General features: G+C 38.6%; 3 protein-coding genes across 4 annotated transcripts in view; all 3 read right to left on the minus strand.

Annotated features, from left to right (window-relative positions):
• ap2m1b (adaptor related protein complex 2 subunit mu 1b) overlaps positions 1-10,142 on the minus strand; it is a 19,634-nt gene extending 9,492 nt beyond the window's left edge. Inside the window, exons 1-5 of the mRNA XM_089135294.1 lie at positions 9,906-10,142; positions 6,785-6,899; positions 3,645-3,910; positions 2,596-2,678; positions 1,024-1,159 (exon numbers count right to left, since the gene is read on the minus strand). Of these exons, the coding sequence (XP_088991420.1) occupies positions 1,024-1,159; positions 2,596-2,678; positions 3,645-3,910; positions 6,785-6,858 (559 nt within the window). The 5' untranslated portion in view covers positions 6,859-6,899; positions 9,906-10,142. The remainder of the gene's footprint in view (positions 1-1,023; positions 1,160-2,595; positions 2,679-3,644; positions 3,911-6,784; positions 6,900-9,905) is intronic.
• Positions 10,143-11,224: 1,082 nt separating this feature from the next.
• Positions 11,225-46,922, minus strand: dvl3b (dishevelled segment polarity protein 3b). 2 transcript variants are annotated; one of them, XM_089135296.1, is made up of 15 exons: positions 46,393-46,922; positions 34,059-34,128; positions 25,925-26,049; positions 23,031-23,155; positions 22,820-22,955; positions 20,633-20,726; positions 20,470-20,539; positions 20,224-20,363; positions 20,077-20,153; positions 19,907-19,974; positions 18,436-18,513; positions 16,827-16,958; positions 14,529-14,696; positions 14,195-14,410; positions 11,225-12,813 (listed from the first exon to the last, which is right to left on the minus strand). In XM_089135296.1, exons 1-15 carry the CDS (start codon positions 46,551-46,553, stop codon positions 12,443-12,445), a joined length of 2,031 nt encoding a protein of 676 aa, XP_088991422.1. In that variant the 5' UTR covers positions 46,554-46,922; the 3' UTR covers positions 11,225-12,442. The 2 variants fall into 2 exon arrangements, with proteins under 2 accessions (XP_088991422.1, XP_088991421.1); XM_089135295.1 differs by having other exon boundaries at positions 18,364-18,513; positions 46,393-46,918.
• A 1,483-nt stretch (positions 46,923-48,405) lies between these two features.
• Positions 48,406-60,243, minus strand: rnpepl1 (arginyl aminopeptidase like 1). Its single transcript, XM_039647399.2, has 11 exons — positions 59,264-60,243; positions 56,176-56,316; positions 55,894-56,045; positions 54,874-54,990; positions 54,542-54,777; positions 54,260-54,373; positions 53,892-54,004; positions 53,703-53,811; positions 53,241-53,465; positions 52,991-53,133; positions 48,406-50,013 (listed from the first exon to the last, which is right to left on the minus strand). The coding sequence occupies exons 1-11, from the start codon at positions 59,723-59,725 to the stop codon at positions 49,747-49,749; spliced, it is 2,079 nt and encodes a 692-aa protein (XP_039503333.1). The 5' UTR covers positions 59,726-60,243; the 3' UTR covers positions 48,406-49,746.
• Positions 60,244-63,005: the final 2,762 nt, after the last annotated feature.

Genomic DNA, 63,005 nt, shown 5'->3' on the forward strand with positions numbered 1-63,005 from the left:
GCCCTCAAACGCGATGAGCCAATCACAGTGCGCAGCTAACCCAATACACTCAAACTTTCTCTTCTTCGAAATGCATTGCAGTTAGTCAGTTTTAATTCGTTTTTTCTTGTCATTTTAAGTTTAAAATGGTCAAACGGTGTGCATGGGGTACATACAGCTCCGACACTAGGTTCCCGAGAGGCTGAGCGACGGTGTGTATTTCTTTTACCCTTTCCCAAGCCACATCTCAACCGAGATAAGTGTCTGCTCTGGATTAAGTTATGCGGTAGACCAAAACACCAACTAAACGTGGATAAATTAAACAAGGAGGTCTACATCTGTTCTAAGTTAATTCAATGTATTTGAACGTTATCTTTAAAATGTCTAACGTAACGTTAGCCTAACATTAGAAAACCTTAACATTAGCTTCTAGCTGTGTTGTACATATCGCTTGGCTTCATTAACCTATCTGTAAATAACAAATGTTAACAATGTTGTTCTGAATGATTCATGTAAATACTGTAGCACCAAACGGCGATGGCAACGATACGCGGTTTATCACGTTTACACTGTGACCTGTACATTTTTTTTCTGGAGCTGAAGCTTTTCATCGAACTTCAACTATAAAATGATTAATATAACCCTCCAATGCATAGATGAGGCTCTTTAGGTGACTTCGAGATGATATATAATCTTTCTGACTCCAAAAATCACCAATTGCCTCCAGTGCAATGTCTCCTACTGTGACCGCTGCTATAGCGCCTGTCCCCAAATGTTGACCGTGTGTCCGAATGAGTGGAGGGAGCGTGGCTTAGCCATAGGTCAATTGCCTCTATCACTCCTCTCCACCTGTAGCTGGTGTGTGGTGAGGGCACTGGTGCCGCTTTTATGGATGCTACACACTGGTGGTGGTTGAGGAGAGACCTCTGATATGATTAAGTGCTTTGGGTGGACCCAGAGACGGATGAGAGTAAAATTGGTACTGTAATTCTCAACCATGAGTGCACTGTAACTATTTGGCCAGTAGAAGACAGGAACACTCACCCTGAGGTGACATCAGCAAGTTCACACTTTCCAGTACATCCAGGAAGAGTTCATTGCGGCGATATTTGATGCCTTCACGTCTCCAGCCGATCTGTCCAGTCACCTGACTGGTAATCTGAGACTGCTCCTCTTTCGTCTGAGAGGAACGTGCAAGAAAAACATTAGCACAGCCAAAAAAAAAAAAACAAGCCAGACTATTTGTATATTACACATTATGAGGCGTTGTGGAAAAATATCATTGAAAATATAAATGTGAGGTATAAAGCGCTGCAGGGATGACACTTTTGTTGGCCAAAACCTGGAAACAATTGATAATTTTAGCACTTCTGGCTCCATGGTCAACGGGTTTGTTGAATGGGTTTTTGGTTAAACGCCTGAAATAAGGTCAGTGATGAACAAGCTCAAAATAGTTTCATGTTTTACCGGTATTCAACATCATAAAATACACAATTTTGTGATTTTATTTAAAGCTTCTAAATCGGACAATAGAGATTGTAGGGGACATTAACGTCGTCATACCGAACAATAAAACTCATCTATTTACAAGTCGCTTTCGCATCCGGCCTTTATAATTGGCCCTAGAAAACTATTAGAACTCAACCTTTCAGGGAATGTTTTTTTAAAATAAAGAGTTGCCAGAAGCTTAATGCTGGTGATGTCATGTGACTGCAACAAACAACAGTTAAACAGATTCGTCACATCATCCACCTGCAGCGCTTCTGTAAAGAGAGAAAAACTGTACAATCATAATACATGCGCAAAAGATAATTCACTTAAATTAACTAAATGAAAGAAAAAAAAATAGTAGGCTATGCTGAGTTTTGGTTCATTTTTGTGACGGACGAGGATAATGTTTTACATGGATATTGGAACATGAGTGAAGTTCAAAGCCTAGTTTATATAAATATATAATAGTTTGCATTCAGATATGCGAATATGGAAACATTTGAATATGTTCCGAATGAAAAAGGTCGTCTATGTGAGTCCAGCACAGGTCTCGTTTTAAATTCATTTGTTTAAAAAGTTTATTTTTCATTCTCGTTTTGTTCTGAATGGCATTTAATTGAAAAAAATAAATAATAATAATAATTTGTGACAAGAGGGGATGTTAGTAGTCTTTATAATGCTTAATGATTTTAAATTGAACAGTTTAACCAAGAGTATTAATCAGTCAAAATTCTTACTGTCAGTTAACCAGTTAATCATGAGCATCCCTATCGTGTTCATCTTCTGCAAAAGTAATTTTTTGCAATAATCTAAAAGCCAATGGAAATTGAGGGAACCAGAGTGATGCTAACTTCCAGGCTGGCCTACAAAAATGCCATTACTGAACTCTAGCACTGTAAAAGAATAACTGTGCTTACATGATGCTGGACGCGGTGAGTCACAGGTCATCAGTCACGTGGTGAGCGGTGATGTGAAGACGAGGGGGTCAGAAACATTAACACAGTTCAGTTTCCACATGCTTCAATAAAGGCAGTGCTCCATAAACTGCTAAAGGTACATTAACAGTGTCCATTTTCATTAGTAAAAACAAACGACCTATATGCTGGAGTGTCAAGCAGGACGTACCTGGCTCTTAATACCCTGTTGAGTAATGAAGGTCTTTAAGGCTCCGGTCTCAGAGTTCTGGGGGTACCCAAAATCAAGGATCTCTGCAGTGAGGCCAAAGAGAAAAACTATGAGTATGTGTGGTACTAATACAGCAGCATTCAAGTCCATGCCTGTTAGCACAGCCGTTGGGAAGCTTTAGGCACCTCACGATCTGATCCGATTCTGGGAGTCACAACCAGATTCAAATAAAACTCTCATCTACATTTATTTTTAGCAAGGTCACCATTTGAGCTTACAAAACTTAAACTTTGTTATTTCTTTTTTTAAATGAGCAATCATTCACTTGATAAGACCCTTATTCATCGTCTGGTGTCGTTTAAAGCCCTTTGCACGTTTGCACTGAAACTCTCTTTTGAACCTTGAACCGTTTAGTTCCCATTGAAGTCCATTATATGGAGAAAACTGCTGGAATGTTTTCATCAAAAGCCTTAATTTCTTTTCGACTGAAGAAAGAAAGACATGGACATCTTGGATGACATGGGGGTGAGTAAATTATCAGCAAAAGTTTTTTTTTTAAAGTTAACTACTCCTTTAAACATCAGGTATCACAAGGGATTTTAAGGTTATGGTACAATATAATCAGTCACGACACAGTCCTGTAAAGCTGCTTTACAGCTGAAATTGAAGGCGTTTCATAACTGATTAACTTTAAATTAACTTTAATATTTTCCTGTTTTTTACTATGCAGCTGCTGTGAAACAAACAATCTGCATTGTATGAAGCACTCTATAAATAAATGTGAACAGCATCCATATCTCATAATCAACAGCATCCATATCACAGGGAGCAGAGGAGACGTCCGTCTGTCTGTGCCGTATTTTCTTTAGGCTTCGATTTTCTCATCAACATTTCATAAAAATCAAAACCTAAAAAAACAACAGCACAACAGATGCGGGAGAGTTCGTGTCTGGACCTGGCAGAGAAGGGAACTGCAGTATAACCAGCGTTACAGTCAAGGATAATAACGCGAGGGTAATTCTGCTGAATGGAAAAGGGAGTCATCTTACCGTCTAGAAGCTCGTAGATCAACACAAAGTTGTTCTTGATGTTCTCCTCGCTGATCTTGCCGAAATAGGCGGTCATGACGTCACACATCTTGTAGAGGAACTCGAACACCATGGCTGCGTTGACGTTCTGCTTGGTGACGGCAGCCAGCCAGATGTTGGAGCGCTTGACGTGGAAGAAGCTGGTGCGGGCGATGTTGGTGACGGGCGAGCGCACCTGCTGACGCGCGTGGATCACGTTCACACGGAACGCATCCACCGCATTCCTCCTGCAGGAAAACCATTTGAAGGAATGACTCAATGATTCACTCATTAACGCCACCTTCTGCTGGTTTTAAAGGGTTTATTTTAAAGGGTTAGTTCACTCAAAAATGAAAATTATGTCATTAAATGGTTCACCCACACTCGTCCCAAGCCCGTAAGACCTCCGTACATCTTCGGAACACAGTTTAAGATATTTTAGATGGGGGGGGGGTAAAAGTACACTACACTACCTGCTACTGTAGCGGAGCGGGCATGTAATTTTTTTTATTATTAGACATCAAAAAGAATGTATAATAATTCAAATCATGTATTATTTTTTTAAAATATATAGATACATGAAAAAAAAAATCACACTAATTCTGTGTTTTTGCTGGTTATAAAATTAAGCCATAAAACACTAATTTTATCATAAACTTTTTGTCAAATAATGTGCTGCACAATGAGCTTTACTGTTAAAATTAAAACATTGATTATTCCTTAAATTCAGTTTTGTTTAAAAAATTAATAATTTATTCGTATTAGTGTTAATGTATTATTACATCTGGACATTTCCTATTTCTACTGTACAACAGTTATATATTTCTGTCAAGTTAAACCGAACTTTTATTTTGACGGGTTGTCGTGAAGCCCTTTGGAGTTTTTGTGTGTGTGTTCTGATCGTCATGATGATAGTTTCCCAAATGAAGCGGTTAAATGATCACGAAGTGACTTTCAGAGTGGATCTAGAGCCTGGAGAGGAAATTCAATCATTTCTGTCTTCATTTAGGCAAAAAAACAGCGCAAGCGTCACACGTGTGTCTTCAGTGTATGTGTGTGTGTGGTAAATAAATCTGCGCGTCGGCTGCACCAGAGCCGTTGAAAAACATATTCATATTTAACGGCTCTGGGCTGCACTATTCATTCACACGGAACATACGATTCAGGATTCATATTTAAATAGTATTTGTGGTTTAATATTCACACAGACTAGTCTATATCGCGATTTTTATTTCAAGTGTACTGAACCGCTTTCTATTCCTCGAAAATATACAGTAAAATCCTTTTTTTATGACTAGATTTCACCACGCCTCCCTAAAACAATGGTAGGGGAAACACTGCCATGTGACATCAGTGGGTGAGTTACAATGTTTTGAAGCATCGAAAATACATTTTGGTTAAAAAATAAATAGAACTACGACTTTATTCAGCATTGTTTTGTCTTCCGGTTCTGTTTTGTGTCTGTTCGGTTCGCGCGTTCACGAGTCCGCAGTGACGCTGCTGACGTGTATCTGGTGCGTCCGTGTATTCGGGTTCAATATAAATATGGCTGGGCAAAAAAAATGCAAGTCTTCCTCTATGTGGAAACCCTTAGACATGTTTGAAGATTGTTTTGTACAGTGTGCGTCTCCCTCAGACTGTGAACAAAGCTCGGGCGCACCAGCAGCGTCACTGAACGCGGATACACAACAGAACCGGAAGACAACACAATGCTGAATAAAGTCGGGAGTTTTTGTTATTTTTGGACCAAAATGTATTTTCGATGCTTCAAAACATTGCAACTAACCCACTAATGTCACATGGACTACTTTGATAATGTCTTTATTACCTTTCTGGGCAAGGACAGTATACCAAACACACATTTTCAATGGAGGCTCTCGGACTAAATCTAAAATATCTTAAACTCAACTGTGTTCCGAAGATGAACGGAGGTCTCAAGGGCTTGGGACGACATGAGGGAGAGTCATTAATGACATCATTCTCATTTTTGAGTGAACTAACCCTTTAAAGTATCTTTTCAATTTTAAAATCATTTCACATATCAATGTTTTAGTGGCGAGCAGAACGAGGCCGGTGGCGTTCTCTCACGTCCCTCAACCTCGTTCTGCTCGCCAGTTTTATTTTTAAAACGTTAAAACATTATTTATGCATTTATAACTGCAGGTTAAATCCATTTATATCACCTCTAAGCTGCATTAAACAGTCTGTTAAATCTAAATCCCACTTCAGATGTAGCTTCTGTGTTTCCTCTGCATTACAAAGATGATGATTTTGTTCATACTGATATCATTTGATTGGTAACAGCCCTATAGCGTCTTATTCTAAATGAATTTATTGAATAAATGTAATCATTTGACATAAGGTAAGAAAGAAATGCCCTCAATAAATGCAGATAAAAGGTAAACGTATTGGAAAACTGTATTTTTATCACTGCTGCGAAACCACCGCACAAAACATGAAGAAAAACAAAAACTTCAGGAGTCAGCTGTTCACGGCAGTCCTAAACCCGCCATGGTGCCATCACAATAACACAACACACTCAGCAAAATATCATCTGATCATCGTTCTCTACAAAATCCCAGTTTTTGTCAATATCGCACAGCCTTACTACATACACGTTTTCATCCCCTCTCTCTTCTCCATCCTAGAGTTCCCTTTCCTCCAGGCATGCTCGACATGCACACGCACTGCGACTTCACCGAATGGTCTCTCTTTCTCACACAGCCCTGCATGCGTGCATGAACACACACACTGCGACAGTACGAGTTGGCAGCGATGTACAGACCCACTGTATCCATAGCAACCCTTCTCTGTACGGACCATGACTAGACGATTGCCTGAATATTCCAGAACTTCCACACAATCAGGGGCCGTGTTCTAGAAGTCCTCTTTATATGATCTCACTCTCTGCTTTTTCTTTATATCCCTACTGAAGGTGCAGGTGGGAAAAACACACATATTTGAGTGCAATTATTCCCACAGAAGCCAAACAAATAATAGGAGCTGAAATGAACAAGCTCATATCCTTGATGTTAAAACCAAGATCTACTTCCTGTTGAAGCAATTAAAGACTATTTTCTAAACACAACCACACGCACGTTTCACAAACCACCCTGACTTACCCAATGTCATCACGGTAGACACGGGAGATCAGCACCTCGCCCTTGTGGTTGTAGATGAAGAGTCCTCCGATCATGGTGGTGGCCTTGCTCAGTGTTCACGGGCCATTTTCTAAAACTGAATAAAGAGGCAGAGCCAAGCTGTCAGTCATTGAAAAGATATTTGACCAATTGCTTTGAGTTTAAAAAAAAAAAAAAATCGAGAATAAATAAATAAATAAAAATCTCTCCCTTAGAGGGTAATTCCACCAGTGGAGACATGAATATGTATTGAAAGTGGGTCATATATGTAGTAGAATAGTTTCATAAATTTTTAATTTGGGTCCTTCTTGGCCGATAAAAGGCAGAAAATGACTTTTTAGAGCTTGTGGATTGTAGACAACAATCCCCATAGTGCATTGCAATGCTCAGCTCCACAGGCCACTCCCACTACTCCGCCCATCAATATAGACTAGAGTTGAGCTTCACTCTATGCTACCGCCTGGAAATCATTTCGCACAATGAAATCAGATAATGCGCGCTAATATAATATGACGACGTAAGAGCGTCAAGGTGGCGCCGCGCCATCAGACAATAAATTAGAGTGATTCTATATGGGCTTCAGACAATCGGCACACTTACTCTGATGCGTGAAAATGCAGCCAAACCTTGGAACGTTTTGTCTTCGGCATCTTCATTAATCCCCTCGCTAGCAGACCGATATTATCGGCCGATATTAGGCATTTTCCAAACTATCGGTATCGGCAGTTATAATGGGCGATAAATGAATATTTCAAAAATAAAATAAAAACGGACAAAACACGCTTGAACCATGTCATGAGTGTTGGAGTTGTATAGTTTGTCCACCAGAGGGCACTCTACACCGTTCCTGTTGGCAACACACGTTGAGTTGGTCACGATACATACATTGCTTGAATAACAATTAAAAGAACATCCCCATCAGTTCTCTCAACTCAAATAAGCATGACAAAATTTGTGACTATCATGTCCAGTTTAAAATAAATAAATAAATAAAATATCGGCCGATATATCGGAATATCAGATTTTAAAACCCAAAAATATTTGTATCGGTATCGGCCTTCAAAATCCTTTTTCGGTCGGGCTCTACTCGCTATCAGACGTTCCAGGAGTCTCTCTTATATTGATAATGGCTCCCTGATGCCGTAAATTGACAGATGCATTATGGATAGGGTTCGGTACAGAAACACAGTGCCAATAAGGAACCGGTTCCAACGTAAACGGTAATAACCAGACCGAATAAGAACGAAAATTCCGGTGCCTGAGTCTCTGCGTCATGAGGCGCACACATGGAGATCTTCCTCTAATACCCTGCTCCTACAATCCTCTCTGTTTACACCTTATAGTAATCAAGCTACTGAAAAATCCAGTCTAAATGAGTATACCGCACCAACATAAATGTGAATGTTCTTTCATCAGATCGCATGATTAAAGCAATAGTTCAACCAAAAATGAAAATTGCACCATAATTTCCTCGCCCTCAAGTCAACTCTCTTTTGAACGCGCATACGGCCGTTGCCAGAAGCCAGCGATTATTGTTTATAAAGTTTTAAGTATATCTTTAACAAAAACCCATCGCTTCGCTTCAGAAGGCATGGAGACGTATAGATTGCTTTTATGATGGATGGATGCGCTTTTTTGGAGATTCAAAAACTCTCCACTCCCATTATAAAGCTGGGAAGTAGCTGAAATTCACTTGAAGCTGTTTGTATTTAGAACATGATGATGAACAAATGACTGAATTTTCAATTTGGAGTCAATTTAGAGATTCAAAACCTCACTAAAGAACCAATCCTGCACTCAAACTCATTTAATAGACCAATGCTTAACCAAATTAAGCCTATTAAATCATATTTCAAACATCAACTTCTAATACCACTAAACTTATCAGAAAACAGTACATGCCTTTTGATTGATAGTTCTTTTCCAGCAAGTAAAATACGTTTTACTTGCATTTTACAGAAGTAGTCCGTTATAGTCTTATGAAGACTCGTGGATTTACATTATAAGCTATAGATATCAAAAAATGTCATCTTAATTTTGGGCCATATATCCTAAATAGCAACATTTTGCACCAAATTGCATAATTCTCCTCAGTTTTGTCCACTGAATTAAATGGTGATTTGCGCCTCCTTGGGTATGAGGTCCATATTCTCACAACATCATACTATAACGGGTATAAAAGCCTGATGTATCAAATATGATTCAAAACATGCAAACTTTTATATTTCAATATTTGAGTATTCAATATTTGAGTATTATTTCATGTCAGGCTTTACAGGGTTAAAGTGACATTGACACACTCATCTCTCTGGACGACAGGACCCAGGCCATTCAACAAAGTGGAAAAACAAAAGGAACAGATAACAGTTCATGTAATTCTAAACCAAAATGAGCCTAAACATTGAGTGAAATTAATATTGATATATAGTGAGTTCTTGTACACACAACCAACTCGACACAACAATATTAGTAATTGGGACATATAACACCAATATATCAGAATATCCATTCGAATATGATGCATATTTTGATGATGATGTCATTCTCAGCTCTATTGCATCCATGATGGCCGCTGATGCAAAAATAGAAGAGTTCACATGGCAATGCTGGCCGGGATATTATAATGTTTTGTATTATTTCCAATAATGATTTTAATCATAACGTTAATAATCTGCCGCATCCATTATGTTTGCGGATTGAGCCGACCAGCCCACTGCGGACCGTCTGTCTAAGACACTAACAAACAGTATAAGTTAGATATGATAGTATTATGTAAAATAAAAATAAAAACAGATTTGATTATTTAATGTAAAATGTTTATCTGAATACACGCAAATGATTAATCTGTAGAAGTATGTTATGTGACGCTAGCCGCTCTTCCCATTCAAACGCACAGACATCAAGATTTTAAGCATGTTATGTTTTCTTAAAAAAAAAACGGATCATAACTAATCCACGTTATTCATTTAACATATTTCCATAAGACAATTTTAGGTAAAACAACCCGACTCCGGCTAATTAGCTGATTAAGCTAACTAGCCCAGCTCGGTTGTGTCACGACTGACCGGACCGGTGTCTTCAGTCACTCACTCACTCACCTCACCTCTGCGTGTCTGTCTCGGTGTCTCCCTCCGGACCGGACCGGACCGAACCGGCTCAGCTCAGCAGAGACAGATGTGTTCGGTTCTGACCGAAGCTCAGAGTTATTGAGTATTTGGTGTTTTAGGATGCGGTCACCGTTCACTCATGAATCCAAGATGTCGCCCGCTGCTCCCTCCCTCTCGCTCTCTGCTGCCGTCAGCTGACACGCACACAACACACACATACACACACACACTCGTTTTCGCCGTCTTCGTGGGGAGTGGACTCTCCATAGACATAATGGTTTTAGTACAAACATATTCTATTCTATGCCCTAACACTAAACATAACACACACACTTCCATGTTTTATGGGGATTTTCCATAGACATAATGATTTTATAGTGTACAAACACATCACAGAAAACGTACTTCATTTTTACATTTTCAAAAAAACACAACTATGATTTATAGCTAAGCTGTTTTCCTCATGGAGACCAAAAAATGTCCCCACATGGACAAGATTTTGGAAACACACATTGGTTTCATGATATGAAAGGCATCACATCCTTCTTTTTCTTTCTTTCTTTAAGTTTTGTGTAAATTAACTAGGAAGAATGGGTGTGATTTGACTCCAGATGTGTGTGTATGTGTGTTGGAGGAGAGTTTTTGACGGTGTGATTGAATCGAGGGTTACAGCTCATATCATTTTCTTAGGCACTGTAAGTTTTCAGATTTTGTGCTGGCTTTTCCTCCTCCTCTTTTTGTGCTTCTGGAATCCAAGACATTTTTAAGAGCAAAATGAATTCAGGCCCCCATGGTTTTTTAATGTAACATCTCTCCTTGTTGTTGGAACCTCCTATACGTTTCAGAAAACCACATTAGTGGATGTCTGGGGAACGTTTTAGCCTTAGCTGCCAAAAAAACCTAATACTTTGCAAAAATAATGGAAGTTTAGGATGAGAGGACACGTGCTGAAGTTTCATTCTTTGGGTTACAGGATGTGAAGCGTGTTCTGTTTTGCTCTGAAAGGCAAACCTTTATACATCACCTCGAGACGCTTCATTTGGTTCATTCTGAGTTGTATATAAATTACAGCTTGTCCCTGGATCTTCTTTTGATACAGTGAAAATGTAAATCTTAGAACAGCTCTTCTGACAGCCAAAGAGAACAAAATACTTTTTTCCACCATTAAACTACGGCCGACAGTCAGAATCATTGTGGAAAAACATTCTCTATGAGCAAAAATCAACCCATCATTCTCTACCACGTTAAAACAAAGTGCGAGTCGAAATCAGCTGACGTCCCTCGAGCTCAGGACTCAGGAAAGATCCACACACAGTCTTTAGGCAATAAACTATATTTATAAATAAAACCATTTGTTTTGTCATAAAACAGTGTACAGTGAGTATTAAACTGAACCATTTAATACTGTTTTCCAATAATTAAACATGTGATAAATGCATCTGAGAAAAATGATCAAAGGTTTACAGAGAAACAATAAAGCTGAGTGCTGATCGTTAATGATGACAAACATCAACATATTAAGTACTGTGTTGTTTGGGGAAGAGTGAGAGAGTGAAGAGAGCTGCTCTTCATCACATTATAATAGTGCATCATCATCAGGTTCATTCAGGGGTGCTGATAATATAGAAACATTAAAGGTCCATTTTGATCTTTTGATCTCCACACATAATACAGGTAGAATATTACAAAGAATAACAGTACAGGACTGAATATCTCCCAAATTAATTTATTTAAATCAACATCAAATCATATTTGACTTAAGCTACTTATTAATAAAAGTCCCTGGTCTTATTGTGCAGAATTCAATGGTTCACGTTATTAGAAACAAAAACAAAAAAACCGTCATGTATCATGTTTAATAAATTCATTTTAACCCGAAGGTAAGGCAGACTTTAAAAGTCCTGTCTGTAAACTTAAAAACTCTCTTTTTAACTCTCTCTCTCACTCTCCACAATTATTAGCAGAAAATTAAAGTCATAAATAGTAAATAATTGCCAAAGATTCTATCTTTTGATAGCGTTTGTCTTTTTTTAAATCATTAAAAATGATTTGTTCATCCTTTAAAAAGCAAAAAAATGATTTAGAAGTAGAAGATTACCTCACTTTTCTTCCCCGTGTCTCATGCTTTTCTTTCATTTCGCTTGAATTAGTTTATCTTCGATTGATAAACAGATCTTAGCTTGAGGATAATAAACTGGTCAGAGGACAAAATGTTATAAAACGCAGGTAAAGTACATAAAAAGTACACAAAAACCAGCCAGCATTCACCTTCACTCAGACTTCATCACTGAATCTCCATTAATCAGAGAACTCTGGTCTCTGAGGGCATGATGGGATACGTGATCTGTTCCAGTCTTCTTCACTGAAGAAAGTGCAAGCCACAGGACACAGGAGGAGAGTTAGGAGGGACACTCGGCGCGCTCCACCAGCTAAAATGTCAATGCATTTCTTTCTGGTCTTCCTTCCCATCTTTCTTTCTTGATTTCACATGCCTGCGCATGTTGAGTCGGCCCTCTGGGTCACCTGTAGCACATCACATGACGTCGACGAAGAACTCGCTGGGGTTCCCCATGGCCATGCGGAAGGATTGGCGCGAGGCAGTGAGTTCGGGTGGCACCGAGGACAGGTCTCGTTCTGGAGGAGAGCCCGGGGCTGCTGTGGAGGGTGTCTGTGGCTGTGGAGGGAGGCCGGGCGGTACGCACACCAGGCTCTGGGTGCTTCGGATGGTGTGTGAGCTGCGCACGCTGTGTTCGCTAGGGGGCGCTGCAGAGCGTTCGCTGGGGGCCTTCTCTCTTTTCTCGGACTCGCTGCCACTGCCAGAGCGGCCTCCAGACTCCTGCGTTCCAGCCGCTGCGTTCACGTCGTTTTTGCTACCGCTGCGATTCGAGCCGGTGCTTCGACTGCCTGCGCGCAAAATGAAAGAAAGGAAATGTGAGACTTTCTGTTTAAAATATGTTTTTTCCATCACTGAAAGGGTGGAGTAGAATGCAGGGTTAGGATAACGAATATTATTTGCACTTTTTTGGAAATAATTACCTATAATTTAAAGGTACAATATGCAAGATTTTTCGCCACCAGGGGTCGCTAACCTCTAAGGCGTATGTTGATGATGAACACCATACTAATACTGTGTTCTGCCTTAATTTTATGTGGCATTGATTCATTTTAGTACAGTGAACTCATTGTCATGTTCAAGAAACCAGTTTGAAATGATTCGAACTTTGTGACATGGTGCATTATCCTGCTGGAAGTAGCCATCAGAGGATGGGTACATTGTGGCCATAAATGGATGAAGATGGTCAGAAACAATACTCAGGTAGGCTGTGGCATTTAAATGATGCCCAATTGGCACTAAGGGGCCTAAAGTCACACCATTACACCACCACCACCAGCCTGCACAGTGGTAACAAGGCATGATGGATCCATGTTCTCATTCTGTTTACGCCAAATTCTGACTCTACCATCTGAATGTCTCTACAGAAATCGAGACTCATCAGATCAGGCAACATTTTTCCAGTCTTCAATGGTCCAATTTTGGTGAGCTCTTTTGGTGAACATTTGGGATATTGTAAGTAATCAACTAAAAAAAATATATAAGATTAGCCTAGTGGTTTTTGAATATTTTACTGCAAAAATCCTGCATATTGTACCTTTAATATATATGTGTTGTGTTGTCCCCCCCCCCCCCCTAAATAAGTGGCATTTTGAGTGAATATGAGTTCTTTATATCAAAATAAAGGTCTCGATGAGCTCTATCCAATGGTGCCAAAAATTCCTATCTGAGATAAAACTATATTGAATAAAGCAACAAAAAGGCGTATCTGACGTATTTGACTTTTTTTTGAAAATGTTTTAGAACATGTTCATTGTGTTAAAATGCCATACATTTTTTACTTAAATACTCATTCATGTAAGTATGCCTGTGGTTGCAGTGTTTGTGGTTTAAGGTTAATAATACAGGTGACTGAAGTGTGGTCAACATTTTTTTTTTCTCTCTTGTAAAGTTTGTTAAAAGCCACATACGCCCCTCTGGCTGCAAGCCCTCGACATCTTCTTTTGGAAATTATTTTAGACTAGTAAACAAGTAAATCAAGCTGAGAACCATTTATGAACTAGCGTACTGCTTTTTAAAAAAACAAATCCATGCAAAAAGAAATCCTTGAAACAACATGGATTAGATCTAAATGTAAATAAATATAGTTTAATTGTATAGAGGCATTACTTGACCCTGAGGGGCATTTTTGTTCATTTTGGTGGTATTTTTGCCCCAAGCGCCCTTCCTCACCTTCGCTGTGAGGGCTACCGGCGCTGCCGCCCCCTGCAGTGAAGCTGTATGTGGGATCGTGCACAGGATGGGGATTGTACGGGTGAGGGATCGGGTACTGATAAGGGAAGGTGAGAGGCCAGGGAGCCACCCCAGGGTGGGGCAACGGAGCCAGAGTGTCCTGGTCAGACGCCCCACTAGAACCGTCATGGTCATGCAAGGTGAGACAGGCCATATCTGAGAGAGAAGAGGAACAAACAGGAGGGAAATAGAGTTTACTCCAAATGAATAAATAAAAGATGCTTCAACGTGAAAGATTGGGGAGAAATCTAAGAACTAAAGATCATGCACTCACTGCCACAGAGGTCCCCAAAGATGTAATAGCACTGTTCAGAGAAGGTGATCTTGTTGACAGTGTGGCGGATGTAGCCGGCTTTCAGCAGGTTGCTGGCGTATTTGCGTGCCTCCCGTCTGTCAGTAAAGCCCTCGACGTGATGATACAGCCAATCCACCACATCTGAACCTGATAGGAAAAACTAATATTTCACCTCTGAAGACACTGTTGTCCTAGCAGAACATGCACAGGTGTAATTCATCACATTAACTATCAACATTAAAGGGATAGTTCAATTTGAGATTAATTTTTTATATGTTTTATCTTACCTCAAGGGCATCCAAGATGTAGGTGTCTTTGTTTCCGCAGTAGTTTCAATTTTGATATTTTTAGCTCAAACCGTTCGTGTCTGTCAGTCATATAATGGAGGTCTATGGTCACCACCTCAAAAAGCATGCACAGAGAAGTCCAAATTACACATGATTTAATGACTCGTAAATGTAAGTGCACATTGACGGCCCAAGACACGAAACGAGCAGTTTGTGTGAGAAAACGAACAGTATTTACGAGTCATTAAATCGTGTTTAATTTGGACTTCTCTGTGCATGCTCTTTGAGGTGGTGACCATAGACCTCCATTATATGACTGACAGACAAGAACGGTTTGACCTAAAAATATCAAAATGGAAAATACTGCAAAAAACAAAGACGCCTACATCTTGGATGCCCTTGAGGTAAGCTAAAACATCAAAAAACTTAATTTCAAAGTGAACTATCCCTTTAACAACCACAAAGCCTCCAAATACTGTTTCTCTTCATTTTGAGCAGCGTATCTATTGTTTTATAATAAAAAACCTAACATTTGCGTAATGTTTTGCTGCTTGAAAGGTATTCTATCTTTCTTAAAGAGATAGCTCAACCAAAAATACAAATTCTCTCATCAGTTACTCACCCTCATGTAAAGACTTTTATAAAAAAAATAATCCAACTCTGTGACATAAACACAGCCATCATTGTTTTAACCCATACAACCCCATTGGATGAATTAATGTCTGCTAAAGCAAAGCGATAATTGTATGTGAGAAAAATAGTAATATGTTAAATCATATAAACTATCACCGTCGTATGTGCTTTTAAGGGTTGTAAACATAAGCGTTTTGTGAAGCTCACGTGAGAAGTGCAGTGGACTGTCAAGCTTCACAACACGCTTCAGAAGACATCGATTCTTCCACATGGATGTAACGATGACTGTGTGCTTTTTGGAGCATCGACATTTCAGAACCTATTCACTTGCACTATATGGACTCCCAGAGATAAGTAAAAGATCCCTTTAAGTGTCTAAATACATTTGTATGTTGATGTTTTAAAATTAAAAAAGTAATGAGGTGCTGGAAAATCACATCTTTAAAGTGGGCATGATATTAAAATTGACCCCATCAATGAAGCGCATAAGTTTAATTTCTTTTATTTTAACCTTGAAATGTTTCATCAAAATGTCATAACTGGATCTTCCGGTGAAAACGACTTCTCTTTGGTAGGACTTCCCCAATCCTTAGTCACTTAAATCCGCCCCTGAAAGCTAACGTTCATCGGCCTCCACTTTTGAGTGTCAAGCCCACATCTCAATATCCAATCAACATCTGATGAATGGAACCAAGTCCTGCCTACATTTGGTATTTTTTGCAAATCCGTTATGCTCAGATGTACAGAAGAAGTGATTCATTGCTACTTCCATTTAATTTTTTTTAAAAAAGAGATAAAAAAACACCACTATAGACCTTATGCACCAGAGAAACAAGGGCGCCGCCATCTTTAGAATATTGTCTTTGAACTTCCGTTTTTGCGGTCGCTCTGTATATCTCTATGGCATCGCTGTCCAGGAGTAATTAGCTTTTGAAGTGGATTTACTTATTTTAGAGTTAACAATCATGAGGATTGTAATGTTTAAAGCAGATGTCTTAACAAATGTCAGTAGACCGGGAAGATTTTAAAACGAGCCGTTCATTCATAAATAGGCAAGATCACTGTGAAAATACAGACCGGAAGACAAAAGACAACGAGCGCACGCTGAAAAGGGGCGGGGCTACATAAGGTCTATAGATAGTGACATCCATTTATGTCAAATATTTCAATTCTTTAACAATTAACAATTATGGCTGTTACCAATCAAATCAAATACAAAAGTGTCTGTAAACTAGATAGATACTGAAAATGATTCCAGATAACAGATATAACGTTTTTTTTATTTAATTTTTGGTGATATTTCCTCCCCACGCCCAGATGAGTTTATGAATTTTTAAGAATGAGGGTGCAGTTTTACCTATGAATGCATTAGGGATGGTAATCTTCAGCCACATTCTGTCTCGCACCTCCAGGCCTGACTCTGCCGATGCCATCGCTTTGGCTACTGCTGCCATGTCACTATGGATGGACAGATGGAAATCCTCGAACCCTGCAGAGTAAAGCACAGTCAGAAGGTGCAGAGCAGTCCACAGATGTGGGTGAATTACAAAAATGTGCTCCGTGAGAACATCAAGGTGCTGTAGCCATTACCAACTAATTACATATGAGAAGAGCTCTGGATTTCCCTTGTGAAAAAGAAGTGTGCTTAATTGTAATCAATGTGCACTTCAAATCTTAAAAGTATGTTCAAACAAATATAAAACCCCATTTCCAGAAAATAATAATAATAATAATTCGTTACATTTATATAGCGCTTTTCTGGACACTCAAAGCGCTTCACATAGAAGGGGGGATCTCCTCAACCACCACCAATGTGCAGCATCCACCTGGATGATGCGACGGCAGCCATATTGCGCCAGAACGCTCACCACACACCAGCTTACTGGTGGAGAGGAGACAGTGATGAAGCCAATTGGTGTATATGAGGATGATTAGGAGGCCATGATGGACAGAGGCTACTGGGCAAATTTGGCCAGGATGCCGGGGTTACACCCCTGCTCTTACGAAAGACATCCTGGGATGAAAAGAAAGATATTTTTTATCGTTTATAAAGAAGTCTACGATAAATTATTCGCGCAAACATGAAAGCATTGTTGTTGATCGTGGGAAATATTCCCATCGTAAACAAATCTCAGCCACTGCGTCTTCAGCGGTTCAAATTTAGGAAGATCAAAATGATTTGTGTGTTTGTTATTGCTCCCAAGAACAGAAAAACACAATCGCTTAGACGCCATTCTGCTCCAGTGTATCAACAATGACGGACTATGATGACAGCTCGCTCAGGGCGGGTCTGTGTTGAAACACTGATGTATATCAACAATCGTGGGAGGGGCGTCATGCGCCGTGTGACATACATTGCAGTATAATCAACTTGTAAAAGTGACAACTCGTAAAACGTTTATTCCGAGCAAGTTAATATTCCGAAAAAAATGTGTTTGTCATAGTAATCAAAATCTGAAAAGTTACTTCTGGTCTGGAATGATGTTTCCAATGATTGGGTTGAAAACGCTTTACCGTTGGAGATGGAGAGGCGGTGCGCTAAAATAAAACCCAGCCTTCGATATTACGTTTCACTTAAGTAACACTGAAGTAAAATCAGTTGCTACTTCCGGTTCACGGAGACTTTAAAGTATATTATTTCTGTAATAAGTATTCTTTGGTCTGCAAATGTGTGCTTCTTTTCCACAAGGGTGGCCCTAATTTCCAAAGTTTAGTTTTTGTATTTCATTCAAGACAAATCACAAATTTTTGATTTCCATTTGACACACTCAGTTGATGAGGGCTACGATCGAAACACAGTAAGCAGTGGACTAGCAGATGAAGTCATCCTCTGGCGACAGACAGCGGGCCCAGCAGAGGTGGACTATGGGAAGGGTGGGTGGATAAACACTTACGCTCAGTCTCTGGAATGGAGCTTGTGATGGAGGAGCTGGTGGAGGTGATTGTACTCATGGAAGGGCTCATACCGTACACTGGGTACGCCCCCGTCATAGCGGCCGTGTGAGACACCCAGGCAGCAGGATCTATGGGACGGATCGGCTCACCTGAATGAACACAGGGGAAGTCACTTGGTCATTTGAATCCAAAAAGGTCAAGAACAGTAAAAGAAAGTCATTTAACTGTGAAAGTGAAATGGTTGTGAAAACCACTTTTAGAAAAAAACTTTTGCTGATAATTTACTCACCCCCATGTCATCCGAGATGTCCATGTCTTTCTTTCTTCAGTTGAAAAGAAATTAAGGTTTCTGATGAAAATATTCCAGGATTTTCTCCATATAATGGACTTCAATGGGAACCAAACGGTTCAAGGTCCAAATGAGAGTTTAAGTGCAGCTTCAAAGGGCTTTAAACGACACCAGACGATGAATAAGGGTCTGATCAAGCTATATTTATAAAAATAAATAACAGTTTAAGTTTTATAAGCACAAATTGCTCTTTTTTCAAATCATTTAGTTCAACGAACTTAATCAACAAAATGACTCGAAAAAAGATTTGTTCATTTTGATGAACGAGTTCGAACAGGAGAGTCACGAATGTGCATCACAGAACAGAGCAAGGTGAAAATTACACAATTTTTTTGTCTGTTAAGATTACACGATTTTAACTCCTAAAATCTTGTCGTGTCATGAATATGAAACATGTCAGACAACAAGTTGGTTCCTGAAATGTCATCGAGAAGGCAAAACTAGTAGCGAGTGACTTCTGGAAACAAACGTAAACAAACAATGTATGAAGCGTATTGGCTGAAAAAAGTAAAAAAGAAAGAAAAAAAAGATCCTGCAAAGAGAACTTGAGGTAAAATATTGTTTACTTATATATTTTTTACCATCGTCTCTCTTTCGTTTCGCCATTTTTGAAAGTTGTGCACGGAAAAGCTTCTGTGCTGCTATTGGTCAACCTCATACTGTTAAAAAAATTAAACATGCTAGTCTTACGCAACATAAGTTGTCGCCCACTATGACACACTATACGAGATGATACGATCGAATCTTGCGTCCCGACGCCCGTTGACTTTTACGAATCCCCACGACACCCTACATCAAACGGATCGTGCCAAAATCGGGCTAAAATCGTGTAATCTGAACCAGGCATAAAACTTAAACTTTTTTTTTTTTTTTAAATGAGCGATTCCTTCGCTTGATAAGACCCTTATTCATCGTCTGAAATAGTTTAAAGCCCTTTGAACAGTTTGCAGTTTGCACTGAAACTCTCATTTGGACCTTGAACCGTTTGGTTCCCATTGAACTCCATTATATGGAGAAAAATCCTGGAATGTTTTCATTTAAAAACCTTAATTTCTTTTCGACTGAAGAAAGAAAGACATGGACATCTTGGATGAGTGACATGAGGGTGAGTAAATTATCTGCAAAAGTTTTTTTTAAAGTGAACTACTCCTTTAAGGTTGACTTGAACAGCACTGTAACCCAGTATCTCTTACTTCTTGGGAGGGTGAAACAGCTACGGGGGTTTGGATCCCAACATTTGGCTACAGTCAGTATGATGGGTCTGTAAACGTGAAGATGCACGATCATAGGTAACGTCAGTGCTGACATAAATATCATCTAGCCCGTAACAAGAGAAGCAAACATCACAGCATCCACTTCTTACCCAGGTTTATGGACAATCTCTCGCAGCACCCTCACTGCATCATCATTACTCATGTTCTCAAAGTTGATATCGTTCACCTACAAGACAAAAGCAACTGTTAGAAATCTCTTCGAAACAGCCAAAACAGACCATGACAGAGTGACTGACCTGCAGAAGCATGTCACCAGGCTCAATGCGTCCGTCAGCGGCCACCGCGCCGCCCTTCATGATGGAGCCGATGTAGATCCCTCCATCACCCCTCTCATTACTCTGCCCGACTATACTAATCCCCAGAAAATTATACTTCTCTATAGCAAGAGGAACAGAGGAAAACAAAATGGAGAGATGAGGAGCAGAGTATAGATTTAGTATTATGAGAGTGCGGTAAAACACTATTTACTATACTATACTCACCCATGTTTAACGTGACAGTTATGATGTTCAGAGACATGGTGGAGTCAGTTATGCTGCTGAACGATGAGGACTGGAGAGAAACAGAGATAAGGACACTTAAAGAAACAGCTCAACAATGATAGCCGGATACAAACACAATGTTTATCAGGCGCGGGAGTCTCACCCTCTCCATCCTGGGTGCTTTGGGTTTCCGTCTGCGGCGCCGATGGCGTCTCATGAGACGTGACGATGTGCTCTGCTCCGTAGAGCTGCTGAACCTGCAGTGGCATCACAGATGAATCTTCAAAACATCATATCTAGTGTCTTTTGTGCACATATAATGCACGTTACAGTCCTCTCAGCTCTGATTGGTCCTGATAGTCATGTGATTCCTACCATTCAATCCTTTGAGTTAGTGTAGTAGTGTATGAGACCATGGAAAACCATGCTTTGTGTTGGCTTTCCAGAGCATGTGATTTGAATGTGCATTAAGTCATTTAAGTGTTTAAAGGAGCCATTTTCTATATATGTATCATGAATAGTTTCGCCTCCTCTCTGATGCTTACTCTTACAATCTGTATAATTTCAACATGCCTGCATGCAAATTATCGTTGTTAATACTGACCTCTGTACATGTGCCAGAATTGTCCTTAAAATGGAGTAAAAATGCTAAGTATTTTTACGGGTCCTAATTATAGATTTTATTATCTTTATGCAAAAATACTGTGCATAAACTGCTAGGACTTTTTGCATTTTTACATTGTTTTCAGGCCATCATTAAGCCCCATAATTCTCATTACTGTAATGTGAAACATAAAGATTAACATATATTTTATTTTACTATTATTAAGATTATACATCATGGTTACTGTAATATAAAAAAAAAAAAAACACAGACTGTATCAGTGTAATGAAAATTATAGGGCTGTCAAACAATGAATCGCATTCAAAATAAAAGTTTGTGTTTACATAATATATGTGGGTGCACTGTGTATAATTATTTTATATATATATATAAATACACACACATGCATGTATATTTTTAAGAAATATTTTCATGCATATAAATATTTACATAATAATATATTATAATATATTATACTGTATATTATAATATAAAAATATTATATATATTATAATAATATAAATATTTTATACATAAATACTATTTTTTTCTTAAATATATACATGCATGTGTGTGTATTTATATATATAAAAAATAATCATACACAGTGCACCCACATATATTATGTAAACACAAACTTTTATTTTGAATTTTATTTTTATTTAGAATTTCGTTTGACAGCCCTAGAAAATGATTATGATGACAAAGAAAATATTGTGAATTGGGGCTAAATCTGCTTTATTGTCCAAACAATTCTCAAGGTGCTAATAGTAGAGTAGATTGCATTTTCTCTTTACAATCTGACTGACCAACGTGCATTTTAAAGGAGTACGTAGTTTTCCTGATAATTTACTCACCCCCATGTCATCCAAGATGTCCATGTCTTTTTTTCTTCAGTCGAAAAGAAATTAAGGTTTTTAAATGAAAACATTCCAGGATTTTTCTCCATATAATGGACTTCATTGGGAACCAAATGGTTCAAGGTCCAAAAGACAGTTTTAGTACAAACTGCAAACTGTTCAAAGGGCTTTAAACGATTCCAGACGATGAATAAGGGTCTTATCAAGCGAAAAGATCATTTAACGATCGCTTCATCGTTTGTGACTCTCCTGTTCGAACTCGTTTATCAAAATGAACGAATCTTTTTTTGAATCATTTCAAGGTCCAAATGGTTAGGTGAGCATTTGTGTTTCTAAAACTTAAACTTTTTTATTTATTTTTTAAATGACCGATTGTTTCGCTAGATAAGACCCTTATTCATCATCTGGTGTCGTTTAAAGCCCTTTGAAGCTGCACTGAAACTCTCATTTGGACCTTGAACTGTTTGGTTCCCAATGAAGTCCATTATATGGAGAAAAATCCTGGAATGTTTTCCTCAAAAACCTTAATTTCTGTTCGACTGAAGAAAGAAAGACATGGACATCTTGGGTGACATGGGGTGAGTAAATTATCAAAAGTGAACTACTTTCATAGATCATAGATAGCAGATAGTCGACCGGTAGAGGACAAAAATATTTTAAAATTCTGCAAAATTTTCCACGAATGGTTGCATGCAAGAAGAGAAAAAAAGCAATGCTTTTTTTTTTAATTGAATGGCCCTGTTGATGAGTTTTCATAAACACTGTGTGTACTAGGAGTTTTGCATTGTGAAAGTCTACATACATAATGTCTACATCAAACTTCCATTTTAAAAGAGTCAGAAAATTCCTTGTTTGAAAATCCCTGTTGAAAGTGTTTCAACCTCACCTGCTGGCCGAGTCGTCCTCCTCGGAGTCGAAGAAGCTGGTGGTGTCCAGCTCACTACTCATGAGCGTGGAGGAGCTCTCATAGCCTGCGATCTCCTGTCTGCGCTCCGGCCGAGAGTGACCGTTTAACCGGCCTCCTGCAGAAGACAACACTCATCAAACAAGCCTGCGGGGTTTCCTCATCCTCACTAAACAGACCTGGGGAAACTCACCATGGTCATGTGCATCTTTCCTACGAGGCCTTTCTCTCTCCCTCTCTCGATCTCTTCGCAGCGATGGACCCACCTCAGGCTCGGTGTCGTTGACCAGGTCATCCTGACTTCCTGCGGCATTCGCACTGCATGAAAAGCGGACATAAGAAAGATGAAGGCTGGGTGTTCAGAAGACAGGCAGTGATAAACACATCGCTGAGTGACACATGCCACACACACACAATGTACAGTAAACATTCACAGATCACAAATAACCATTCTCAACTCAGAAAGTTGTGATTAAAGAAAACTCCAGTTTGTGATTTGGCGGCATACATACTGTATCAGCTGAAGTGTTTGGGGAAAAGTACAGCTTCTGTGTGAGAAGGATCCGTACCCGTATGTTTTGAGGATCACCAGCAGAGGGCGCTCACAGGTTGCTGCTGTATTTCTCTTAACTACATTTGGCTGTGTTCACTCACAGTGTATGAATAATTAATTAACCTGGACACAAACACTCTCACAGAGGGGAGTCATGCTGCCTGACAGACAGAACAGGAAACACACACACACACACACACACAGACACAGACAGGAAACACCAGCAGGACAAACAACTATGCACACACATGTGGTTACATGCAGATAAAGAGACCCACTGACCAACAATGGCACAAACAGACCTGTGGGAAAAACCACTGATATAGGCAGCAAAACAACAAATATCAAAATCTATATAAAAAGGCCTGCACGATTTTGTCAAAGTAAATCACATGGTATTATTTGTGAGATTTGAACTGTGAAATCATTAACATTAAAAATCACAATAGAGCGCAACAATAACTGCCCTGGGTTCCAGGAGTATTTTTCTCATTCAATTTCTCCATAGGGATTTTTTTAAAAATTCAATAAAGAATAAAGCCATGAACCAAATGCACCTTTGAAATCAAACAAATAATATATCTGTTATTTGTTACATGTTATTTACAATGAAATGAAAATGTGTTATATTTAAAAGTACAATTAGTTGAACCTAAAGAGTGTTTTTGACTTACATTTATGGTAACTAAAATATATACGTTAATATAATTTCCACAGACACTTGTATGTCATGCATATTTAATTAAATATATTAGTAATTATATTTGAAAATGACGAAGTTGCCATTTATTACATTTAAAATATATTCACTTTAAACGCAATCCTGAATAACACATAATAATCAAGTACTTTACATGTGCTTTAGTTTGTTAGTTAAAGGGATAATTCACTTTGAAATTCATTTTTGGTATGTTTTAGCTTACCTCAAGGGCATCCAAGATGTATCCAATGTGTACTTACATTTACGAGTCATTAAATCATGTTTAATTTGGACTTCTCTGTGCATGCTCTTTGAGGTGGTGACCATAGACCTCCATTATATGACTGACAGACAAGAACGGTTTGACCTAAAAATATCAAAATTGAAACTACTGCGGAAACAAAGACACCTACATCTTGGATGCCCTTAAGGTAAGCTAAAACATACCAAAAATTAATTTCAAAGTGAATTATCCCTTTAAAACAACTAAATTATTTTAAATGGACTTTAAAGTAAAACTTTTAATTTCATATTACAAGTTATAAGTTACTAACACACTTAACACTCTTATTAAGTTTATTAAGAAACAGTCATGAAAGTGTACTCTCTTTAAGTTATTATATTATTTAAAAATACATAATTTACATTGAAAAATATGAACTCTGAGACCAAATGTGAAAAGACTGTAACAATGATTCAAAATGCACCCTTAAAGGAAAAATGCAACTCCTTCACTTTGAGCTTTGACAATTTAATTTATTTAATTAAACTATAGCCTTTTGCAGTTTAATAAAGGCCATAACACAATCTGATTAGCTGTGCAGCCCAAATAATGCTTCACATCCCTAACAAACCAAGCACTTAAAGCAGTCGATGCCTTTGTAGGAAAATCCTCAATCTAAATTGATGAGCGTGTCTGTCTACGAGGGTCAGTAGGGTTGATTAGATTCACAAGTAATGGGCTCCTCGGATTATTGGAAAATGTAAACGCACAGCTCAGAGACTCGCACAGCTCCTCTTAACACACCTCTTGTGATCAGGCAGATGTCATTAAAGATATTGACGTGCTAGCGCTCTCTGGGTTAGGGCTCTGATTAGCCCACATTAGAGGAAACTGGTGCCTTTGAGACCGAAGGATAATGAGAGCAAGTCAACACAGAGCACTTCCGGTCCCTAACCACCTCCAGTGAGTGTTTATCTGATAAAATCACACACAATATTTAGCCGTGGATCTGACATTTTTGTGCCGCCCTTTTGTAGAGATAAATATTTTCAAGCCCTTCACCTACAGTACATGCACCCATAAAGACAGTCTCAGCCTCTCGAAAAACACTATAGGAATTATTAATTGTAATATTTTGAGGCACACAACACACTGGGGTCTATATTCATAACTCGTCATATTTTCTTGTCTTTAAATCAATATCTACATCGGATGTAGGGTGTATAATGTATAATGTATAATAAACAGTATATATAACTTGTATATACTGTTTAAATGTTAATATTTCAACAACGAATTGGAATAAAAACAATTATACCATTAAAACGTTGATATTAGAAATGCCTTATGTGAAATTTAAATGTCTGTATACAATGTAAACAATATGTGCATGTTTGAATTTTTGACTCATTAATTGATTATTACATAAATTATGAAATGAATATTAATTTTGTTTTATTTTTTAGCTAAATAAAAAATTCAATTGCAGTACAAAAATCATTTTGGTGCATCACTACTAATATCAATTGAATCTGCGTTAGTTTGGTCTGTCAGTGAACGAGCTAATAAACACACACACACACAGAGAGAAACAGCTGTAGGGTTACTGACTGGAAGGAAGGGGGTCTGGAGTCTCCGATGCCTCCTGTCCTCTCCAGAGGGGGCGGCAGATCGGCAGGAGTGTCTGCACACACAGATCCTCCGTCAGAACCATGAGAGCCGTCTGCAGACACCAGCTGTACAGAGACACAGAGAGAGATGATAAAATTAGCTCATCTACAGCATCTGTGAAAGGGCTGATAAGCCTCATGACTCATGCTAACTTACCAGTATACAAACAATACCACTCAAAAGTTTGGGGTCAGTGAAATTTTTAAATGCTTTTGAACAAAGTTTCTTCCACTCATTTATTTGATCAAAAATACAGTAAAAACATTAATATAATTACATTTTAAAATAACTGTTTTCTATTCGAATATAGTTTAAAATGTAATCAAAGCTGAATTTTCAGCATCATTACTCCAGTCATTCTAATATGCTGATTTCCTGCCCTAGAAACATTTCTTATTAATATAAATTTAGAAATCAGTTGTTCTGTAGAAACCGTGATACATTTGTTTAAGGATTCTTTGATGAATAGCATTGATATACATGGCATATACACTGTCACTTTTAATCAATTTAATTAAATGGATAAAACTATTAAATTCTTTCCAACAAATTAAAGACATCACTGACCTCCAACTTTTGAATGGTAGAGTATGATATTTAAAGGGACACTCCACCCATTTGCATTAAGAAACTTTCCATTGTTAGAAACCAAGTCATACTATTGAATGGTCGTGCAACACTCTCATTTTCCCCTGAGACGAGAGAAATCCGCTATTTACCTTTTTCACTTCCTCCTACAATGACGCAAAAATCATCATTTTACGTAATTGTAGGAGGAAGTGTAAGAGGGATAAAGACTACAAGCACTAGATCTCACCCTTTCAAACCCGCCCAAATAGAGCCCGGCCGATAAAGGATTTTGAAGGATTTTGAAGGCCGATACGATACAAATATTTTTGGGTTTTAAAATCCGATATTCCGATATATCGGCCGATATTTTTTTATTTATTAAATATTGTTGGATTTCACACACGTGAAAAAAAGAAAAGCTAACTTTTCTGCACAAGATACGTTTGATACTTTTTCTCTATGTCTAAATGTTCACTCCTCGCAAGTATAACTTACATTTTACAATGCAGAGACTGTAACTAGAGATATGCTAGCTATAAATACAGTAATCATTACTTTATTTAGGCAGAAAAAATTCATTTGTGGTTTCCAAGCTCATTAATGGTAACGTTAGCGGTCTTCCACTGATGATATTGGCGTTAGCTAGTCTATGATGAGCCATAATTTAACAATAGATAACATCATACTGCAAGTTGTAAAACAAATTTTCAATATAACAGGCAAAAGAGAGATGATTGAAGCGTGTTTCGTCCGTTTTTATTTTATGTTTTAAATATTCATTTATCGACCATTATAACTGCCGATACCGATATTATGGAAAATGCCTAATATCGGCCGATAATATCGGTCAGCCGATATATCGGTCTGGCTCTAGGGTGGACCTAATACGCTAACCGACCAATCACAGATCAGTGCCAGTGCGATTGATTTCACCGGCAGAAACGTTTTGAAAATAAGGACGAACATACTGAATACGCAGACGGATGCATTATGGAGGATTGGGATTACACATAGTGTCAGCCATCTTTTTTGGAAGCTAAGCTAGCAGGCTCTTGTTCTGTGGAGAAAGCTGAGTAGTAACTTTAGGGGTTACCATAATGTATAACGCAAAAGCCCAATCCCGGACATTTTGGGCGATCTCGAAACACTTTATCGGGCTGACTCATCACGGAGACTCACTAGTAGCCTAGACTTGTTGTTTAACGACTGCGCTCTGTTAACGGTAGGCGTGGCCTCCTAGGGCAGCGAAGCAAGTGCATTCTGGGAGTTGATGTCTTTCATCCACATAAGCCAAAATACATTTTCTTGCTTTTCTCAGTCTAGAAAGCTCCAAATTCAAAAATAATTTCACATTTCTTCTACATAAATGAGCCATTTTAAATACACATTCATCTTTCCAGAGGTGGAGTGACCCTTTAAGTTTTGTGGCTATACTTTGAAAATTGTGTTTTTCCCAGTGCAATAGATTTCCACTGTACAATTACTGTAAACGTGTTGATTGAGCTGAACTTGTATGTAACCTTAAATGTAAAAGTATATTAGTTTCCTGCTTAGTTTTCTCCATGTTTTAAAATCAGCTCAGTTCTGAGGGCACAGCAGGCATGTCATAGTTTAGGAGGGGAATAAATGATTCAGAATGCCACGAACCCTGTAGTAATGATCATTAAGAGTCTCTTGGAAAGAGAGAATTCACATCCTGTTGGACAAACAGAGAGCCTCTTGTGAGACCACAATGAGCTGCATTGGAGTCCCAACACCACCCTAAATCTGATTGAATCTTCTTGTTATACATGGGATATTTCAGGAGTGTTTTTCGCTCACCCTGTGACTTCACTTAGATAATTCAATCACAACCAACATGGAAGAAGACAATGTGCTTTAAGAAAACAGAAACACACAGAATAACTTCCCTGTCACAAATAGGCTGTGTAGTGTAACACACAAATAAAAGTGATGAAGAATTAACAAGGTATCAGACGAAGCCGGTTTCACTTCCTACCCAGGCAAGTATGAGCAAACTGTTTTTTGGGGGGGGGCTCAAGACATATTTATCAGTCATACACAATTGAAACAATTAAGATTTCTGTAATAGTACTAATAAACTAAATGTGTTTTAAATGGGTCCTATTATGCCCTTTTATGAAGTCTTGCTTTGGTTTTGGGGTGTACTAGAACATGCTTTCATGCTTGATTGTTCAAAAAACACATTATTTTCCACATATTTTCCATTATTACAGAACGCACCGAACGCATCGTTTAGTTCCGGCTTCGATTAAGCTCCTCCTTACGAAGTACGAAATGTGCTGTGATTGGTTAGCTGTCCCAGTGTGTGGTGATTGGCAGCGTTTAGTGCGTATTTGGGAAATGTCGCGCTCATCCATAACAACGAGTTCTTCTCTAGTTTAAATATAAAGGATGGCGGCAATTTCAAACTCGATTCAGACCCTGACAATGTTAACGAACAAGAACGGCTTTCTCAAGCACTGATTGTACAGGACATTTCTGAGTGGTATGTTTTTCTTCTACATTATAGGTACGATGTTATCCACCATTTAATCATGATATTTGTCGTAAAACTATGGTTAACAGTAATGGATCACAAAAATATGGTTCATTTTTTCTAAGGGGCAGTGAATAGCCTTACAAAAGCGAGAGCTTACAAAAGCTATAGTAAACAGCACTATATCAACACTAATGTTGGTTATCAGGTGAGCGCATCAACAACATAAAACATATAATTAGAACTGTCAATAGAAAACGCAACTACAAATAATACAACATACTTACAGTGCGTCATTGCACAAACAACAGTCCCAACAAAGTGGAAACTGCCCCATTTCAGGAGAAGCTTTTGTGTGGTTCTGGAAGCTATTCTTCGTATAATGTGCAGCGCACAGATAAATATTGGGATTATAATGTTCAGGAACAGTGTTTAAAATAAATTTGACCCAATTTCTAAGTTTGTCAGCTTTAGGAAAGTCAAACACACAAGTTGTGGAAAAAACAGCGCTCATCCAGGCCTCGTCCGCTTTTCTGCGTATTCTGTGGGATTATTTAAATGAGGAACATTATGACTTCATAACGCACGGAAAAATCAGGTTCTAGTACAAACTTGCTGTTCATTGTAGTTCTTGAAAAGAGGATTCTGTTAAATAAAATCTCTCTCTATGGAGTGAACTTTGAGCTTTGTAACGTCTTTTTATGATCTTTTTTATGCTCAAACAGCAAAATTACACACTAACTAAAGTTAAAAAGTGGAAAAGCATAATAGGACCCCTTTAAATAGACAATAACCAGGTTTATATATGAAACCCTGGACCACAAAACCGGTCACATGGGTCATTTTTTTGAACAGGAGATTTATACACCATCTGAAAGCTGAGTGTGTGGTATGTACTTAGGATAGGACAATATTTGTCCAAGATACAACTATTTGAAAATGTTTCGGGTTAAAAAAAAATGAAACATTGAGAAAATCGTCTTTAAAATTGTCCATTTAAGTTCACCATTATGCTGCATTGACTCACAAAAATAAATGTTTTATATGTTTATGGTAGAAAATTTACAAAATATCTTCATGGAACATGATCTTTACTCAATAGGCTAATGATTTTTGGCATAAAAGAAAAATTTATTATTTTGACCCATATAATGTATTGTTGGTTATTGCCAAAAATATACCCATGCAAATATACCCAAGATCACATATTTATCATCAATATTTCTAATTTGATTCAATCTCATTTTAACTAATTGAATATTGCTTGTTTTACAGCTAGCCATATTTTAACCATGTTTAACCATGCAATTGGAATAAATGCAAATTATTAGTTAATAAACTAAGCCATGACGAGTGCCGAAATCTTACCCGTTTCATTTATGTGTGACTGACAAATATGCATATTAGTTTATGTAATCCAAATGAATGGAAATTTTCAAATACATAAATCTTAAATTTATGTTTTTCTATGAAGGACAAAAATGAGGCCCAGGCAAGTCTAAAGAGGGCATCCATATCTTGTAGAACTGATATATTTTTACATGTAAGGAGTTTAAATGGGACAAAAGCAAATATCACCTTATCCCAACCCATAACCAAGTGGTCCTCAATCACTGATCTAACACAATAAATTTGTTTTTTTGGCAGCAAAGTTTAATATATTATGGAACTTCCTGTTGGCAGACTCGATGGAATGACACTGGTTCTAATTCGAACGGATGGATGCCAAATATTAAATCAAATTTTAACAGAACCATGTGTTTTATAGCCATCAATAAACAGCCCTACCAGGTGCTGAAAGTGGTGCAGTACCGCTCTGACCACTAGATGTTCCTCGCTCTCTCACGCTTTTATATCTCTTCCCACGCCTGGAGGTTCTTTGACGGACAGAGCCAAGTCCCTCCCACCCCGAAAGCGTCCACAGGCTCAGCTCTGCATGGGAAAGCTCCTGGTGTGAATCTGAAACGGGGGCAGTAAGAGGACGCACATTTTTCCCCAGCTCCAGGTTTCTGTCTCTCCTGGACGCCGCGTTGGAAAAGTGCATCGGAAGATGGCAGAGAGTAAAGCAGCGATAAAGGGCGCGCGCACCTTGTGTTTCTCCGTGGAAAGGGAGATTTGAGAGACAGGGATCTGGCTATGTAGCCGCTCTGTGTGTGTGTGTGTGTGTGTGTGTGGTTCAATCCACATGAGGAATTGTTTGTTTCTCTTGGCTGAAAAAAACAGGGTGTGTGTGTGTGTTTGGAAAAAAAAGTCAATCAGAGGGAGGTGGAGTGAGTCTGACTGACTATAGAATAAAAATAATAGGGAATGTGTAAGTGTGTTTTTTTATATTACAGCATTCAGCTGTAAATTATACAGTGGAATGCAAGTGCACTGAAATTGTGCTCCCAAGTATGAGTCAGTGCCAGTGTGTGTGTACAGGTGTATATTTCTAGGTTTTTTAAGTCCAACTGAAAACTTAGTCTTAAAAATAAGGTTCCAGAAGCGAACCATCTTAGGCCACATCCACACGAAGCCAAAGCTTTCCCAATCTAATGTTTTTTTCCTCGTTTAAAAAAAAAGTCTGTAAACACGGCGGTGTCTCGAATAATATCTGCGTACACACGAAACCACTGAAACTGAAAATGATGTAGTATACATTCCAGACCAGTGTGTGGCGCTGTAATTCTGCCATAGAGATACACAAAAAATGTGAGAAGAAGACTTAATACAATAATATTAGGCACAGTTTCTTTTTTTCCAAGAACTTTAGTTAACAACCATAAATTGCCTGGTACAAAATAGGGAGTCACAATATTCGATTAGTTAGCGAACTCAGAAAGCCACAAAGAACCGGCAAAAGTAACGCGAATGTGTCAAATATAGACATTTTAATTGGTTATTAATAAACTAGTGTTTTCTGAGTGATTCTTGACTCAAAAGATGAAGTTGACGAAGCTGACTCGCCACTTCACAGTATTGTGAATGCGCCTATTGAGTAGGCTAATGGACTTCATACGTATTAGGCTATAAGAGAGAGTTATCTGTTTCTTTTCGTCTTGAATTGTTGTTCGATGTTGTTTAAATGTAGACATTTCACGATTTCTATATATTTTCCTGAGTTTCGGTTCATTTATGAGACGAGCTCCAGTTCACTAGTTATATCGCGCCGGCGTCCATGTCATGATTACTATCTGCTATATATTTGCTTCTTATTTATTAAATCAAGGTAACTGGTTGATAAAACATTGATTAAAATTTACAAGATACAATTTATACAAAAAACGAAATTCACTTTAAAGAAAGGCTTTATACAAAATTAGGTCTCCATATATGTTGTGCATCTTATTATACTCATGCATGCGGTTCACTTTTCATAATCAACATCATAGATTAAATAAAAAAATTACATATTTAAACAAATATTACACTAAATACATTTCTTTAATGGCTACAACATGGCCTACAATAACCTAAAGTCGGAGTGGAACATTATGCGGTGTGTTTTTTTAAATAGCCGTAATAATCAAATAATTCCCATCGATCGTCAAATATTCCCTTCCCTGCAAAATACGACATGTCTTAATCGGACAACAGACCAGCACCATAGCATACGAAAGAAAGTATAGGCCTAAAAAAATGTATGAAAATAAAGGAATACAAGAGGCTCAGTAGTTTCACTGCATTATATTATAATTATTATTAGTTCGGCAGTTGTTGTTGCCGTTACGTGACTGTCTGATTAGTCGACACGTGGGGTGATGATTTCATCGTTTAACAAAATTTACGGATTGGCCGTACACACGAAAACGCAACGTTTTCAGATTTATCCACTTTCAGTGTCCCAAAACGCCGGATCCGTCTGGGCGAAACGCCAATATGACAAAAAATTTGTACGTAAACAGCTAAACGCGTCTCCGTGTGGACGGGGCCTTATTGTGAAGAATATTTCAATAATCTGAAGAAACTTTTGCAATGAGACAAATTCCATGGATGTTAAAAGTTCTTCATGGATCCATCATTGCCCATAAGTGTAGAGTGGGACTTGATTTCATAACATACACTGATGAATCATTCACAAACGCCACGTTAGAAGAGACGGGCGTATTTAAACGCGAGACTAAATCCTAAGAGTCACTCGTGATGGTGTGACTGGCATCGTAACAACCATAGCAACAGGTTGGCGTCTCAGAGATGTCAATAAATACATGAATGCCAACAGTTGAAGTGGTTATGTACTTTGCTATGAATGTGTTAGTTAGTCTATTGTTTTAGCGTTCAGCACTAGGGAAGTTGATTTGGACAGACCCTTGACCCCTCGATTTTTGACCAAGGAAGTGAGTCTATCCAACATGTACACTTCAGACACAACGATAAACCACAATGCACCATGATTGTGGCGTCTGCACTTAATTTACTCCAGCCCACACAACTCCACTGTATGATATTAGCATTATTTTGACATTTAACCGCATTTAATCCATGTTGTAGGTACTGTAAGCTGACTGTTTATCATTTTCATTTGTGTATTTTTTAATATTTAATATTAGTTTATGTTTATTTTTAACAGGTCAAGCATACATGATACAGGCATATAGAAAAAAACTGGACTTGAACTGGCCATCATAAGAAAGCTTTGCCAACTGCCATGTGGAACGATAAAAGCCTTTCATGAAATCAATCGCTGACTTTCACTGGGAAAGACCCTTCGAGTAGCAGCAGTGTCCTTCAAGGGCAAGAAAATACCATTAGCTCGCTTAATATTCTCTCCTGTGTCTGGGACAGACAGAGGAGGAGCAGATGTTTGCTAACCACTAAACACTCGCGGTCAATTTAACGCATCCAAACACACACTCACGCTTGACTGACTGATCTCCATGCTCTCGTGTTCAGAGACTCACACGAAGTGGGCCTTCTAATCAAACCTGTACCGCATCGAGATGGGCGGCCCTGTTTCATTCTGAGGTTAATGAAACTCAAGCAGGAGAATTGAGATGAGGAAGGTCTATACAGTCTGCAACTCACCCATGACACAACACGTCCGTTGAAACACGGTAGCTTGGCGTTGTCATCAGAAATCTCTTCCTTCACCACCCTGGAGAGACATAATGAAAACGACAGGTCTGTTGTAGGTTACACCAGAGAAACAGATGATTAAAACATGATTTTCACTCAAACTATACACGAAAGCAGTTGTCATGGACAACAAATCCTCTTTAATTTCATTCTGCTTAATCAGTTAAAATAATTATATGGTTTTGTTCGAGATCAAATGTACAACAAAGATACACAAAGAAACTAGACTGAAGAAAATGTGAATGTTCTGCTTCTCAATTGCTATAGTGTTAAAGATGCTTGCTAGATGCTTTTACAATCGGGTTTGGAAAATGAAAACATTTTGAACGATAACTTATAAACCTTTAAAGACAGCCCTAATGTAAGCTACAAGGTTAGTAATCGATGGTGTTTTCTTCTGTTGAAGCCGTCAGGCCGCATGATTTTAATTTAATCTTAAAATAATCGTGTTTGACAGCAAAATTCACAGTAAAAAACTACATTACCCATGATGCTGTACATTACACCAAATTGAGAGTAAAAATAAATCTTCAAAACAGCTCTTTAGCTCCGCCCACTCCCATGAAGCACTGCGAATGATGCAATCGAGTCGATCTCCCTATAGGCTCTCAAAATACTCAAATTTATATATATATATTAAAATATATTGTTTTTATACATTAAAACTTTGTAAATGAGCAGTTTTATATTCCTCCATAGTTTTTAATTTGATTTAGCAATGCTTTTAATTTGGTTTGCAATGCTTCATGGGATTGTAGTTTTTCCCCTCAATAAAACCGTTAAGGTCACAGGCTTGAACCTTTCCCTTTCCCATTTTCAAAAGACTATTTTAAAATCCCTATGAGAAAAAAATGCATGGAAAAATACTTCTGGAACCAGTGCCACTCAAAAAGGGGGCGGGCACTGTTGCACTTTATATTATGGGGCTTTTGAATGCTTGAAACTGATTGGTTGACGAACATTCTAATTATTAGAACATCCTTGTCAGGTTTAAACATTCTAATTATTATTAAATGTAAATGTAGTGTAATGTAACTGCATTAGTCTGCTATCAATGGCTCTAACCTCAGTTACTAGCTCTAAAAAGACGTTTTGGAATTAGCAACAGATTATAGATGCGCAATAAATTAATCCCACACACAAGTTTTATACGTTTTATGAACAAAAACCTGACAATTGTCTTAAAATACAACATTTGAACAATGTCTTGAGGTGTGGTAACCATAATAAGCAGAATAATTGACTAATTGGCCCGTTGAATTATTGGAAAATCATGCGCATTACCACCTGGGGTGTGCAATATTTATTTTCTAATAATTCAACGACCAGTCGTCAATTATTCCCTACCTATTGTGCTCTGGCTGGTTGCCGAAGCATTCGCTGTTGTGTTGTTATGGCATCGCCAGGTGGTTGCTAAGGTGTTCTCATTGGTTGTTAAAGCAAGCGGTTGCTATAGTGTTCTGGCTGGTTGCTAGAGCATTTACTATTGTTTTCTGGTTCTGGTTGCTAAATGGACGTGACTAGCTCATGTCAAAAGAGGCCATAATAATAGTGAGGGGCTTGACTTGAGCAAACACCCTTAAATAAGTAAAGCAGCTCCATTATCTAAAAGCCCCCTCACACAAACACGCACACAGGTTAATTTAGTCTCCCATAAAATAAAATTCACGGCATGCACCTCCTAGTCCCTCCCCCTTCCCAGCTGCTCCTTAAAAAGGTGCTGACCCCACTGACTCCTGTCACCATGGAAACCTTTGTCAAAGAGGAAGAGGGTGAAAGACAGCTGGCTAGTAAAGCATGTGAGGTTTGCTGAAACAGACCATGTAATCTATTAATGATAAAAATCAATTGAGTGATCATGATTGCATTCATGTTATATAAATCAAAGCCAGGCGGCTAGCTTTAATCACACACATGCCAAACACCAAAGCAGTGGTGACAAAACGGAGTCTGTGCTATAGATGCACACAGGACATGCCAAAAGCTTTCCTGGTTGGCAAAAAAAACATACATGTGTGAATGCCTTACAGACATATTTCATTTGATCTACTCTCAGTGATGCTGATCCATATTGCATGCAAAAAATGGCAGCATTTGAGGACAGCAAGCTTCAATCTGATCTGATTGCTTTACTACGTCCTCCCCTAGTCTCAGAAGATCAAGCTAAATTCGTATCAAATGAATCCAAACCCGCATTATGAAAACAATCTGATGTTTTATCTTTTTTTACAGAGCTTTATTTGTGTCATACATCATCTCTCTCTCTCTCTCTTTCTCTCTTCCTGCCAGATGAAGCTGATCTAATGAAAGCCTTCAACAGTGACTGTATCTGCTGAATTCTCTCAGGCCCAAGATCTCATTGGGTGCGCCAATATGCTCGTGCTTATGCGTTTGTATCAGATTTTTCTTGTGCAATACAATGCTGGTAGCTTCTGAAAAGCAGCCGATGAGAGGTTCTAGTTGCCTGTGTGTGTTTGCGTGAGAAACAGATTATATCCCACAGGCCTCTCTGGCATTAGCACAATGATTGACAGCTCTCAGTGAATTCCAATCTGAGCACTTTGTTGCTTTTAGTGAGTGGATTTTACATTGTTCCACAGTGCGGACTCTAATCCTACTTGGGCTGTGCAATAAAAACTCAGCAGGGATGGTGACATAAGAGGCTCAGAGAGCAGCTCTCCTCCTCCTTTTCTCATTCTGTTCTTCTTCTCTGCTCTCCTCATTCCTTTAGCAGCATGAGGTCCCATTTCTCCTGAAGCAGTTTCATCTGAAATCCTCAGCTTGGATGAGAACAGAAATACTGCTCAGATCTGAGTAATATTTTCACTTGAATAAATTGTAAAAAGCAAAAATTCTGTCATCAAAAGGTTATGGCAGAAGCAGGGGAGGACGATATGAGCAAAATCATCAATCATAGGATGAGTAAATTTAGACCATGATTATGCTATTGTCACGTTTTATGTTTGTTTTCATTCACGTCTGTATTTTATGGAAGCTTGTTTGCGCCACTGAATAAAAAATAAAAAAAAATAATTGCGACTTTTTATCTCACAATTGTGAGATATATGTCAGAATTGCGAGAAATAAAGTCGCAATTGCGAGATATAAAGTCAGAATTGCGAGATATAAAGTCAGAATTGCGTGATATAAAGTCAGAATTGCGAGATATAAATTCAGAATTGCGAGATATAAAGTCAGAATTATGTGATATAAAGTCAGAATTGCGTGTTATAAAGTCAGAATTGCGAGATATAAAGTCAGAATTGCGAGATATAAAGTCAGAATTGCGTGTTATAAAGTCAGAATTGCGAGATATAAAGTCAGAATTGCGAGATATAAAGTCAGAATTGCGAGATATAAAGTCAGAATTACGAGATATAAAGTCACAATTACAAAATATAAAGTCAGATTTGTGAGATATAAAGTCAGAATTGCGAGATATAAAGTCACAATTACGAGATATAAAGTCAGAATTGCGAGATATAAAGTCCAGAATTGTGTGAATTAAAGTCAGAATTGCATGATATAAAGTCACAATTATGAGATATAAAGTCACAATTGTGAGATATAAAGTCAGAATTGCAATTCAGAATCTCACAATTCTGACTTTACAACACGCAATTGTGACTTTATATCTCGCAATTTTTACTTTATATCTCGCAATTGCGACTTTACATCACGCAATTCTGACTTTATATCTCGCAATTCTGACTTTATATCTCGCAATTCTGAGTTTATATCACGCAATTCTGACTTTATATCTCGCAATTTTTACTTTATATCTCGCAATTGCGACTTTACATCACGCAATTCTGACTTTATATCTCGCAATTCTGACTTTATATCTCGCAATTCTGAGAAATAAAGTCAGAATTGTGAGATAAAAAGTTGCAATTACCTTTTTCATTTTTCATTCTGTGGCCAACATGACATCATGACTTTTGCGTAAACATACACGCCACTTTCGAGTCAGGTGGCGTGTTATCTCTACGCATTTTGAGCTATTTTGAGTCTACGCCATTAACGTCCGCGTCATTCCGCGTGTCTGTACACGCAGTCAAATCTCCAGTCATAAATGCCATTAACCCCAGTGACGGTTAAGTTTAGGGATATGGGTTGAGGTAAGTCATATCTTTTTTTTTTTACCTAGGATGGTAAGGGAACAGTCATAAATGCCATTAACCCCAGTGACGGTTAGGTTTAGGGACGGGGTTGAGGTAAGTCATATATTTATATAACGTTAAGTAAACGGCGTTCATAAACACGCTGAAAGGCGATTATGCGTCTTGATAGCACGCCAAAAATGGAAATACGAATTGGCGTGGCATACACACGCTACTTCATGAGATCAGTCTGCTGTGGCGGAAACAAGCTTCCCTAGTATTTCTAGTCTTGTGTTTTGCTGTCAGTGTGTTAATTGGTTCTGTAACCTCAGTTTCCCTGCCTGTTTGTCACTAGAGTTACATATTGATTAGAGTTTGAGTTCAGGTGTGTCTAGTTAATTAGTCTCATTAGTTCCTGTTTGCAGTGTATTTAAGCTCTGTGTGTCTTTCTGTTGTCAGTTCTACGCTGTGTGTGGTTCGGTTGTTATGTACGTGTATCGTTCCTGTGTAAATAAATACTGCTTGTGTTTAGATCCTGCATTCATCCGTCTTCTTCATTGCAACTAACCGTGGCAGGTATATATCACAATATGTAAAAAAAAAAAAAAATTCTAGATATATTACACGGCATGTAATGATCAAATACTTCCAAAATAAAAGATGCTTCATTCTCATTTGAGAACTTTATTTATTTATTTGATACTTCTAAACAAAAATAGGATTGAAATCACTAGTCACACAATCATCTGCACAGTGGATTCACGAGTCCTATAGAGATAATTATTTTGACCTATTTTAAGCTTTACAGACCATGGTCAGTTAGTTTATATATGGTCCCACTTATATTAGGTGTCTTTAACTACTATGTATTTTTACTCATTTTTGTTTTGGAACAACAAAATTTTTAGTGAACTAAAAAAAAAAAACTTTAAATGAATGAAACAGTGTGTTTAGTGACAGATGGACGTACACACCCCCTTTCAAGGTTCTTCAGAGATTCAGTGAACTCTTCATCTACCTTCCTTCCCAACATATGACATTCAGACTGTCTCGATTGACGACAAGTCTGGTTTGACTGACAGGAAATCAATTGTGAGGGTCTTTCCAGCTGGTTCAGCCAAAGATCTCCTTCGTTCATTACAAGCACCATAACGTTATTTGTGTCTTACATATTTCTCCATCTCTTTTCCATCTACTTTAGCAATAAAAGTACACCAATACTTGCACACACACACACACAGAGACCTCATCAGGCTAGCACAGTGGAATTGGGGCAGTGTGTGTGCAGATGGCTCATGTGTGTAGACAGGCCCATTGATTTGCAAGCAGAGCCAATCTCTAATAAAGAGACCTTCCTTCTTCATAGCCTGAGATGATTAGATTTCGTCCAGAAAACAAGCCTGGACTCCCACAGCAGAAGATGTGGAGGAGGAGGAAAGAGAGAGAGGGAGAGAATATAAGAGAAAAAAGGGCAGTAGATGGCAGTGAAAAGAAAGGGATGTACTTTAAGCACTCCCAAAGTGCTCATCCATCATTCAGTCCACAGTCACTCCATCCAAATCCTGAAACCGCCAGACAATGAGCTACTGATGCAATGAAATCCACAGAGACCCAAAACACACACACAACGCTAAAAACATGGTAATCACACACGTACATTATGCTAATACTGTCCAACTCGAAGAACTGTACTCGCACACGCACTAGGGAGAGGACAAGACAGGAAAATAAAGCAGGGAAAGTAGGTCAGTCTTCTTTAAAGAAACATCACTTCCATCAGAGAGAACAAGCCATAATGGAAAGCTCTCTGACCCCTCACACACTTTTTATTCAGGAAATGAATTGGAAATCTCAGCTTCTGCTTCAAAGGTGGTTAAATACTGTGTAACTGACACACCAAGTTCATGATCCTGTACACTATCTCACACACACAATCTGTCCACTACTAATCTCCAAAACAAACACTTAATAACCGGATGCAGTATGATGAGACTGGGAGCGAGTCTACAGTGTGTGTGCGCAGGTTTTCCAGCTGTGCAATGAGAATTAACAGAATCAAATTCAGCAATATGATCTCTGTAATTGAAATCCAACAGTGAAAACACAATCAACATTGTAATTTTATAATTTATGGATCATTTCCCTCTCAAGAAAGCATTTCAGCCTTTGCTTCCATGATAATGACAACTATTGATTAAGCATCTGAATGTGGTTATTTGATCTACGTAATCAAAATTATTGTGCGGTTTAAATTTCACTGACCAATAAATCAAATTAAAGCACTTAATCAGTTTAATCAGTCTACATATTACATCATATTTTGTATTATTATATACAATTTTTCCAATTAAATCGCGAATAAAATTTGTTTTTCCCCAACCGAGCTCGAGAACTGCATGTTCGAATATACAGTGGCACTGGCAAACCTAATAAATTTCATATATTGATTCAAATAACAATGGAAACATGAAAGGCTTTCCTTATGGGAAACACATACTACCTCGTAATAAACTCAAAACCCTTTGAATCTCCATTTATTACTGTTTCACCACTGAGCAGCTTTACTGTAGCATGATCCTCCATCTGTCTGTTAAAGTGTGTGTGTGTTTGTACAAAAATGATGATCATGATGCTAATGGCCTTACTGGCCTTGCAGCTGTTATGAGAGAGACCCAAGAGAGAGGCTGACACAAACACACACACAATGCACAAGCACTATCACCACTAAATCTATTCCTATAGGTCTATCTGAATGAAAACACTGAATTTAATCAAATACACCTGACAAGATTTCTCTTCTCACCAATAACACAGTCTTATTTTATTAATTCTTTGCATTGTTATTTTTTATTGAGTCTGATCGCTTCCCTGAAACTGATGACACATCTGCGGTGATGTCAGATTCATCATCACTCATGTTACATCACAGCGCCACATTCCTGCCGCTGGATGAAGTCAGCGTGTAGAGAGAGACATCATATATAATGTTCTTAAAGGAATAGTTCACTTTAAAAAAAACTTTTGCTGATAATTTACTCACCCCCATGTCATTCAAGATGTCCATGTCTTTCTTTCTTCAGTCGAAAAGAAATTAAGGTTTTTGATGAAAACATTCCAGGATTTTCTCCATATAATGCACTTCAATGGGAACCAAATGGTTCAAGGTCCAAATGAGAGTTTCAGTGCAGCTTCAAAGGGCTTTAAACGATTCCAGACGATGAATCAGGGTCTTATCAAGCGAAACGATCGGCCATTTCAAAAATAAATAAAAAACTTTAAGTTTTATAAGCACAAATGCTCGCCTTGCTCTGTTCTGTGACTCTCATGTTCAAACTCGAGTCATTTGGTTCATTCAACAAACGAAATGAACAAAATTATTTGAAAAAAGATTCATTCATTTTGATGAACGAGTTCGAACATGAGAGTCACGAACGTGCATCACAGAACAGAGTGATATTGTGAACAGAGTAATTTCTTTTCGACTGAAGAAAGAAAGACATGGACATCTTGGATGACATGGCGGTGAGTAAATTATCAGCAAAACTTTTTTTTAAAGTGAACTACACCTCTAATAATGAGTGTGCATGCCCATGTGTGTTTGTGTGGAGGGTTTTAAAGCTGGAAAGGATAAAGTTTGACTGTTGGTATCATATGATCATAATTTACACCTCTCACTGAAGCTGATGGCTATGTGAGAGACACCATGCAAACTGAAATCAGACTCACTGATTAAAGACATAAATCCTCATTATCATTACACCAAACTCAATATTAATGTCTTCAACAGGACAAATTGTTATGAAGTCACACAACCAGTAACAATGATTGTGAGATACAACAAGACACTCCATTTACTAGCAATTTCTAAGTGAATATTATTTCTGCACCAAAAGTTTTTTCACGGTACAAAATGAATCAGCCTAGTTCATGAAAATCAATTAGGTGATATCATTTTCAGTCATTTGGCTCACTGAAATGAAGGAACTATAGTAGGATTATCAAAAATTCAACTTAAAAAAGTAAATAAATAAAAAAAAATACCCATATTTAAGCAATCTCTGTATTGTTTAAAAATAAGCACATAAGATATACTATTTAACAACGATCCGGCTTCACAGTTCTGATTGCTCAGGTTATTTGATACAGTCTAAATATAATTAAAAAACGTATCAGTATTGGATGATTTTTATTATCATTTCTTCTTCTAAAATAAAATGTGATTCTGTTACTGTTAGTGATACTGGGACCATTTAGATAACCAATGTTTGTGTGTTTGGCCTCATTTATCATGACTTCTGCTTTATGATATTTACAGACACTAAGCTGCAGTGTAATCAGATCGTGACGCCCTGCAATCTGTGAATTACCATAATGTGTCAAATCCTGCGATTTAAATGGTCTTCTCATGTTGAGATGAGACACAAACTGAGGGATTCATAAGATAAATAAATAAAACCAGTCGTACCTGCCAATCCGTTATCATATGAGCTGTAATGTACAAGCTTTAACCACAACTTGTCGCATATTTTCTTTCATTAAAGGAGTAGTTCACTTTAAAAAAAACTTTTGCTGATAATTTACTCACCCCCATGTCATCCAAGATATCCATGTCTTTCTTTCTTCAGTCGAAAAGAAATTAAGGGTTTTGAGGAAAACATTCCACGATTTTTCTCCATATAATGGACTTCAATGGGAACCAAACAGTTCAAGGTCCAAATGAGAGTTTCAGTGCAAACTGCAAACTGTTCAAAGGGCTTTAAACGATTCCAGACGATGAATAAGGGTCTTATCAAGCGAAACGATCGCTCATTAAAAACAACAACAAAGTTTAAGTTTTATAAGCTCAAATGCTTGCCTTGCTCTGTACTGTGATGTGCTTTCGTGACACTCCTGTTCGAACTCGTTCATCAAAATGAACAAATCTTTTCAGAGTCAACTCGTTCATTTCGTTCACACAAAAAATATCCGTTCATTTTGATAAACGAGTTCGAACAGGAGAGTCACGAACGTGCATCACAGAACAGAGCAAGGTGACCATTTGAGCTTATAAAACTTAAACTTTGTCATTTATTTATTAAATGAGTGATTGTTTGGCTTGATAAGACCCTTATTCATCGTCTGGAATCGTTTTAAGCCCTTTGAACAGTTTGCAGTTTGCACTGAACTGTTTGGTTCCCATTGAAGTCCATTATATGGAGAAAAATCGTGGAATGTTTTCATCAAAAACCTTCATTTTTTTTCGACTGAAGAAAGAATGACATGGATATCGGATGACATGCAAAAGTTTTTTTAAAAAGTGAACTACTCGGTCTCAAGTTTACCTGTCGGTCACCAAGATGAATTCAGATAATCTTTTGATTTGGAATCACATGGGCATGAATCGAGCGGGCCTGTTTTGCATCATGGCATGGCCGTGTCGAGTCTGGAAGTGATTATGCCAGACTCAGAGGGTGAGGAACAATGGCTGGCTGTTCACCTTGATGAGCTGGTTTGGGCAGTACATTGATGCAAACAAGCAACGTGGAAAGAGAAAATGTGTTAGGAAGGTCCTGTTTCGCAGGTGTTGGACGGGTCTGTGTGTGCGCCGAGAGGTTTGTGTAGCTTGGCATCTACAGGAGAAGCTTCTGGCATGCCAAGAAAAGCAAACAAAAAGCAGATCGCATGGACTTGATTTCGCAACATGACACTGTTCTTTGTGGCTTAACAGTGACTGTGGAAATCTGTTCAGAGGATCCGTGAGCATGAGATTCCCAAGTGGCTCCTTGTTTCCAAGTCTGCATTCCAGACCTCAGCTACATGCGTTGGGATGTGCGCACCTAAAGTGCACTTTACCTCTCATAAAACACTGGGAAGACTGATCGAACAGTCATCCTCCGTCTAAACGCACATGCAGCCAAAGCAGCATTGAGGAAACAACACCATGTAAATAATGACACATAGCATCCCACACTTTTTAACCAATGAATTTCAATGGCTTTTCCAGTCATCAGTTACTAGCGTACAAGGAATTTTGGTAACATTTTACAATAAGGTTTCATTAGTTAACTACTTTACTTTTTATTCAGCAATACTTTTTGTTCAGCATTTATTTATCTAATTTCAACATTTACTAATACATTTGTACTTGTTAACATTAGTTAATGCACTCTGAACTAACATGATCAAACAACAAATGATTGTATTTTTATTAACTAACATTAACAAAGATGAATAAATACTGAAATAAATCATTGTTAGGTAACTAATGTTAACAAATTAGACCTTATTATAAAGTGTTAGCAGATTTTTTAAACTTATTTTATAGAGATTGCACTCACCAAGAGCAATTTCTAGGTTTTGAAATATTTTTTTGAGCTGCATATAACTTGCTATATATATTCATTTATAGAAATGTTCAAGTCTTTTCTTTTGGGGATTTTGTTCATTTTTATGACTGAAAATAACGCGAATATTTCCATGACTGTGGAGATCCGGGTAACAGGTCCTGAGTTTAGGCCAGACACACAGGAATAAATTGGTTAAAGTCAAGCTGATCAAAAGTGTGTTGTAAATCATGTGCAAATCAGAAAGTGTGTCAGCAGTTGAAGATGAGAGAGAGAAGATTATTTCAAACACGATGTTTATCGCTCTAACTTAAAATGTGAATGTCAGGTTTCTCACAGCTTTGGCAAATTAATTTCCATGCCAGTCATTTCCGAATACTGAATAAAGACATTTTTAAAACCCTTTCTCCTTTTTATATAAACAAAGAGTGCAAATTTCTAGCTTATGAAATGTTTTTTTATGACTGGACAGATGACAGATGCTTCAATTGACACTTTACATTACATTGTTCATGTCACAGTGCAATTATTACATGAACCAGCACTGAGTAAGCAATGAGTACCAAATACTATTTACATCTTATTGTTACTGAAAGTCATTATTTCAACATGAAACATGGACGCTGTTAAAGGGTTAGTTCGCCCAAAAATGAAAATGATCCCATAATTTACTCAACCTCAAGCCATCCTATATGACTTTCTTCTTTCAGGCAGACACAACCAGAGTTATAATTTAAAAAATCCTGACCCTTCCTAGCTTTATAATGGCAGTAAATAGTACCTTATTTTTTGAAGCCCAAATACGCTCATCCATCCATCATAAAAGTAATCCATACGGCTCCATGGGGTTAATAAAGGCCTTCTGAAGCGAAGTGATGCATATTTGTGAGAAAAATATCCATATTTATAACTTTATAAACTATAATCGCGGGCTTCCGTTAATGGCCATACACACAAGTCTAGTTCCGGTAGAAGAGTGACCTCTGTCCTGACCTATGAACTCGGAAAACACTGGTAATTCACAAATTAGAAGCTCTCACCTAAGCTTTCGCTACTCCTACATCATACGTCGGATCAGAGGTCACTCTTCCGCCAGAACTAGACTCGCGTACTGCCTTTACCGGAAGCCAGTGACTAGTTTATAAAGTTATAAATTGATATCTTTCTTTTAAAAATGTGTTGCTCTGCTTCAAGGCCTTTTTTAACCCCCTGGAGTTGCATGGACTTTTATGGTGGTGCTTTAATGGGCTTCAAAATCTCAGTTACCATTCACTCCATTACAAAGCTTGAATGAGCCAGGATTTTTAATTTTTTTATATATATAACTCTGATTGTGTTTGACTAAAATAATAAGAAAGTTATTTAGGCTACACCTGATGGCTTGAGGGTGAGTAATAATGGGATAATCTTTAAGCATTCTGACTCTACCTGGTTTACGGGTTCACACCTGATCTGTCACTGAATTACAGCAGGTCTCTTCCTTTAAATAATCTAAAGCCATCACAGACTTTGACCAGCACATATAATACCTCCTCTCATTCAACCTGACCCCAGATCTGTAAAGACCACCGCTTACACAATAGACGCATTTGTCCTGGAAACTACGGTTTATTACCGGTTTGTCCATATACCGTTTACAATGACCTGGAAAAAAAATACGAACACACATTCAATCTGGGCTGAGGTTCTGTGAGAGAAACCGACGGGAGGTTTGCAAACAGACAGAGAAAATAACAAAATAAAGACACCAAAATAAAGCCGTTAAAAAGTAGTCTGTCTGAGGTAGCTGACAGGAACACTAAATTATATACAAAGGGTGTAACTTAATTGTCTTTTAACATGCGTATTGTGCCTTACCCGAAATCATCGTCCATGGATTTGAAGAAAAATTTGTAGTTGGGTTTATTGAGGACATTTTTGAAGTCGGCGAGAGTGACGCTCTCAGCAGGAATGGGTATTTTGATGAGGTAGGGAGTCTCCTGCTCGTCGAGGTGATAGATGATCTTGGTCTCCGCCATGGCGGGCCGCTGCTGAGGGAAAGGCCGCACGCATCAGCCCCACAGCGGCGTGCGACTCTCGCGTCCACCGCGGAACGCTCAAGCGTCCAACCTCCGCGCGCTCTCTTCACTCAACGACAATAAAATCCGATAGCGCAGTATCCTTGCGGTCGTTTGTCACACAAATCAATCTAATAGTATAATATGTATAATAGACAGTGTTTCCTTTCAAAGTGAAGCGAAAGAATAGTACACGACTACACGTCGGTCGTCTATGGGCTCCCTATGGATACTGTTGCTTTTGCCTCTGTCCTTTGGAAACAACTGTCTGTCGGCCGATGTGAGATAGCCCCTCCTATCGATTCATTCCACTGCGCTCCCTCTACAGGACGAGCTATAAAAGATTATAGGCTACTGTTTGGCTGCTGGCTTGTAAATGTATTTGAACTTCGGCTATGGGAAAGACGCATCTCGATTACGCAAGGAGCCGTTAAGTTGTTGCTGCTGCATATTAATCACTCAATAGGACAACTTGCCTTTTTTTTTTTTTACTAAATATGTTGGTGAAATATTTTTAATGTCCTTAAATATTTTCGGGATGTGAGTTTGTAATCCAGCAAATCTGCATCTGGATTCTGGAGCCGTAATTTACCTGTTCAGACCCATAGGGTCAGACCTTGATTTCTTGTTAGTGCGCCGATATCGCCCTCTAGAGGATGAAGTGGTACAGCGGTTTACCCCTGGAGGCGGACAAGAAAATACAATCAAATACCAGCCATGACATGCGTTTTATTTATGTGACATGAAATATGTCAAAAATCTGTCAGACGAGTTTTTGACATTATCATTACAATTCATTACGTCACATTGTTATAATAATTAGCACCCGCGTCGTTTGTGAAATACTGTGCCTAGTATTCAGTAGTCTTCATTACAGCAGTTACGTTATTTGCCCTGCTGTTAAAAAACAGGGCGGTGATGTAATTAATTGACATGAAAATAATGTCACTCTTTATGGCCTAAGTAAAAAACATTCCGTGTGACTATATAATTTAAAATAAAATATCTATTTTAGACTATCTTAAACACTTTGATCTCGAGATCCGAACGCTTGACGACAGATAGCTCCCGCCATTTACATAATTGGCGCGAGCATACAGTTAACTCATTAGCGTACAGAAACTCGAGTCATTTGAAGAAAGAGAACCTGAATAGATTAAGAGATGAGCAAATATTAACAAAGACTAGAGAAAGGTTTAAGAGTAAAACCGTCCTCCCAGTGTTGATGATCAAAAGTAGGCCATCCGTCACTGACGGTAAGCAATTGTTTTATTCCATCAAGATCGAAACGTCGTGTATATTCTGATATTCAAAAGGATAATGTTGCGTTTGACTAGTAGATGTCTCTGGCAAATGTACCATAGGCTACTTTTTGCATAGTAAGCATATAATTGCATATCAACTCGTGGAACAATGATTTACTGCTTATTACCATGGTAATATGTTTTTCGAAAACAAAATGGCGATACTCAAAGAATGTTACGTTTGACTATTGTAGTCGATGTCTATGGCAAATTTACCATACTTTTAGCATGGTAAGCATATAATTCCATATCAACTCGTGGAACAATGATTTACTGCTCATTACCATGGTTATATCAATGTTTTTCGAAAACAAAATGGCATTTGTAAAGGGAAAGTAATAGTAAATTGTATCACATTTGTAATACAGATTCAACATCTACTATAATTCCATCGCAATTTCAGAGCTAACATTATTGTAACTATACAAAAACAACGATGAATTTTGCCTGAAGGTGTCACATGGAGCAGGATCAGTAACACATTTCCTCAGTATAGGTAGACTATTAGATGAGGGTGGAAAACAAACACGTTTATTATTGGCTGTGCAGTTTAAGCCTCAAATCAACAAAAGCTATGATTCTATAAGTTAGAGAAACTATTTCACTTGCCGATGAGTCTGTCTGCCATATAACCTTTTATGCGAGAAGGTGTAATCCAAGGTAGGATTCCTTTGACACAACAAACAAAGTGCTCTCTTATGTCTTTTAATACCTGTAAAACTGAACCTGTCTTTGCACGGTGCTTGCCATTAAGGCCACAGATGATCAGCCTGTAACTCCCCCACACTCACTGCAGTCTCACAAATCAAAATCGGTTCCTTTCTCTTCAAATGTTACTAATTTAAGGGAAATTTGCCTATTATAAAATAAAAATAGAATCATTTTCTTCCAAAGAAAAAAATGCATTTTGATTCACCACAGCATCTCAATTCCTGAAAATAACATCTTAACAAATGTTGCAAGTGGTCACCAATAGTAAGGCTCAAATAACAAATACAGGCTGTTGATTTGGACAGCAGTGTTGAAAACACCCACAGTGTTGAAAGGTTTGAAAGGCACTAACATGGCTCCACTTCTTCTGTCTTGATACCTGAGACTCAATGCTGATTGGTTAGCACCAGGAAAGAGAAGCTTGAGAAAGCCAGATTCCAGTTACTGAAAAATCCAACAAAAAGGAAGCAATCCGTTTATCACAGAAAGGCTGAGAGCATGTGGAATCTGTAGGGTCTTCATTAGGCCATGATCGGATTTGAAGAGAGTACAGACTGTATGTGTATTCACACCAGTTCTCAAACACTGTCCAGGAAAGGGATTCGCCAGGGATTGGTCCTCCACTGAACACATCTGTGCAGCTAGCAAAAGGAAAGTCTCTGAAGTCTGGTCAAGTCCTCCAATTGATTCCTCAGTTGTATTGGAGAATAGATGCAAACACAACATATGAGATGATGTGCATAGGCCAGAGGAACATATGCAAAACAAGCAGACACACATTCACACACACACACTAAAAAAGGGTAATGGATAACAGATGGCAACCAGAATCCTTGATAGTGATATAGCCCTATCCATAAGTGCACACATGCGCGCGCACACACACACACACACCACAAACATCCGTCCTCTATTTTTGTTCCACAGTCCTGAGCAGCTTTACATTTAGCTTATGAAAATCAGTGTCTGCCTTTTTAAATAGACATCCCAGTGTTGTTGAGAGTGTACACCCATCAGTGCTGCCCTCCCACAATGCATTGCTACTATCCAGTCTGAATCGAGGAGTTCAAACCCTGTCCTATTCCTGTCCTTCTGGTTTTTCACCTCAACCCTTCTGCTTCTCCACAGAAGTTGGGATCTCATGCAGACACATTGACGTCCCGCAGGGCGATGGTCCCGTTGGCAGGGGGGTCTGTGGGTGAGGAAGGGGCAGAGGCTGGTGATACGAGTAGAGATGGCGCTGTGCTGGTGTTGAGGGCGCTGCTTTGGAACAGTATCTGCTGAAGTGTCCTACGTAGATTAGGGTGCAAACGGGCCTGAGTTTGATAAAATACCTCCACAGCAAAACACTTCATCACTCCTCCGCACAGATCCTCATAAAGAGGCACTGTGTACATCCTTGAGGTCTAGAGAAAATGAAAAGAGGAAAGTTAATAGACAACCCAGTGCTAAAACAGACAAAATAAGACATTTATTTTCCATAAATACGGCGTCCCACTACTATTTTAAAACAACAACAGTAAGTTCAAGTCAAAATTCCTCAGCAAAAGTAGCACAAAAACCCCTACATGTTACTTACTTACTTATCTAGGTATGCAAACTAAGAGTAGTGCCTAAAAATGCACAACAAAAATTATTTTAAAAATATGTACTGTAGCAAACTGATGTGTGGCTGTCACAGTTAAAGGAGCAGTTCACTTTTAAAAAAAACTTTTACTGCTAATTTACTCACCCCATGTCATCCAAGATGTCCATGACTTTCTTTCTTTCTTCAGTCGAAAAGAAATGAAGGTTTTTGATGAAAACATCCCAGGATTTTTTTCCATATAATGGACTTCATTGGGAACCAAACGGTTCAAGGTCCAAATGAGAGTTTCAGTGAAACAATCAAAAATAAATAAAAAAGTTTATGTTTTTTCTGTGATGAGTGTTTGTGACTCTCCTGTTCAAACTCGTTCATCAAAATAAACAAATATTTTTTTCGAGTCACGACTCGAAGGGTCCTAGATAAGACCCTTATTCATCGTCTGGTGTCATTTAAAGCACTTTGAAGCTGCACTGAAACTCTCATTTGGACCTTGAACCGTTTGGTTCCCAATGAAGTCCAAGTCCAGAAAATCCTGGAATGTTTTCATCAAAAACCTTAATTTCTTTTCGACTGAAGAAATGGATATCTTGGATGACATGGGGGTGAGTAAATCATCAGCAAAGTTTTTTTTGAAAGTGAACTACTACTTTAAGTGTAAATCTTTAAACCGTTCATCCAATTAGCATTTACTGTTAGAACTAAGTGTTTTATATCTCCACTTTGGAGGTTTATTTTATGCATTTAAAATTAATTGTTTGATGCTACAAGATCATGGTAACATCAGAAATCAACAAGGGGATTTCATAAACTTGATACAATCTCTGAAGTTGAACTGTGACCATGCTTGACGCAATACACTTGAGAAAATGGAAATCAATACAGCATGCTTTTTATGAATCAAAGGAAGAAACCAGTCAAACTGGTTGCGATTGAGCACATCTCTTTGCAGCTCTGAAATGAGATATGATGTCATAAGCAGTCACAAGTCAAAGACTAGCCGAGAGCGTTCATTAGAAACACTGGAATGTGGATTCCCTTTTAGGAAAACTCAGTTTGTGGAGTGAAGGAGTGAGGGAGAAATTGAGAGAACCAGTCCCTAGCTTCATATGGCGCTTTTCCACTGCATGTTATGGCTCGGTAAGGCCCACTTTTGGGGGGTTCTAAGTGAACTGTACCGATACTAAAATGTGACGTGTAAACACTGCAGATCCAACATGGCATCATGACGTAAACGTACACGCCACTTTCAAGTCAAGTGGTGAATTATCCATTATCAGTCATCCGCGTGTATGTCTACGCTGTTAAATGTCCGAGTGATTCCGCCTGTATGTATGCCCGAGCGAAATGAAGATCTACATCTGGGGAGCGAGATTTTTTTTCCTAGGATAGTAGGGGAAGACTCGTAAATTAATAACCCCAGTGACGGTTAGGTTTAGGGACGGGATTGGGGTAGGTCCTATATTTATACAGTAATGTAACGTTAAGTCAACGTCGTTCATAAACACGCTGAAAAGCGATTATGCGTGTTGATAGCACGCCAAAAATGGAAATACAAATTGGCGTGTCATACATACGCCATTTCATGAGATCGGTCAGGCAGATCACTTACTGGTCAGAGAGAATCATCACTAGCACCATCATTGGATTTGTGACACGAGACGCGATTTAAATAGTCAGCAACAGCCACCGTAGTATCATTTGTTCACACAACTTTTTTTAAACTACTTGCTTTAATCAACCGTCGCACCCAACTTGAAAAAATAAATGGCTGTATCGTGCCCAGTAGACAAGGTGGCGGCGCAACTATTACGGTTTGTCGATAATCCCACCCAATTTGAAGTAGTACTAAACTGTAACAGAAAAGTAAAGCGAGCCTAGCCGAGTCATGCCGAACCATGCAGTTGAAAAGCACCTATAGACCCCTTTTCAGTTGGTAAACATGGTGACTTTTATTTGTGGGAGGACCTTAGGTGGAGGCAGAACGATCCCGTCTGGCCGCTTCACTAACGCTAGTTAGCAAGTATTGTTAGCTTGTTTTTTAACAATGACTGGAGAAAATCCGATTTTATCTTAATGTGTAAGGTCACTCAGTGTCCAGGACCGCAATTGTTCTTTCCAAAAGCTATTTTTAAGGGACAGAACCAGATTGGCCGACCCGTAGCCTTCACACGCTCACTCAATGCATGGACGATCTGACAGGATTAGCGTTACCTTACCTCGGTTGAGTGGCCCGACTTCTACCTTATAGAGAAACTGATCGTAAAGAGAAACTGAGGGCATATAAATCTTTAGATGCCTATATGTTCCTGTACAACACTTGTGTGTACGATCCGCAGTTCTGCCGAGCCAGCACCGAGACGACGACAATGTACAGAGTGACATTACGGTGCGATTTTAATGATGTGAATATTTTCTAGAAATAAAAATTCCAGATACAGCATATTCATTTCATCAATTCTTGCACCAAACAACACAACAAGATGACATTTAATAATAGTAACAATTATTTAAGCTCCTTATTATGTAGCCGAATCAGTGCTGGTTTGTATTGGCCGCCTCCAGTTTTCACTTTGTTTTGCCTCCAGCTAGCGCCGTGACGTAACTGTGACGTCGGCGCAAAAGGGGTCTATAGTGTTTGTGTCCTCTAAACACAGGCAAAACAAGATACTTACTTGCTTTTAACTCGGCTCACTATCTTCAGGGCACACAAAAGAATCTTAAAATCAATATGGACATGGTAACTGATAATGTATTATCAGTTACAGTGCAAGAGCCACTTCATTCACAAAACTCACATGTTTATGCAAGAAGCTGCGGACTCGAGGCAGATCAGGATAAAAGCTGTTCCGCACTACAACCTGCAGCCATCGAATCTGGACTTCAGCGTTCATACCATCCAACAATGCAGAGTAGCAGCTTGACAAAAGACTCATCACCTCTGAAAGGCCAATCACACTTCACATTACAAGAGAAGGGTCTACCAACCAAGCATCCAAGTGCATGCTAAAATAAATGCATACAAATTGCGGGAAGGATTCATAATACCTCGAGGCAGAGGTGAGCGGTCTAGAAGTCGATCCATAAAGAGGACAGTCTGAAAGGTGCTCCAGGAGGAGAGGTCAAATGTAGCAATCACTTGGGGGTCAGGGGTGTCTGTGCCCCAGAGGTCACACAGGCGCTGAACAGGACCAGTTAGAGCTCTACCCGCAGAGAGATCTGGTTCACACAACGGCGGACCACAGCCATTTAGCCATCGCTCAAATTCCAGTCCTGAGCAAGAAGGGAAGGGAAGCAAAGGGGAAGGACGAAGGAGGGGAAGAAGTGTCACATTTCTGTTTATTTAGCCTCCGTCTCTCGTACTGCTAATGTTGCTTTGACCCCTCACTGGGTATTATGACTGGCTCAACAGGGAAATTCCTAACCGAGGACAAATGGAGCGCAGTGAGATGAGTAACTATAAGCGTCTCTGTGTGTTAATCATCATCTCTGACATTTGTCGCAACTCACCCTCTCGTTGAGCAACGCAGCTCTCCTTCAGCTCAGGGAAGAAGCCAAGGAAGAAGTCCAACAGATCCTGAGCGACTACGCTGGTGAATCTGAACTTCTCAATGTAGGCCTACAAGGTGGAAGGGTTCAGAACATTCATGTGTGCGTGTGGACTATGCCATTTATGTGAATGTTTGTCATGTTTCTTACCCTAAGAAAGCTATCAAATCTCTTTATGTCACCACACAGCTGTGAGAGGTAAGAAACAAAGCAGAAGCCTTTCTCATAGGTGAACAGATTCATTAGACTGCTGGGGTTTACACCTTTGGAGAAAGAGAAAAAGCAAAATGGAGTACTTTGACCCAAGATTCATGGGTCTGACACTTCACAAGTACATAATAAATACTTGGGCACGTTTTCAAGGCAAGCTGAACTTTGCAAATGAGGATGTCTTTCTGAAATCTGAGCAACAAAGAATTTTAGATGCATTTACCACACAGCTATTTCAGGTGTGTGGTAAAATCACCATATGGCTTTTAGCCTAAAAGAGCTGGTTTATATTGTTAAAAAGGTTGTACCTGGCTCAAATTTGGCCTGCAGTTTACTGACAGGATTGTTGTCTCCAAGAAGACGCATCTGTCTGTGAAGGGCATCTAGACGGAAGACTGTCTCAAGGCAAGTGAAGGCTTCTCCTGAATCAGAGAATTGAGGAGATAAATGTAAGGAGAGCATTGTGGAATATGGATAAGCCTATATGTGAATTTTACACACTGAGATTTTGCATTTGCTGGGGCACATCACTGACATGGCAAGAAGCCCACATGTTAGGACTGTGAATATATGTGTGAGGATGTGTATACCATAGGCCTCTGTGGTAATGCGCCTCTGAGCGTAAGTGGCCAGACCCTCACTGAGCCACATCTCTTCCCAGGTAGCATTGGTGACTGCGTTCCCAAACCAGCCGTGAGCAATCTCATGGATGACATCAATCAGCAGAAATTCCTGACTCTCCAGTATGGAGGAAATTATGAAGGTAAGACAAGGATTCTCCATGGCAACGATGGGGAATGAAGGAGGAAGGAACACTATGTCGTACCTGTAAAGAGTGAGATAGGTTTAGGCCTGAACATGACAAGAGGCTTGATGTGAAAAGGTGGAAAAGACCGATATGAGTGAGAAGAATAGAACTGACCTTCCCCATACATAAGGGCCAAAGAGCCCCTCTGCCACATTAAGCCAGCGCTCCACACTACCGCCCAGTTTACTGACCGCACACGTTAGGATGCAGGGCTCTGCCCACACACGACTCCTAAAAGCAAAGATGTTGTGACCGAGGTATAGCAATGAACAAAAATGAAAACCTTGCACTTACAGTATGTTACATAGAGAATGATCCTGAAATGTTTTGCAGAAAATCCTGCTAAGACCAGCATTTACAGACTGGTTATGCTGGATAGTACTGGTTTGGCTCTTATCTATCTAATGAACCAGCATAACCATGCAGTTAAGTTGAGCCCCTTTCACACAGAGATTCCGGAAAATACACGACCCGGGATTGTTTGATTTCGGTTCATTCATACTGCCAGTGATTTGCCGGGATCTGTGAGAGCGTTCACACACAACCTGTAAAGATCCCGGAAAGACACATGACGTCAGGATGAGACGTGTAACGTACGCGTCAACGCGCATACCGTTCCACAAAGCTGGTGAACGATCTCAGGTTCAGCGCGGATGGTGAGGAGCTCCTGGTCTCTGCTTCGTTCCAGTTTGCAGACATTTGTTCGTCATGACGAACACAAACTTTCTTCTAACAGCAACAGAGTCGCGCGATGGCATGAGCATCATCACTATGACACACCCCTTATGGCATTGGTGCTGGCTTTTGTTCACACAGCGCACGTTCCGGGACTGATTCCAGCAATGTTACTAGGTCCCCAACCCAGCATCAATGCCGGTATCAATCCCGGGTCGTGATTGCGTTCACACTGGCAATTTCCCGGGATCAACGCGCTGTGTGAAAGGGGCTTTGGTCAACCAGAGTGTTTTTTTTCTGAGAACCATGTTGACCAAGGTAGCACCTTGGGTTTGTGGTCTTGCCAGTTAACCATTTACGCAGCCTATTTGATACAAAACTACATTTAGCAATCTCCAGAACAACATACGCTGGTATCTATCTTTTCTGTTCTTTTCAGAAGGGATACTTCAACTGTACCTTGGCCCAATATCTGCATGCTGTAGGTCTCCTGCCACCAGGGCAACTAAGTAGGCTGGGACAGGATACTCCATGGAGAACTGGAAAACCCTGTCCTGTTTAGAGTATGCACTTCTTGAGGCACTCATCAACACAGTAACACCCTCTGGTACCTGTAACGCAAACACATACATCCACAAACATTTGAGATCCGCCCCCTGAAAAGTATTTCACACTTGTACAATATACATGATCTAAAGATAACACTGAATGCAAATAAAGATATTAGCAGCTTAGACTTACTCTGACAGTGGCAGAGTAGGTGCTTTTGACGGCCGGTGTGTCAAAACAGGGAAAAAACGACCGGTTGCAGACCGAGTGACCCTGAGTGAAGACCAATGGTCGGGTTTGTCCGCATGTCAACTCTGCATCCAGCCACCAAATCTGATATAGGGACCAGGGAGCAATGAGATGAGAGAATACCTTTGACAAATGTTCTCTGAGAGAAAAGCTTTAAATGTGCAAGTGATTCAAGATTAAAGTAACAAATCAAATTTTCTCCAAGTTTGAATAAAGTTTCATGGTTTATAGATATCTGATCTCACTTATTTCATTATATTGTTGCAGTGCTATTGGTGAAGCGGTTGTGAATCCAAACGCAAGTTCTTGATGAAGTTGAAAAAGACAACACCCATATACAGGTGAGCAGCTAAAAATTCCCATGCTTTTTGTGTATATTATACCACTAAAATTACATGGTGTAATCAAGTCTCAGTGATGAGAAATGACCTGATAGCCAGAGGCCAGTATAGGAAAGCTTACAGAATTTCGACTTGCTGACGTATTTTTGTAGGCCAACCCAATGCCAACGCTGTAGCCAGTTAGTTCGATGCTATTTTGTGTAAGACAAACTGGTATAAAGTAAAAAAAAATTATAGGCTATATAATTGCAGCACATTTCAGCTGTTGTTTTCAGTATACAGGGTGGTTTTTAACACAGTTACCTAAATAAAACGATACACTGAGTAAACTACGTTTTGTAAATAGATAAATGGTTATTCATTATATCAATAAAACAATAACTTTAAAAAAAAGTTAGCATCACCCTGGTTAGCATCACACCTTCTACAAAAACCAAATTGGATTTTTCTTTTGGATTATTGCAGAAAATAAGGTCTGGTTGACTAACAAAAGCTTATGATTCTTGCACATTTTGTTCATTAACGGCAGAACTCAACAGCTAAAGGTAGGCTTGGGCTATAAATGGACTACACCCGTCACTCAGTCTCAACTTCAGCGTCACAATAACTAAGCTTTCGATTGCTCATTCAGTCTGGGTTCTGACCTACTACAGAAATAATTCATCCCTGCACCACTCTATTGACCAGTGCTGTGTTAATTTTGAAATTTAATGTGTTATTATTAGGGCTGTCAAATGATTAATTGTGATTAATCGCATCCAAAATAAAAGTTTGTTATTACATAATATATGTGGGTGCACTGTGTATAATTATATATATATATATATATATATATATATATATATATATATAAAATAATATATATATATATATATATATATATATAAAATAAAATAATATATATAAATTTATATAATTATATATATATATATATATATATATAAAATAATTATACACAGTGCACCCACATATATTATGTAATAACAAACTTTTATTTTGGATGCGATTAATCGTTTGACAGCCCTAGTTTTTATGCATTACATTACATTTATATTTGTTTCTCTGTGATGCGTTGAATATTGTTGTTCAATTTGTTAAGAAATAAGCTGATTTTTTTTTAACTGTTCACCGAAACAATGTTATATAGCTGGCCATTATAGGTGATGTTTGATTACAATTGTGATCATATCTTGTTTTGGAAACATCAGTGAGAATAATGTTTTGCTTTGCTGGGTTAAAAAAAGCCTTTCCCAAGAAACATGTTTGTTATGCTTACAAATTATAGCTGTAATTTTTGACTATTGCAAATTAAAAACCTTGTGTTGAACTACTTTAAGTAAAGAAAACTTTCTGGCACATTTAAAACTACTCTTACTACTAGATTAAAGTCTATTGGAGACATTCAACAGAGTGATAAAAACTGAAAAACAACACTAAAAGAAGCATAATAGGTTTAAAATGAACCCTCTCTGTGCAAGCGGGCATTGAGATGGATAGGTTACAGTATAAATAACATTAAATGGGTTTGTTTTTGTAATCAACACAGACAGCCACCAATTTTTTGAAGGGTTAGTTCACCCCAAAATAAAAATGATCCCATAATTTACTCACCCTCAAGCCACCCTAGGTGTATACGACTTTCTCCTTTCAGCCAAACACAATCAGTTGTATTATAAAAATATCCTGGCACTTCCAAGCGTTATAATGGCAGTGAATGGTACCTTGGATGGAATCAAGCGCATTCATCCATCATAAAATGAATCCATAAGGCTCCTGGGGGTTAAAAAGGCCTTCTGAAGTGAAGCGATGTGTTTTGTTCGGAAAATATATATATTTATAACTTTATAAACTAAATGAGTCTAGTTCCGTCGGAAGAGTGACCTCTGACCCGACGCATGGCGTATGATGTAGGAGTTGCGAAAGCTTCGTGAGAGTAGACACCTCTCATGGTTTAAACACATAGAGCTGTGTAACAAACTTAAGCTCCTCCCACATTTTCTTAAAAGTTCTCTTTTTAGACTTTCTAATTCATGAATTACCAGTGTTTTGTTTGACTCTATCCTCTGCGTTCTTCAATACATCAGGCGTCAGGTCAGAGGTCACTCTTCTAAGTAGCCTTGCATACGGCCGTTACCGAAAGTCATAGTTTATAAAGCTATAAATACGGATAATTTTCTTATAAAAACACTTCACTTCAGAAGATCTTCATTAACCCCCTGGAGTCATATGGATTACTTTTATGATGGATGGATGCACTTTTTTAGGCTTAAAAAAAATCTACCATTCACCAAGTCATTTACACATAGGATAGCTTGAGGGTGAGTAAATGATGCAATCATTTTAATTTTTGCACTGAAGCATGTTTAATATAACCCCACCTTCCAGTGATCATGACCTGGATAAGTCTAGTTATCTACTTAAGGGGACATGCCACTACACTGAGGTCATTCTTATCAGTAACTCCAGAACAGTCACTGTGCTTTATGCTTACAGGTAGGCTATCTGATAAATAAACAGGGTGATTTCACAAGCACGTGACAATCCCACAAAACCCATTTAATCATGGCAGAAAGGGTGATTGTCAACATTAATGTTGCACTGTTTAGTGGATTTTGGCTCTGTGTACAATAGTCCTGTGCAACAAAGTTATTATTAGCGTGTATCGTCAGCTGTCACCGCGTTGACCTTACCGCAGGGCCGTCTGTGGTCGTGTAGCGGATGGTGACACGGAAAGCCCGGTGAGGCCGGTTCACTGCGGCCGGGAGGCTGATGTTCAGAGAGGATCCGTAATCGGTGAACGGTTCTACTCGGTAGGTGAGGGACATAAACACGTCAGGAGCACCGGACACGCCGGGCACCTTACAGTCCACGGAATGAATTAATAATGAAGGGTGCGTGTCCAGAATGAGAGATTGGACGCCGGGCTGGACGGGCGTGAGCTCCAGAACCTGCCATCCCGTCATCCTCTTGACGGCGAAGTTCAAGTGAAGGTCCAGGTGGAAATGTCGGAGTTTAAAGCTGTGGAAGTTGGAGGCTGACGCGACGTCCACCAGGCGACAGTGAGCCAGACTCCGGCCGCCCTCGCAAGACTTACCGGGCACGGTCAGCACTTTGCGACAGCAACACAGCGTCGGCCGCTGGAGCTCGGCCATCGCAAAGTTTGGCTAATAAATAACAGTTATCCGTGACGATAACGAGAAACTTTACACGCGGCGAACGCGCACGGATATCGGCGAAAGAGAGATGAACAAGCGATCGAGTTCGTTACATTGTTGCTGGAGTTAAAGGGGCGGTCGACACTCCGCCGAGGAGGAAACCGAATGCGAGAAATGATAGTAAAACGGACGGCGAGACGGTAAAAGGCATTAAAACAACCCGCAAATCTACGTAAAATCCATTAGAGCCGTAGACACGACTGAGTTCAGCCCTCCGACCTCCATCTAAAGCAGAATATGTGTGTGTGTGAATGTCCCGCGGTCGATGTACGGCTTGCGTTCCGTCTCGAGAGCCACGGAGAGATCGATGGAAACTACCGGTAGAGGAAGAGACGCTCAGTGAAGCCCTGATGAGCACTGAAAAGCTGAGTTAAGTGACTCCCTTAGAAAACAGGAAGTAAAAACAAGGGAGGAAATCACTTCGAGACGGGAAAGTTTTCGAGCTGCAGGGGGGCGCTGTGGAGCTCCTGTCCTGATGAAAACACGACCCACCAGTGGACAACAACACTGTTGTACACTCTGTGGGTACAATGTTGCTTTAATCAGTAGGCCTACTATTGATAATAGTATTGTAACCATGACCAAAGCCCTACATTAGGTATGACGTTGCATTGGGTTAAGCCTAGCTAACTAGCAATGCACAAATATTACAATGTTGGCTAATAGCCTACAGATAAAATAACAATAATTTTCATGTTATGGCCTGGAACTGACATTAAATTGTTGTTAAAAACAGTTATTCACAGTTTAAAATATTAAGTATTTAAATAGAGCAGAGGTCTTTAACCCTGCTTCAGGAGGCAGGTTGCAGGATATGATTACATTATCCTTGTCTAGATGAGGTAAATGCAATCTCAATGTAAAAATAGGAGAAAAAAAAACTTTGCACAACCAGCTGGTTATCTAAACAGCATAGAGATTGCACTGAATAAGATATTAAATGATTGCTTATACTCATTCTGGCAAAATTGCAATGTTGGTTTTACTATAGAGTGCTTTTGACCACAATACACCCATTAACAGACTGGAAAAAGAAGGCCGGACTCTCTGAGACAGTGACTAGATGGGTGATATTTATAAAGCAGGGGAACTTTGTGAACATTTATAATTTTAACAGGGCTAGCATGGAAAAAAATCTCCACAAGTTTCAATCCTTGTGCCTGTTCAGTGTTCACAAACACTACTGTTAAGTCAAGTCAAGTATATAGCGCCTTTTCACAATATAGATTGCATCAAAGCAGCTTCACAGTATCAATCAAAACATAACAATATTCATTTCTTTAGTGGAAAAATATCCATGTTTGGTAGAGCCGATCAATGGTATTACTGATTGGTTAATTCATTTGAATATCCCCTGTTTTACTGTAATATATTGTTCAATTTGTTATATGCTCCCACTGTGCCATATGGGCTTGGAGCCAGAGGGGCGTAAGTGGCATTTTGGGCGAATATGAGTTCTTTATATCAAAATAAAGGTCTCAATGAGCTCTATCCAATGGTGCCTGAGATCAACCTGTATTGAAAAAAGCAACAAAAAGGTGTATCGGACGTATTTTACTTTTTGTTTTTTTTTTTGAAAATGTTTTAGAACATGTTCAATGTGTTAATATGCCATACATTTTTTACTTAAATACTAATTTCATATAAGTATGCATGGGGTTGCAATGTCTGTGGTTTAAGGTTAATAATACAGGTGATTGAAGCGTGGTCAAAATTTTGTTTTGTCTCTCCTGTAAAGTTTGTTAAAAGCCACTTACGCCCTTCTGGCTCCAAGCCCTCGTAATCGCAATCATTGAAGTTAATCTTCAAAAACACTGATAGATCAGTCTTCTTCAGCCCTGTTCCTGGAGGCCCACTATCCAGCGCTAATCAAACACACCTGAAGAAGGTACTACATGACAGGCCTACTTACAGTATATGACATCCAGATCTACCGCCAAGTGACTTCGGTCCCATTGACTCCCTGTGCCAGTGCAAAAATTGAATTAACAGCTGCATATACCAAGTTAAATAAAGAGAGACAGAGGTCATTGTATGTGGCAATAAAGATAACATATCTAACATGAATACATACCTTTACTTCAGGGGTCTATAAACAAAAAAGGAAGTCAGGAGTATTGGTGTCATTCAAGAATATTATCGTAGTTTCAGAAGCCATATAAAAGCAATAACTAAATCAGATTACAACCAGGGGTGGGGGTATTAAATTACAAGCAACATGAGTTACATATTTTTTAGTTACATATACTGTTTTCCCATTTATTGACTGACAGCTCTCCTGTCCCCATGTTGAGAGAAACCGTAAGTGTAGATGCGCTGTGTGTGAACATGATGCTTATTGTAGCTCTAGACTAAATGAGTATGCATTTACCCATCTTACGTATTCCTCAAAAATGAATTAAAACAGCACTGTAAAAAATTTCTTGTCAAATTAACAGTAACTTACTGGCAACAATTATCCAGTACTTGCTGTATTTCATTTAACAGTAAAATTACCGTAACACTAACAACAGTACTGTTAAGCATACTGCAAATTAAATAACATTATTTTACTGTAATTTCTTACCATATTAAAGTACAGAATTACACTGTTAATTTTTTAGTAATACTGTATAGTATGTAATGTTATTGTATTTATTTTATAGTGCTACTGTGTAACCTGTAGAAAATCCGTAGAAATATTATTTTAACTGTTTTAATGGGAAATAGAAAAAAGAACAATTGAAGCTTTAACTGCACAAGGTTTATTGTGTATTTTCAAACACATTAGTGCATTTATAATATACATTTAAATACATTAATACAATTAAATACATTAATAATAAAAATGTAATATAATACAATAAAAATCATGCATGACAATCATGAACAATTATGCATAAATACATGCAAAAATTATCATGAAGAGGTAAAATAGAAAAGATTAAAGGGGTGCTATCTGATCAATCTATTAGAAAGATAGTTCATAACAACTCATCCACCCACTCCCTGCTGGGGTAAAACAGCTTAAACTAGTCTAAGATTGTCTATTGATTTGAGATAGACTGTATAACTGGTCAGTTGCTGATTTTAAAGGGGTTTTGGCTGCTTTCTATCTAAGGGACCAGATTTGCAGGGCTGGGAGACACATGTAAACTAGCTTTGACAAGTAAACCACCAATCCAGATGAGTATTAAAATGACAAGTTATCCAGTGTCCTTTTAAAAAAAAAAAAACT

Source organism: Pimephales promelas, chromosome 10 (genome assembly GCF_988280905.1).
Source record: "Pimephales promelas chromosome 10, fPimPro1.hap1.1, whole genome shotgun sequence".
NCBI lineage: Eukaryota > Metazoa > Chordata > Actinopteri > Cypriniformes > Leuciscidae > Pimephales > Pimephales promelas.

Coding starts and splice junctions, on each gene's coding strand:
- dvl3b (XM_089135295.1), bottom strand. CDS start 46,553: ATGGCGGAGACCAAGATCATCTATCACCTCGACGAGCAGGAGACTCCC. Junction 20,540..20,632: donor AAGCACCCAGGATGGAGAGG/GTGAGACTCCCG, acceptor GTTTCTCTCCAG/TCCTCATCGTTCAGCAGCAT. Junction 16,959..18,363: donor CTCCATTCCAGAGACTGAGC/GTAAGTGTTTAT, acceptor TTTACTCTGCAG/GGTTCGAGGATTTCCATCTG.
- rnpepl1 (XM_039647399.2), bottom strand. CDS start 59,725: ATGGCCGAGCTCCAGCGGCCGACGCTGTGTTGCTGTCGCAAAGTGCTG. Junction 54,991..55,893: donor CATGCAGATATTGGGCCAAG/GTACAGTTGAAG, acceptor CTTTGCTTTTAG/GAGTCGTGTGTGGGCAGAGC. Junction 50,014..52,990: donor GCAGCTTCTTGCATAAACAT/GTGAGTTTTGTG, acceptor CATTTTCTCTAG/ACCTCAAGGATGTACACAGT.